General features: G+C 51.0%; 5 protein-coding genes and 1 pseudogene across 11 annotated transcripts in view; 3 read left to right on the plus strand and 3 right to left on the minus strand.

Annotated features, from left to right (window-relative positions):
* CCDC65 (coiled-coil domain containing 65) overlaps window positions 1–5,626 on the plus strand; it is an 11,742-nt gene extending 6,116 nt beyond the window's left edge. Inside the window, exons 3-8 of the mRNA XM_037135040.2 lie at window positions 2,419–2,588; window positions 3,067–3,205; window positions 4,020–4,217; window positions 4,403–4,621; window positions 4,983–5,135; window positions 5,240–5,626. Coding sequence (XP_036990935.2) covers window positions 2,419–2,588; window positions 3,067–3,205; window positions 4,020–4,217; window positions 4,403–4,621; window positions 4,983–5,135; window positions 5,240–5,557 — 1,197 coding nt within the window. The 3' untranslated portion in view covers window positions 5,558–5,626. The remainder of the gene's footprint in view (window positions 1–2,418; window positions 2,589–3,066; window positions 3,206–4,019; window positions 4,218–4,402; window positions 4,622–4,982; window positions 5,136–5,239) is intronic.
* Window positions 5,627–6,226: 600 nt separating this feature from the next.
* On the minus strand, window positions 6,227–9,954 carry FKBP11 (FKBP prolyl isomerase 11). The gene is made up of 6 exons (XM_037135870.2): window positions 9,745–9,954; window positions 9,506–9,571; window positions 9,031–9,118; window positions 8,169–8,202; window positions 7,721–7,791; window positions 6,227–6,456 (listed from the first exon to the last, which is right to left on the minus strand). The coding sequence occupies exons 1-6, from the start codon at window positions 9,865–9,867 to the stop codon at window positions 6,239–6,241; spliced, it is 600 nt and encodes a 199-aa protein (XP_036991765.1). The 5' UTR covers window positions 9,868–9,954; the 3' UTR covers window positions 6,227–6,238.
* Window positions 9,955–13,617: 3,663 nt separating this feature from the next.
* On the plus strand, window positions 13,618–14,241 carry LOC119041533 (vesicle-trafficking protein SEC22b-like; annotated as a pseudogene).
* Window positions 14,242–20,416: 6,175 nt separating this feature from the next.
* On the minus strand, window positions 20,417–38,265 carry ARF3 (ADP ribosylation factor 3). Of its 2 annotated transcripts, XM_053661764.1 has the most exons (6): window positions 38,071–38,265; window positions 26,921–26,987; window positions 25,318–25,555; window positions 24,379–24,489; window positions 24,019–24,143; window positions 20,417–23,288 (listed from the first exon to the last, which is right to left on the minus strand). In XM_053661764.1, exons 3-6 carry the CDS (start codon window positions 25,463–25,465, stop codon window positions 23,127–23,129), a joined length of 546 nt encoding a protein of 181 aa, XP_053517739.1. In that variant the 5' UTR covers window positions 25,466–25,555; window positions 26,921–26,987; window positions 38,071–38,265; the 3' UTR covers window positions 20,417–23,126. The 2 variants fall into 2 exon arrangements, with proteins under 2 accessions (XP_053517739.1, XP_036991773.1); XM_037135878.2 differs by lacking the exon at window positions 26,921–26,987.
* Window positions 38,266–42,775: 4,510 nt separating this feature from the next.
* WNT10B (Wnt family member 10B) lies at window positions 42,776–48,397 on the minus strand. Of its 6 annotated transcripts, none has more exons than XM_037135917.2 (5): window positions 48,153–48,397; window positions 47,125–47,244; window positions 46,729–46,991; window positions 44,592–44,965; window positions 42,776–43,969 (listed from the first exon to the last, which is right to left on the minus strand). In XM_037135917.2, the coding sequence occupies exons 2-5, from the start codon at window positions 47,196–47,198 to the stop codon at window positions 43,511–43,513; spliced, it is 1,170 nt and encodes a 389-aa protein (XP_036991812.2). In that variant the 5' UTR covers window positions 47,199–47,244; window positions 48,153–48,397; the 3' UTR covers window positions 42,776–43,510. The 6 variants fall into 6 exon arrangements, with proteins under 6 accessions (XP_036991812.2, XP_036991833.2, XP_036991826.2 ...); XM_037135938.2 differs by lacking the exon at window positions 48,153–48,397 and adding an exon at window positions 47,665–47,748; XM_037135931.2 differs by lacking the exon at window positions 48,153–48,397 and adding an exon at window positions 47,555–47,580.
* A 7,176-nt stretch (window positions 48,398–55,573) lies between these two features.
* Window positions 55,574–58,565, plus strand: WNT1 (Wnt family member 1). Its single transcript, XM_037135376.2, has 4 exons — window positions 55,574–55,677; window positions 56,409–56,662; window positions 57,325–57,590; window positions 58,077–58,565. Exons 1-4 carry the CDS (start codon window positions 55,574–55,576, stop codon window positions 58,563–58,565), a joined length of 1,113 nt encoding a protein of 370 aa, XP_036991271.1.
* The last annotated feature ends 2,383 nt before the right edge of the window (window positions 58,566–60,948 follow it).

Here is a 60,948-nt window from a genome sequence, read left to right on the forward strand (position 1 = left end):
TGTGGTTGCCTCTTGCGTGCCCCCTACTGGGGACCTGGCCTGCAACCCAGGCATGTGCCCTGACTGGGAATTGAACAGCGACCCCTTGCTTCGCAGGCCCACACTCAATCTACTGAGCACACCAGCCAGGGCAAATTTCAGGCAGTTCTTAATGATGGTTGTTCTGTAGTTTAGTTGTAGTTTTGATATGGTTGTGGGAGGATTCAGGTACCACTTTCACCTATGCTGCCATCTTGCCCTGAACCTCCAGATTATCTTTCTGCAACAAAAATCTGATCTTCTTATTCCACTGCTTAAATCTCCTTAGTGGCTCCCCTCTTCTACAGGAAAAAAAAAAAAAAACTCCACAGAAAGAATATCAAAGCCCTTCATGATCTTTCCTCCACTCGCACCTTGCATACAGCCAGCCTTGTTTCCTACCTATGCCTTTGCACATGATTTCCTCTGTTTAGAACTGTCTTTGTCCCACTTCCCCAGTCTCCCTGGCAAACTCTCACTCCTCCTTAAAGAGTGATACAAATGACACATTTTCTATGAAGCCTACCCTAGTGCTCTTAGTTAGATGTAGGCCCTCAGTCCTTTACATCCCCTTGTTACTGGTAAATCATTAACCTCAAAGCAATTTCCATGTTAAACTATAATGCTCTGTTTATATAACTTTTCCTACTGCAAGACTGCAAACTCCCTTGAGGGCAGTGAGCATGCCTTTTCATCTGAATCCTTAGCCTTCAGCACAGTGCTGGTACAATAGCAGGTTTGGCAAACATCTGTCGAATGAGTGAATAGTCATTCATTGTAGAACCTATTTCATAAAATCCCTTTTCATGTAAACATATAAGGTAAGGGCTGGTTTGTGTAGAGACTGTGGTAGTTCAGAGTGAGTGAGTCTGGATCCTATGGGATAGTAGTTCAGAACTACCCTGTGGTAGTTCAGAGTGAGTCTGGATCCTATGGGAACTCAGTAAATGATGTTTCATTTTATTTTACCTTTTTGAACAGGTAATAACATTCCCTTTTCCAAAATTCAAAATATAAAAAGTTATATAGTGAAGTTACACCCTGGCTGGTGTGGCTCAATGGATTGAGTGCCAGCCTACAAACCAAAAGGTCATAGATTTGACTCCCAGTCAGGGCACGTGCCTGGGTTGCAGGCCAGGACCCCAGTAGGGGGCCACATGCCAGGCAACCACACACTGATGTTTCTCTCCCTCTCTTTCTCCCTTCCTTTCCCTCTCTCTAAAAATAAATACATAAAATATTTTGCCCTGGCTGGTGTGGCTCAGTGGATTGAGAGCTGACCTGTGAACTGGAAGGCTGCTGGTTTGAGTCCCAGTCAGGGCACATGCCTGGGTTGTGGGCCAGGTCCCCAGTTGGGGGTGTACAAGAGGCAACCAATTGATATATCTCACACATTGATGTTTCTCTCTTCTTCTTTCTCCCTTCCCTCTCTCTAAAAATAAGTAAATGAAATCTTTAAAAAAATGTCCCTTCCCACCAGTGCCTTCCAGCCACCCAATGCCCCTCTCAATAATTTTAGTTTCACGAGCAAACCTTTTTTTACACAAATGGTAGAATTACATACTGTTCTGCCCCTTGCCTTTTCCATTTAACAATATGTCCCGGGGACATATCTTATCCCACAGTAGCTCATAAACAGCTTCTCATTTTGTTTTTACAACTGCACAGTATTCTCTATTGTATTTTAACATGCCACTTCGTCCCTCCTCTATCCTGGTCACTGGATCTAGAATCTTGGAGGTGCTGTGTTCTTCCATCAGGAGGCACATAAATGTCTAATTATCTCTCTTTTTCTAATGGTAATTCCTCTTTAATGCATTGGCTTGAATACATCTATAATATAGAGATATTTCCCATCATTTACCCAAAGGTATAGTTTATATAAGGAAGGCAGGACCAGTGCTGGATTCCTTCTCTTCCCTGACAAGATACCTTCTCTTCCCTGACAAAAATCAACTTGTTTATTTTTGCCTCAGATCTCAAAACAGCCATTTCTCCAAGAATCCCTAGTTCCCTTTAGTTTTAGCCCCATCATTGTAAATGTTTGTTCCCCTAGGACACTGGCTGGCTAGATAGGGTTCTCTGATGTCACTTTGACTTTACATTCAAGAGTGAGAGAACCATCTGGCTGGTGTAGCTCAGTGGATTGAGCGTGGGCCTGCGAACCAAACAATCACAGTTCGATCCCTAGTTAGGGCGCATGCCTGGCTTGCAGGCCAACAGGGGACTCACGAGAGGCAACCATACGTTGAAAAAAAAAAAAAGAACCAGCAGTGTTAGCGCCGAAGAACCTGCATTAGGAACTAGGGGGAAATGCCATTGGTCACCCAGCTGAATACACTTTATTTTCTCCCACAGAAGCCATCTAGCCAAAACGGTGACTCTCTGTTTCCTCCCCAGTCCCTAGCTAAGGACCTGTGGGAGGCCGAGGAGCAGTACGCCCACGCCCTGCGCGGCCACCTGCACAACATCGACCAGCTGCTGGCCCTGCAGAGATACCGACTCAGCGTCTTAGAGGAAAATTACAACGTGGAACTGGAGACCCTGACCAAGGAGTTTGAAACCGAAAGGTGTGGGGTCTTCGGTCCAGGGGAGCATACAGAGCCCATGTCAAGGAGCTGCCTGTAGGCAGGTGGCCTGTGCCCTGGGGCACCCCACCTTGACGATGACGTCACCCGCAGCAGAAAAGATCCCGACTTCCTTCTGCACTAACTTGGGTTTTAGCGTGTGGCCCCAGCCTTTCTTTGCCAGCGCCAGGTCCCTATTCGTAACGTCCTTACCCTCCTCTTTCAACAACCCAAACCTACACAACTGGCAGTGTAACCTTTTGTACTTTCTGATTTTTATATCACATGAATATATTAACCTATTCGAAAATCAAACTAAAATAATCTTATTCATTCTTTTTGGCCCTAGAAAGAATAAAGTCCTCCCTCCCTCCCCCCTTCTGTCCGTTCTCCTTCAGTACCTAAGAGCTGGTACCACTCACACAGTTCTGTTACGTACTGCTTTGAGTTCCGAGCAGGGACGGTGTCTTGTCTCCCACAGGAAGACAATTATTGACCAACATGAAAAAGAGATTCACTACCTACAAGATGTCTTTATGGCCATGGAACAGAACTACATAGATTCCGAGTATGAAAGCAAGCTGGAGTTCCAGAGCATGTGGGATGATCTCAAAAACAAGGTACAGAGGGAAAGTAATGGGCAAGAGCTGGGAGAGAAGTGAGAGAAAAATGCTCAAGGCTAGTAGAGCTGGAAGAGATCCCTTTAACCAACACAATCAGTAAAACGCCCATCGCCACTGTAGGCACCCCTTCTGCCTTCTGTACTTCTGTGGAAATTGGTCAGGAGGGAGGATCATTTCTGAAATATCAAGGCAATGCATTTTAGAGCTAAAAAGCAACAAGGAGATCATCTGACCTCACTCCTGTGATTTGTAGATGAAGAAACTAAGGCCCCCAAAAGTAAAATGACCTGCCAAAGTCCTACTGCTGGTTTGTGGCACAGCCAGAAAGAGAACCTCGTCTCTGGTCCCTTGGCCCAAAATGCTTCCCACCGTCTAGAGGTTGCAAACTTTAGCTAGCCTGTAGACCTGGGTTTGGGTATGGGGCTCTTTGTTTAAGTCTGCCCTGTAGTGTTTTGCAACAAATTATAATAGAGTCCCTACATTTAAAATCCAAATTTTCAGCTTTCCTTGAAAAACATAAAGATCTGGTAACACTGGGCCAATATTTCCAAACGGAAACATTCCTGCAGAGCTGAGCAGCCGTGCCCCCGCCCCGCCCATCAAAGAGCACTTCCTCTCCGGTTGGCCACAGGCCCCATCTAGCCCACAGCACTTATGTGTATCACCTGCCCGGGCTCTGTAGGCATTTTCACTGGCGACCCCTGCACTATACCATGCTATACGCAGTGTGAAAGTGTGAGGTTGCTGGTGGAAGTGAAATAGCACCAACAGGGTAAATCCACGCATTGGCTATTTTGGGGCCACTTCCTAGAATTTAGAAGAGAAGCACTTTCTAAGACTGCAGCTAGAGAATGTAGTAGAAGATCTGTGGAAAAGGTTCCAGAGTGCACTCAAGAATTACACTGACGCCACAGAGGATCAAAAGATTGCCTTCGAGGCCCTGAAGGTGAAGGATGAGAAGAGCTCCAAAGAGATTGAAGCCCAGATGAAAAAAATACAGAAACTCCAGGTTAGTCACTGCCTCCCCTGCTCCATGGTCCACTGTTCATCTTCCCCCAGTCTCCCCTGGGCCTCATCACTGGGGGGGGGGGGGGGGAATGATGTGCTTCGATTTCAGTCCTCAGTCCTTTAATCTGTCTCACTGGAGACCTTCAGCTAGTCAAGTACTTCCTCTAATCTACTCTGTTCTTCTAGGATTCTGTAATTGTTTTAAAAGGCAAGATCATGGCATATAGCCGTGACAGTGATGAACAGAACCAGTGCGTTCGTGATGACAAGGAGTTGGTCCTTGTACAACTGCGAAAACTTAAGGCCCAAAGGACCCGGGGCCGGGCAATAGCACAGGAGAACTTAGTCAACCTCACTTTGGAGAGTAATGCCACCCTCAAAGCCCTGCGGAAGATTGTCAGCAAGGTAACGAAGGGGAGAAGGCTGTCCAAACAAAACCGCGGAACCCGCTCCCTGCGAAGCGAAAGGGTTTGAGAGTGGTGGGGGAGACTCCCTCCTGCTTCCCGCCTGAGTGGACACCTGGAATATCTTTTTTATTTTCATATTCCCTCCTCTCTCACGTTAATGAATAAATAATGAATTTCATAGGAATATAAAATACTTGGGGAAAAAAGGAACATAAAATACTTGGGATAGTGCTTGGCACATGGTCGACAGACATTTTCCTCTCCCACTTGGGGGAGCAGCTTGTTCAAGCAGGGAACCGACTCCACTACTCCCCCTCCCATCACTTTCCTAATAAAATGTGTCTTCCTGCTTTTAATAGGGTGAAAAGATCCTTAAACTTGCTGAAATATGTAGGAAATTTGAAACAGAAGAAGAAAAAGTGCTGCCTTTTTATTCATCAACACTGACTCCTGAGGAGCAGAAGGAGGTAGAGGAGACTGGCCCAGAGGAGCTCACCGAGGAGCTGGCGAAGGTGACGTGCCCCGGGCTCGGGGGCCTTGGCTCCGGGTTGGGGATGATTAACGGGCCCGCCGTCACCTTCTCCCTTCACCCTTTCACCCTTAAATCAATTCCCAGGTGATAGCAGACTATAGCGGGCTGGAGAACTTCTGGAAAAGGTACAACAAGGTGAAACTGGAGCAACTGAGCCTCCAGCACAGACACGCCCAACTGTCAGACATCAATGGGAAGCTGCGGGAAATGCTCAAGCAGTACTTGGATGGCATCTCAGTGAGTGACGAGGTGCTGAGCCAACTCAACCCACTCTTCATCGTCAACCACCGAAGCAACTTGCCACAGCCCTTGTCCACACCAACAAGCCAGCCGGGTGAGAAAAAACACGCAACCATTTACAACATCATTGAAGCAGCCCACGTGGTCTCCCACATCTTGTGATACAAGGAGAAAAATCTCTTTTCAATCTCCAGAAAATTTTTTGAGATACCTGAGAACTTTGCTATTAAAAATTCCCACAGCCCTGGCTGATGTGGCTCAGTTGGTGTGGACTGAAGGGTCACGGGTTTGATTGCCAGTCACATACCCAGGCTGCAGGGTCAATTCTTGGGCGGGGCACATATGAGGGACAACCACAACCGGGTCCATGTCTCTGTCTCTCCCTCCTCCTCCCTCTCTCTCTAAAAGCAAGGGAAAAAGTCTCCTCAGGTGAGGATTTAAAATAATTCCCAGGAGTCCACGAGCTCCTTATATCTTTTCTGTACTGGACAGAGTAGTCTACTTCGAGGGCCCCAGGACTATGGTGGCCACAGGGAGTGGAGCGAATGCTTACGCCTCAAGGAAGCATTGCTCCTGGAGTCAGGGCACCATGGGGCCCAAAGCCCCTAACCTTGGGACCTAGAGACCCTATGGGAAGATTCTAGAACAGCCCCTGCGGTCAGTTAGGACAGGAAGAGGAAGCCGTGGGAAGAGGTGATCCAACATCTCCAACTGCCCACATGCAAAACAAAGTCCAACTCAGAATGCCTTTTCCTTAGCCCCTGCACCTCAGTCCCACTTACAAAAGTAGCCTCAGAAAGTACCAGGTGAAGAATGCAAAGATGTTTTTTAAATTAGTATTTATTATTTCTTTTTGCTCTTGTTTCGTTTCTCTTCCTTGAGCTTCTTTTTGGAGACTTTAGGTCTGTTGGCCTTTTTGTATAGGTGATACCCAATGAGGCTCAGGAGGGCAGGCACCATGGCCATGCCCACCAGAGGCAAAATGCCCTTCACCAGCTTTTGCCAGTAGTTGGCTCGGATCAGTGCAATCAGCTCCACGTCAAACTGCAGCACTGCATCCGCTGGAGGCAGAGAGGGGGTGAGGGTTAGAATCTCCGTGCAGTTTATCCAGGACTCTAAGTCTGGGTGAGAACAGAGAAGGCAGGCCCCGCCAGAGCAACAGCTGTGAAGCTGCAAGACCTGAATGTGGGGCTGAGGTCCCTGAGACAAAGGCAGAGACGGGTTCTGAGCAGAGCCTAGTGATAGTCGTGTTTACCCCAAGTACGCACATGTGGCTTGGTTTCCACGACAGGTCTTTGACAGCCCAGGAAAACTTTCTCTGGATCTGGAATGTACATCCTGTTCTCCACTTATAAGTGAGCGAGACCTCCATACTAACTATCCTCCATTTCCAAACAGCCATATGGATACAATCTTTGCAGGGCGAAATTCATTGGATTTAAACTAGACTTTTAAGAATTCCACCAACCAATGGTCATATTCAATGTGATTATTAGAAAAGATAGGTGTTTTAGCATAAAAGTTGGAGAGGAAGAAGGATGTTTCTTAAGAAATAAGAAATAAGAAATAAGAGGGAATGAGTAAGGGGCGGGGAGAGAAACGCAGACAGGAGCAGCACTGGAAAGCGGAAGGTGACAGAGCTCTGGGGAAGGGCTTGTTTCTCCTTAGTCCCCCGTCCTCTTCCCAGGCCTCCCTCCGAGCTGGAACGAGAATAAGAACTTTGACCCCAGTCCTCTGAAGCACAACACATTTTAGCTAACAGCATCAAAAGTGAGAAATACACATCTTGGGAAACCTGTCCAGTCTCAAGCCTTCAAGAGGAGATGTCAGCAGTGGCCTGTGAGGGCTTTTAAAGTCCTGGGGTGAGCCTGGCTCTCAGAAGTTGTTTTCAATTTTGTTTTGAATTTCTTGACTGTGATCATTTTTACTACCTCTTCCTGGTGAAAAGGAAGGGTGGAGATGTGAGAAGGGTGAGAAGCCGTGCCAACTGCACAAATGACAGGGTTCCGAATTAGAGGAAAAGGGCAGGAAAGAGTTCCCCGGTTCTGGGAAGGGTGGCAAAGGCAGCAGACCCCTGCGGCATAATGCGGTGTCTCTGCCCTAAAAAGCTGCTGGCTGCCAGAGCACACGCCAGGTGACCTTAACACGTTCTCTAGTCCCTCTGATGACCTAAGCAGGAAAAAAGTGGCCATGCAGAAGGAGACCCCAGCCACTCCTGCCCCTTTTAGCAAGCTGAGTTCAGACCTTCTCAAGCTCCAGACAAATGGTGTAGCTCTCAGGGACTAGGTATTTTGATGGTCCGAGAGACAGGTCTAGTCAGGTTACCTGGAATAGACGGTGGAAATCCCCGTTTTCCATAGGCCAAGTGAGAAGGAATGATTGCCCTTCGCTTCTCTCTAAGGGAAAGAATTAAGTCACAGCCAGAGGTGGGACCAGGTGGGCCAGCAGCCTCAGTCTACCTGAAGCTCCTCCAGCAAAACCCTCTGGGTACCCAAAAGGTGAATTTTCCCACCTAGCATCAAACAGGTTGACCAGCTAAGGTGTCCACCCTCCCCCGTCCACCCCCCAACACACACATGCCTCATCTCCTCCAACAAAACCCACGGCCAGAGAGGCACAGAGGCTTTGGACGTCCTCAGGGGTCCCCATGACCAATGCAAGATCAGAGCCCTTTATCCCATGGTCCCCTGTCTCCTCTGGGAGCAAGGATAGAAGAGAAAGACTCTGTCCATGCAAAGGGAGTGACCAAGCCCATCTCTGCCCGGATACTCACCCCACACACATGTCTAGAAGGCTCTGCTCCAGACCTTGAGGAAGAAGACATAGCTGAACAGGGAGCGACCTACATTCCCCAAATCCCAGGAGAGGAGAGCAAAGGCTCCCCTTTGACCCTTAGTTGACTCCCCACTTCTCAAATCTCTGGCTTCCAGTAGGGTATGTAGCAAGATGAGTGTTAGAAATGAGCTTTGACAGAATAAAAACAAAGACGCTGAAATAGAGAACAAGTGGGCAGCGACCAGAGGGGAGAGGGAAGGGAACTTAAGGGGAAAAAGGGGGAGGGATTTTGAGGAACAAGTATGAAAGACACAGAGATGAGGACTGGGGGGGGGGGGGGGGGGAATGGGGGGGAGGGGGGGAGACCGGGCGGGGGGGGGGGGGAAGAGAAAAAAAATGTACTTGAAAAGTAACTAAATAAAAATAATAATAATAAAAAATAAAAATAAAAAAAATTAAAAAAAATTTAAAAAAAAAAGAAATGAGCTTTGAGCCCTGACTGGTGTCGCTCAGTTGGTTGGGTGTCATTCACAAAGTGAAAGATTGCTGGTTCAGTTCCTGGCCAGGGCACAGGCCTCGGTTGCGGATTCCATCCAGATCAGGGCTTGTATGAGATCTGGGCAACTGATCTGTGTTACTCTCTTACATCGGTGTTGCTTTCCTTCTCCCTCCCTCCCCCTCTTTCTAAAAATAAATAAAATCTTAAAAATAAGAAGTGGGGTTTGAACCTCAGGAGGTGGCTGGTAGAAATGGGCGTCGTACTCATCCAAGAGGGCATTTCTAAGGTGGCTTAGGAATTAAAGGGGTTAAGAGAACACTTCTGTTGGGAAAAGGAGGAGTGGGAGGCACAGGTCACATACCTGGAATCACCTGCTTTTGGCCAAGTTCTATTACCAGAGGGTCTCTGGTCAGGGAAGTGTCAATAACTCGTCCATCTACCAAGCTGCCCTGGGAGGAGAGAGCATCCGGGCTGCACACCGAGTACCTCTCCCTCCCAGCAGACACACTACACAGCGTGGGCAGCTGGGCCGGGCAACCCCTCAGCAGCTGCCGAGCACTCCCCTCGGGGCAGAAGGGAACAGGAAGCCCCTAAGGTCTGGCACTTCTCAGAGATCTCACCGCCCTCCACTTCTCAGTGCCCAGGAGGAGCTGGCAGAAAAGCAGGGAGGGAAAATGGGCAGGCAAGAGCAATGTCCCTCCCCACGCCACGTGCTCGAAGACCCCAGAGCCCAGTAACTCCCCGAACTGCTTGCCACGTGTCCAAGCCAAAGCTGACGTGTTTTATCAGGGCGCCGCCCCCTCCCAGGCTCCGCCTTTGCGCCCCAAACCCCTCACCGTGTAGTGTATATGAAGCGTGTCTCCAAAGGCAGCGGGCTCCGCACACGGCTCGGGGGGCTCCACCTGTGATCGGACTACAGGAATGACGGAGGATCCGCCAACGCTTCCATTCTTGCCCCTAGACCCAGCACCCTCCAGCTCAGTCCCCGTACTTCTCCGGGCTTGCAGGTTCTTTTAGACCTGTATCTGCGTACAAGGCCCTCCCCTCCCTCCACAGCTCAGGACAATCTCCTCACCAGGGTCTCCACTTGGAGGGTTCGGACAGGACTTTCGGTTTCGAACCCCGTCTCAGTCTGGCATGCCGCCCCACTGAGCAGCAGCAGCAGACAGAGCGGGAGTGGTGACGCGCACAGGGTCATTACTGGACACGGGGTAGTGCACGGGGCACCAGGACCGGCTGCTACGGTGGCGGTGGCGGTGGCTAGGACAGCGCCCAGGCCAGACTGGACTGGACGGGGCGGTTCGCAACGCACCAGCTCCTCCTCCTCCTACAGCCCTCGCTCCACCTTGTCCCCACCTCCTGGAGGGAGGAGGCCCCAGGGAGCCCTCCCTACCCTCTAAGATCGGCAGGTCTCGGATTCTGACCTGTCTGTTTTTTAGCCGTTCAGTCCCACAGAGAAGGGCTGGGTCACATAATAGCACTGTTTTAGAATTACTACTATGTGGCAGGCACTTGTCTGTAATCCTCAAAAACCACGCTGAAAGGTGGGCATCATTGTTTCCATTCTGCAGGTGAGAAACTAGGTGCTCAGGTTAAGTAACCTGCCCAAGCTCATCTAGCTGGGACCTAGCTGCTAGGTGGTGACAGACAGAATGCAAACCCAGGACTGCTTGAGTCCAGCTTGTCCGCTCTCAGATCTCGCTCACAGGTTTGCCTGTCCTCACAAACACCTAACCTGGCAGTGTTTGGCTGGCCCCTCCCACCCCAGCAGTTGCAAAGGCAAAATCCCTCTCCCACCTCCACCTATTCAGCTTGAATTTTTGCAGGTCATATGTCCAAAAGGAGGCGGGCAGCTATCCCATCCTCCTGTCCTCCAGAAAGCAAGATGAAAAGAGCAAGGGGCTATTACCCTGTAAGGACGAGGTGATCTCTGACCTTTTCCTGACACTCCCATTCCCTTTCTCATCAAAATACTTCTCAAAAGGGCTTCTACCTATAAACCCTTTCATGTTTGTGCAAGAACTTCAGTTTTTAAAAAGGTTTTAAAATTATTTCAGGTGACCCTACCACTCCCCCTTCTGCATGACTTGAACCCTCACTTCCCACTCAGGCACTGGCATCTGGATTCTGCTCCCACAAAAGTCACCAGCAAGCCCTGACTGGCATGGCTCAGTTCGCTGAGCGTTGTCTGGCAGAGTGAAAGGTTGCTGGTTTGATTCCTGGTCAGGGCACGTGCCTAAGTTGCAGGCCTGGTCCCAGGCTAAGATGCCTGTGAGAGGTAACTAATCAATGTTTCTCTCTCACGTCGATGTTTTTCTCCCTCTTTTCTCCCTTTCTACCCCTCTCTCTAAAAATAAATAAATAAAATCTTAAAAAAAAATAACCTTACTGTCAAAAATCACCAGCGAACTCATGGTCAGCAAATTCCTGCGTCATTTCTTAGTCCCCTGTCCTCTTCAGCATCTGTGTGGTACTGGACGGCACTGAGCCCTGCCCGCCTCCTCAGCTGTAGGTACACCTCATGGGAACACCCGGGAGGTACCCATTCCTCTTCCTCCTTCCAGCTCCCGGACCACGGTCTGAACCCCTCCCAGCTACAGAGGCTCTGCTGTCAGCATTCTCTCTGGTTGTTCTCTCATCTTCCACATCCAGTTTCCTTTGTATTCTCCACAGCCTTCTATTCCTATGCTGCTACCCTAATTAAGCCCTCATTATCTCTTTTAGGTTGTTAAAAAAAAAAAAAAAAAAGCCCCTCCTCCCGCCCCAGGAGGGACTTTCTGGGAATAACGGGATGCTCGATGTCTTGAAAGGGGTGTGAGGGGCCTGGGTATATGCACCTGTCGGGACCTAGGGAGCTGTGTGCTTAAGATCTGAGCGTGTCACTGGGTGCAGATTATACCTCAACTTTTCACAGAGGGAAAAATTTCAAAACATATACGCAAACAGTACTACTCTTCCAAGTCTCCCTTAAAGCTGGATAAGGCCCCCGGCCAGGCAGCCCAGTTGGTTACAGCTGTGCCCCAATACGCCAGGGTTGCAGGTTTGAACCCCGGTCAGGGCACATACAAGAATCAAACAATGAATGCATAAAAATAAGTGGAACTACAAACTGATGTTTCCCTCTCACTCTCTCTGTCTCTGAAATCAATTTTTTAAAAAAGCTGGGTAAGGACATGTAACTCATTTCCAGCCAGTTAGACATAAACAGAAGTGCTGGAAATATCGTGCTGGGCTTGTAGGAAGGCTCCTTAAAGGAAGTTAATTTAGCTAGAAAAGCGTGTGTTATGTGCTCCTCCCCTTCCCCCAACCCCCTTCCCTTCCTCTTTTCTGCTACCACCTGGAATGTAGATGGGACTGATTATGATCCAGCAGCCATATTAGGCCATGGGGTGACCGGGGTTTAATAAGGATAGAAGCTATGTACCAGAATGGTGAAGCAAAAAGATAAAAGCCTGAGTCCCCAATAACTGTAGACCTACCGTAAGAGTCCTGGATTGCCTACCACCTTTTAACTGAGGTCAGAATTAACTTCTATCTTGTTATAGAAAGAAAGGTCACAAACTCCTCACGCCCAGCTTCTCCCCACTTTAGCTCATTCTGGATGCCGTTCCATCTGCTCAACGGGTCACATCATCTGCCCACTAAAAGCATGCCCCAGCTCCACATTGCCCAATAAAAGCAAACCAGACTCTCTGACATGCCAATTGAAAGCTTTCATCACCTGGTCCTAATCTGCCTTTCCAAACTTGGCTTTTATTCCACCAGCTGAAAGCTTTTTAAAGATAAGACTCATCTTTCTCATTTCTATATTCTCTGTGCCTACTATAGCGTCCGACACAAAGATGCTTGACAAATGTTTACAAATTGAACCAAAGCCCCTTCCTGCTCATGGACTGTGGCCTGACATCGAATGAACCTGCATCATGTGTGTTCATCTCCATGACCTTGCTCATGCTCTTCCTTCACCTGTCAAGCTCACTCTAGGCAAATGCCAGTATCACTGATTCTCGGAGCTAGAAGTGACTGCACTTGTTTCTGAGCCCCAGGCATACACTCAGGGATGTTATTTTCCCGTGTTGTGTTTATGTATGTCCCGCCCTTCCCCCCCCCCACCCCCCAGCTCCTCTAAAAAGCCAGCTCACTGATGACAAGAACAAGGGTATGGTCATTTCTGGAGTCCCCCACATACTAGCTGAACAACACCCTCCATGTAATAGATTCTAGACAAATGTTTTATTTTAGATAAATACGTGTATACCATGCAATACTAAAAAACTGTTAAACACAAAGACTTAACTACACTAATATGGAAACTCTCCAAGACAAATGTATACATTCTTATGTTTAAAAAAGCAAGAATATCCCTGGCTCAGTTGGTTAGAGCGTCATCCAACAAGCCAGAGTGGCGGGTTTGATCCCTGGTCATGGCGATGCATGTGCAAATAAGTGAAACAACAAATCAATGTTTCTTTGTCTCAAATAAATATATTTATTTTAAAAGCAAGAATAGCCCTGACTGGTCTAGCTCAGTGGGTTGGGTGTTGTCCTGCAAACCAAAAGGTCACTGGTTTAATTCCCATTCTGGGCACATGTCTAGGTTGTTGGCCAAGTCCCCACTTGGGGGTGCGCAAGAGGCAACTGATCCACATTTCTCTCCCTCTTTCTTTCCTCTATCTCTAAAAATAACCTTTTTAAAAAGCAAGAATAATGAATGTGATGAGCCCCTTTACATTTTAACCTCTCTCCAAACGTGTAGTATATTTAGAGAAGGAACTAGAAGGATGCACACCAAATAGCTGAGGGTGGTTGCCTTTCTTTGGGGCTGGAAGAGTAGAAAAGAACAGGCTTCACGTTTTGCAGTATATTTATATTTATATATGGCTTAGGTGTTTTATAAGAAAAATGACTTTGGTTACAAAATTTTTAAATTATCCTGTAACCTGTGAAGATGTTGCCACTCACAATGTTCGCCCAAGTGGTGGACAGGCTCCCATTGGCCACCTCAATACAGGACAGTCTGATCAGGACCCTTGCAAATACCGGAGCCGGGCTAAACAGCTCTACAGAAAGTTGAATGGGCAGCCCCCTACCAGACGGAGGTGCCTTGGGAGCTGCCGCCATGTCTTTTCAGTGCATTATGCTGCAAGGGGTGTGTCATTTGGTTTTGTGTGAAACTACCTGGCCTAAGAAGTTGGCTTTTGCCCATCTAGAAGATTTACACTCAGTTTGATGAACAGCGTGGGAAAAAGTTGCCCAGTGTCTACACCCTATTGCTTTATTGTGTTTGAGACCTACATTCACAAAACCAAGAAGCTCCACATCAACAGTCACACTCCGAGAAAATTAGGCTCTATCAACACTGAATTCCAAGATATGCAGAGGCTCATGGTGGCCAATACTGAAAATCTGTTAGGATGAGTACTTTCAGCATTGGATTCAAAGGCCAACAATTTGTCCAAGCTGTCCAAGAAATGCCACCAGGATGCAAAGTATTTAACATGCGGTCCACTTGTGCCAAACTTACAGCAGTAGCTGTATTTTCATCCCGTTACTAGTGTACGAGCAATTATGATGGCTGTGAAGTAGTGGGGCAGGTCGCTGGCAAAAGAGAACCCAGAACCCGGCAGGTGTGTGTTTGCAGGAAGCGGAGCTCACAGAGATGTATGTGTATTAGAATACAAGTGTAACTTCTGCCTCTGAGGACCTTGCAAGAAAAGACATATCCTGAAAACGAAAGGTTACACACCTCATCTAATAAAACCTGACCCTAGGTAGAAAGTCTCTTTGAGGGGCAGAGGCTTTCTCTGGGTGCTATGCCATGTATGTTGGGGAACAGTGTATTTTTCTCCCTCCCGGTTGTTTTTCATTTGTAAAACAGCACCGACTGGGGCATTCTCACTCACTAACGGAGCCATCGATGAGATTTAATCTAACCAACCTGTGCTAGCAATGCTGCATTCCTTCAGAGAAGGCAGACCTCTGGGAATTTTGTTGACTCTGTCAGTCAACATTCCTTTGGTTGGTAACATTTGTGATTTTCAGTAATCTGAGTTTTTGATGGCCTTTTAAATAAGACTCCGGTATGTTAAAGTTAATTGCTGTGCTGCAAAGATCTTGCCTCTTGACCCCTGCAGGAAGTTAACCTTTCTTATTTTCCTTTTATAGTTTATTACACAACTGCTTTGCAGGGTTAAATGAATTCTATTAAGATCCCTTGAAATGACATTATAGCACTCCTTGATTAAGAAGGTAAAATACTTGCTGTCATTTATTCCTTCCAAGACTTAGTTTAGGACATTCTTAATTTTATTTTTCAGCACCTGGTTTATATTAATGAGTAAATAGAGCATATACTTCTTTCTAACTGCAGCTCCTAACTACAGCCTAATCCTGCCCCTCCTTCACTCTCTCCACAATGGATTTCCCACTCTCTTTTCCTCCCGCCACAATCTGCTAACATTTTCAATGTGTTAGCAAACTGCAGCCCAGTAGTTTCATGTCCCACGAATATCCTCTCAGGACAGTCTCAGATTTCAAAATGGAGAATTCAGCTGAGTAAATTTTTTTTGCAGAGTGACTACTCAACTACATACATTTATCTGAAGTCTCTGAGAGCACCTCCCACCTGCCTCAGTTTACAGAAATTCTCTGAGAATGACAGAGCTGCAGAACTCACAGTGGCTTTTATTAACAAATAAAACTACCTATGATTTTCCCCTTTTTTGTTCAGGGATAGTGGAGATTTCCTTTTACCTTCTGAGATAGACTTCTTAAAAAGGTTTTATTTATTTATTTTTGAGAGAGGGAAAAGGAGGAAGAAAGGGAGAGAAACAGTGAGCTGCCTCTCGCACGCCCCCAACTGGGGACCTGGCCAGAAACTTAGCACGTGCCCTGCCCTGGAATGGAACCGGAGACCCTCTGGTTTGCAGGATGACACTCAACCCACTGAGCCACACCAGTCAGGGCTGAGATAGAATTTCTAAATGGAAGAAAATATTAAATATAAATAATATTTATATATTAATGTTGTCTTTAAAATATTGTCACAAGGGTCTGCAGTATCACCTCTAACTCCTACAAATACTGCAAATATTTCTTTAAATTGTACAGGTAAACAAGTCAACTTCTTAACATCTTTGGAAAGAACTTTTAACTAATTAATTTCATAACTATGGGGTCATCAAAGCTTCTCTTGATTCCTGATAGAGAAAAAATTCTATTCCTTATAACAAGACAAAGAGAAATGCTGATTATATTCCTATTAACTTACAGAACTAGAATGAAAACTTTTTTTCTTTCCATTTTGGACCTAAACCTGCCAATTGGCATTTTGTGCACTAAATATGAAATTACCTCTTTTAATAAGTTCTTTTAACCCCCTACAAGGCTTGTCCCTAAGGAATGATGTCGGTAATGAAAGCCTTTGGGAGGCCGAAGCACTGGGGCGGCAGCACAGAAGTGGGACTTCCGTAGAAGGGGGCGTGGCAGCTGGGCGCTGGGAGTTGCACACTATAACCACGCGGTCAGCGGTGAAATAAGTACTCCTACAATGTTTTTCAAAATTTAAAACTAAATATTATATGAAACCACCTGAGCTACCCAGCCAGGGCTTTCTCATCTCATTTTAGTGTGCTCTTTCTACTTATAAAAAACATTTGCTGTAAAAGTGTGCTGTTATGCCCAACAGCAGCCTCTCCTGTTTATCACGTCTCTTGGTTGCATCATCCCTTCTTGTGCTTGAATCAATCTTGTGTCACTCTGTACAGTAACATGCTGTACAGGCTGGTAGCCTAGGAGCGACAGCTTACACCATAGAGCAATACAAGGGAATGTGTGGGAGGCGCTGCATGAGCTGTGCTACTGGAGCTAAAGGAGCCACACCAGGGGGAACAAAAGTCCTTGTAATTAGAGAAGTCATGGGCTTTGTATTTTTTAAAAGAAAGTGGTATTTTTAAACAATGAGAAATGAGATAAAGGCAGTGAGCCAGATATCTGGGGAAATGAATGGACCAGTATGGTTAGAGTACAGGATTTAGCCAGGAAGCAGACAGGGAGGTAGCTGGAGAGGGACCAGCTACCCCAATGGCTGCAGTAATTGTGGGGAGCCTTCAGTGTCAGACTGAGGCAGTGTGAACCCACTGAGAGTTTCTGAGCAAAGGGGTAGCAGTGCATATTGTACTGATGTACATATCAGCTGACTGGGATGGTGTCATGAAGGAGGAAGACTAGTATCCAGGTCTGAGGCTTTGTTTGGTAATCTGATGGGGGCGGGGAAGTGGGGGTCAAGCGAGGAGGGTGGGAGCGGGAATGGAAGGACAAAACTAAGACAATATCACCCACAGAGGGCAGTGCAGGAAGCCCTTTCTCCTTGGATCAAATTAGGAGGCACCTGAAAGACAGGAGAAAGATGAGCCGGTTCTGGCCCAACCCTGACTAAACGGACAACTTAATCAGAGAACCACTACTGGAAAGGCCTCCACCCTCAAAGGTGTCTCTGTCAGTGAGTAGAGAAAACTCTACCACCGCTCCCTGCTTTCCAAAACTCATGGGGTACCCACCATGCCCACCTTGGTTAAGGATAGTGATGCTTATTCATTCATCAAAGATGAGTGCCTATGTGCCAAATAGTAAGGCACTGCTTTTTAAATGTTTTTAATATGTTTATTTTAAGCACATTGTTAATAAATAAAAAGCCTGTGAGTCAGCATATGCAAATCTGGGCTCAAAGTAGGATGCCACATTTTCAAGGGCATGCATACCCTGGCTGACTAGATGTTTTCTTTTCAGGTATGGCTATGCACTCATCCACCCAAGAATGAAGTGTTTTCTCCCTCCCTGCTCTCCCCAGTGGCTGTTCGAGCCAGGGAGGAATCATCCTTTCAATGCAAGATCTGGCACAGGTGAAAAACAAGCTGTCCCATTGCTTATGCATTAGCCAAAGCCAAGGGAGCACTCCTCTTTCCTATATTCAGAACTCAGAAGTTAGTACTCAAATGCCTGTGGCTCAGGGATCCAAGCTACGCCCCCAACAACTTAAAAGGCCTCATACTCAATTCTGTCCTAGGATAGCTCTTAACAGTGTGTGCAATGGAACAGTGGAAGTGGGAGGTGGGTGGGAAGAGGGTGCCAGGTAGACAAGTTCATCCTGAAACTGCCCGCCAGGCCTGGACTAACTGGGCACACCTCCTCAGAAACAGCTCTCAACACCCAGTTTGGAGGGGGGGTAATGGGAAGGGTGCATGGGTAGAACTGCCCGGTTCTGGGCACAGATGACCAGAGTCCTACCTTGGGTGCCCTCTCTACTCCACCACACCCAGTTCAGAAGCCAGATTTGCTCCTAGGGCCCAGACTCCACCTCCTGCAGCCCGTGGCCAAAGTGACACACAAGCGAACACTCACTGCCTTGAGCCCTGCTGGGGAACAGTCCTGCTCCAAGTCCCTGCCCTTCAGACCTCCAACCACTGCCTTCAGTGGCCCTGTTGCCCCCTCACTGTTCTCAAGGCTCGGATTTCCTCAGCCCTAACCCATTACTCAGGAACTCAGGGTCATCCTTACCCCCATTCTAGCAAACAGGGCCAGGAAACCCAGTAAGAATGAAAAACCTGAAGAGGAAGGAAGGCATCTGGATCCTATCACTCCCCAAGGACCAGCACAATACACCATCCATCCAATTACCAGGTTAGAAAGCAGACAACTGGACTCTGGCCCTCCTACCTCCACATCCTTCAGAACTGGGAAAGAGGCTGCTCTCAGCATTACGACCAACCACCTGCCCAGAAACCCCTCCCTGCACTGAACAGCAGAAGAAAGGACACCCCCTACAGAGTCATGGCCCCACGTGGTCCACTAAGGATTCCAGAACATCCCGGAAAGGGATTCCCCGACTGCTCCCTCAGTGCAGTGGACTGACTCCACTCTTAGCACAGGCCCGGAAAAATTAGGTTCTAGATAAACACCTGTCAATTTTCTGCTCTGACCGATCTATGTCCTTGGACTGGAAGTGATATAGTGAATCCCCAGAGCCTTCAGGCCTTACACCTCTAATCTGAGAAACTCAAACACACCCACACTCATTCTCCCCATCACTGTGCAGTTTTGTCCTCCATCCCACCTAGACCCACCCAAGGCCTTCCACTGGCTTTCTCCAGGCTCATTTCGGAAGGCCCCTTGCCCGGATGATCCTAAAATGGACCCTAGGTCCAGGTGCCCTGACAAGTCATGACTGAAGTGTTATTCATATTCTGAGAAGATGGGGTTGCTATTTGTCCTAAGAGCTGGGTGCTAAGCATTTACCTTCCAAATTAAGTCCCCACCTCATCCCCCTACGACTCCCTAAAAGAAGCTAGAAGGTTTAACTGCCACAGGAAGACTCCCACCACCTCCTTCCTGGCACCCTAAACCGAGTGCTCAGGGTCAGAAGGGACTAGGTTATCCTCTTTCCCAGTTTGTTCAGGGGAAATGGACATCCAGCTGTCGTCCTCTCCATTATCATTATCTCATGAGGGGTTGTAGCTGTAGAAGGTATCTATTCATTATATAAATGAAGCACTTGGAAAAGGAACTCTTAGCTTACCAATAACCTCAGTCACCAAGTAGGACTTTTGAGGAGCCTGGAAGAAGTATCATCAGATTTTGAGCGTAAGCAGGTGACGTTTCAAGTTTATGGGATTGATAAAGGGATGTCTGGTTGTAGTAGTTTAAGCGTTCTAGAAGGGCAGATGCACTGGCCCTTGAGGTGATAGCTTATTTAGTAACAGGAGAGGGTCTGAACAGGAGAACTGGAACAGGGAGGGAACTGAATATAAATAATGTGCTTCACACTGGGTCATCACTTCATACTGAGTCAGGGCTCCCAAACTCATCATATGCCTAAATCCTTTCCCTTTCCCACAGCACCAGGACAGGAAGGCCTCTGTCCTCAAAACTTAAGAAAGTGGTATCAGTGGGGAACGCCTGCCTGGCTCACCCAGACCTTACCCATCCTGAGGACGGCACCACTCCATTCTTCGCCTGGAGCCAGACAATAGCAGCAGGAAAGGAAGTAAGAAGGTACAAGTGGGGTGGAACGACAAAGGCTGTATGAAAAAAGGTTTCTCCCCAAAAAAGTCTGTGGAGTCTCTGGATGAGACTGCAATCCTGAGAACAGGGAACCACATGCCTGACACAGAGGGGATGCAGGGCTGTAAGTTGTGAGGAGGATCAAGTTCATTACACAACCCAGAACTTAACTCTTCATGCTTACTCACTGCCAAAATCCAGAACTAAATGGATGTAGGGACTGCAATCTGTGGACAACGGGACCCTGTTCCAACCAGAAACACCGGATGCACAGGGCTGGGGAGGTCTGAGAATGGAGGTGCTGTGGGGCACTCAGTTCAGGGCCCTCTAGCCACTGAGGTCCCCAAAGTCTACCAACAGGTGGTGAATGTGGCTAAGCAGCTGATATACATAGCTAAGTTCAGGGTTAAACCCTTTAGAAATAGAGCAACAGAGTCACAAGGCCCTTCCACTCTGGTGCCCAACTCACTTAAGCCTCCCCCTGGAATGTGATGGGAAGAAGTAAGCAGTGTGGAAATGAGCTTATGTTCCTCCGTGAGCTCACTCCCCACACCACACCTCCTCAAGTGCCCTGTACCTGTCCGCTGAAAGAGCAGTCTGGACAGAGGCACCAGAGACAGAACTACCCTCGTCATCACACCACTGTCCCATAGCCTCTGCACATCAAGGACGAAGGTCTGCGCCGAAGCTGCATAAAACATGTTTAATTTCCAACCGTGGTCACAGTCGTTGCGTACCCCGCATTTGGAGCAAGGAGAGAGAAGGTGAGTTATTAAATGTATACAGTCTACATTCCAGAGGAGGAAAAAAAAGAAGAGAAAAACCAGTTCAGAACTAAGTTACCACTATAACACCACAAACAAACTTTGGGGGAGAAGTGGGAGAGCCCCCAGGGAGAAGAAAGGCTGGAACAAAGGAAAGCATAAAATTAAACCCACCAGAGGAGACACAGGGAGGGAGTAGGCAGAGATGGAATGAAAATACCTGATCCCCAAAGAACTTTCAGGTGAATGGGAATGTAGAACGGTCCACCCCTGCCAAGGGCCTAGCGGTGGGATACTAGCAAGATCACTTACTGCCCCCTGCTGGACATATCTTAAGCAGCACCAAGGCAACCTCCAAGGCTGCTTCCTAATATTCTTAGACCCACTGGTCCCTGGAGCCCCCAAAAGGAGGTAGAGGTGGGCCTGAAATGAGGAAATAAATCTATTTGGGACTGATATCTAACTAGGGAAGGCCAGAGAGGGAGTGAGGTGGGAGAAGAGGCAAAGTCCTCACCAAACACAAAGACAGAGAGTGGGGAATTCTAAGTGGGAAAGAAACGAGGAAGGGGAGACGAATGGGCAACAGCACTGAGTGAGTCAGGAGACAAAGGAAGTTCAGGGAGAGCAGCAGCAGGAGCAAAAAAAGTCTGAGGGGGAGAGACACAGGCAAAAAAAAGGGAGAAGGAAGCATATGTGGGGTCACGGGAGTGAATACATGTTGAAACAGAAGCCCCAGCACCCACTTCTCCCCACCACCACACACACACATACATACACACAGAAGCTTAGAGAGCAAGAGAACTGCACACCCCCACTGCATCCTGGGTAAGTAAAACATCACTAAGGAACTGGCACTGAGGGAGACACCCCTGGAACCTCTCTTTCACAGTTCAGTCAGGATGGAGCAAGGGGTACTAATCTGCCTGTTGTAGACAAAGGCGACAGGAAGCCTGGCCCCATGGGATGGGGCAGGGCTGGGGACAGCCCTTCTGGGAAGAGGTCCCTCAGCCATGCTGTGGGGGGTCCTGGGCCCTGACCTTAGCAGAAAGGTATGGGCGACCATCTTGAAGCTCAGGGTGCAGTCAGCATACACAGGAGCCCAGAGAAAAGCCAAGGCTTCAGACACCGTAGAAGTCAGGACCTTAGGGACAAGCGCCCCCTGTACACAGAGAGACTCTGTAGCAGCAGCTTCTGAACAACTACATAGTACTGATAATAGGGGAAGGACCCCGAAGATCACTGCATTACACCACCAACAACAACCACTTCAGAGTCCTAGTACCGCCATCCAGCCCACAGACCTGCTTATGCAAGTGGGTGAAGAGCGCAGGGGAAAGCTGTTGGGATGAAACTGGGAGGGACAAAAGGATGGTCTGAGGGCCTGGAAACAATAGGAAACTCCCATCCTTCAACACATCCTGAACTAGAAAAGGAAAACTGGAAAACAGAGGGGTTGATACTGAGGTCTGCTATGCTACCCCCACTCTCCCACTCTCCAATCAACCACCTGGCCAGCCTGGGACTACTAGGATGAGGAAACTTCTGACAAAGGACAGATGAACCACCTAGCCCCCAGGATCAGAAGACTGGGGGTCGAGAAGATGGGGGAGGCAGGAATAGGACCAACCTGTGCCTCACTTTCTCCTAAAAAACAATAGGATGGAAATGGAAAACCTGAGGCCCTCCCCTGGTACCTTGGGACCAAAACACACAACATGGTCTTGTAGCTCTACCTCCCCTCCAAGCTCCTGAGGGACAGATCTAAGGGTGAGGGTGAGGGAGAGGATCGGCTGAACACTCTGAGCTGATAAGAGTGAGTGGGTTCCTCTCTCCTTCCCACTAACAAGGCAGGGCAGAATGGCATCTCCTTGGGAACAGTCATCTAGAGATAAATGCCACCCTCTGCCCTAAGCAGGGTGAAGAGAGGTAACAAAGAAGATGGTGGTGGAAAATCCATCATCTGTCCTATCATCCAGGAAAACCTACCTGCAGAAAAGAGAGGAACCAGTGTAAGACTGGGGCAGCCTTCCCGCCACCTTATTCCCTTTACCTCACCAACATGGGACGGGCTGGTGAGAGGCTAGAATGGGCAGTGTCCTGGCTCCCAGCCCTGAGCTGCACTCCACCCCCTCCACCCTTCTCCCGGCCCCTGCATACATATCTCTCTATACATGTATATACACGCGCACACATGCACGCACACAAAGAGAGGCCCGTGCAATTTCCACGTAGAATAGGGAGAGGGTGGAGAAGGAAAAAAAAGATGGTAGGAGAGGGGCCTGTAGGGAGAGGGAAGGGACTCAGATGCCAAGAACACAGCAATCAGAGCCAAACGAAGCAAAAAGACAGACTGCCCCCCCCCACTTTCTAGACCTCAAAGGAGGGGGGAGGTACCCCATGAAACCATAACAACCTTGTTTTAAATCTGTTAAATTGGAATGATTCATCATCAGGACAGCACTGGGGACTAGTCATGGACAAGGGGAAGGGGGAGGCAGAAGAGACAGGCTCTTGTTGGGCATGCGGATGTGATCCCCAGGGCCCTGGCCACGCTGGCAAGGAGGGGGAGGGCTGGGCAGGGAGACAGTAGGTATGTTAGGGGTGGATGGGGTGGTTGGATAGGGCTGCCTGGCTCTCACTTCTTGTTTTTGAGCTGGTTGGCCAGCCAGTCCAGGCCTTCATATAGCCCGTCCCCGCTGGTGGCACAGGTGGCCTGAATGTACCAGTTGCGATGACGCAGAGAATGCAGGCCCAACTTGTCTGTGATTTCAGCGGCATTCATAGCATTAGGCAAATCCTGGAGCACAAGGGAGACACACAAAAAGGATCCTCAGGATCTTTCAAAGGCTTCTAGAACAGCCACTGCCAACAAGATGTGTATCAGTACCCTCACTTCCTCCTCCACCGTAGGGACTCACAAGATCCTAAGGAGTTGCTTTGGATTTAGACTTCCAAGAACCCCAGAGCTAAGACATTATTAGAAGTCATTCCAGCCCTGGATGGTATAGCTCAGTAGACTGAGCACTGCGAACCAAGGGGCCACCAGTTCGATTCCCAGTCAGGGCACATGCCTGGGTTGTGGGACTGGTCCCCAGTAAGGGGTGTGTAAGAGACAACCACACACTGATGTTTTTCTCCCTCTCTTTCTCCCTCCCTTCCCCTCTCTCTAAAAAGAAATAAATAAAATCTTTAAAAAATAAAAAAAAAGAAGTCATGCCACTGGGTTGGCAAGAACCAAATATAGGAATAGTAGGAGGGAGATCAGTCCCACAGACGTAAACAATAGGGCAGGTGAAAAAGGGATTTGAGGTGATGTCTACCACACCAATCCCTGCGGATGGAATGTTGCTAATTAAAGCTGTGGTGGGGAACAAGAAGAGGAGCATAAAAAGCCAACTAATCCCATTTCCCACACGTTCAAAATTGAGAGCATAGTCACAGGGCTTCCTGTACAATGAGCTCTAAGGACCTTAATTTCTGAGGCCAGGTTGCCTTCTCTCAAATCCAGGGGTGGAGAGAAACCTCACCTGTTTGTTTGCAAAGACAAGGAGCACAGCATCCCGGAGCTCATCCTCCGCCAGCATCCTCATCAGCTCCTCCCGGGCCTCATTCACTCGCTCTCGGTCATTGCTGTCGACCACAAATATCAACCCTAGGGAGGCACAGTGTGGGCTGCACAGAGACGACAGATGAACTTCCCTCCCCACCACCAAAACACAACACCCTCCTTATATCTTCTAAATGTTTGCAACATGTCCTCCTCTTCTCCCACCCATAGTAGCTGCACCAGGCCCAGGGTTGGCTGCCCATAACCAAGAATGACAGACAGCCACACTCTGCTCACACCCAACCAGCTCCTGCGTCCCTGGGCAATTCACATGCCATACCTTGGGTGTTCTGGAAGTAGTGTCTCCAGAGAGGTCGGATCTTGTCCTGGCCACCCACATCCCAAACTGTGAAGCTGATGTTCTTGTACTCCACTGTCTCCACATTGAACCCTTTGGGAAAAAATAAACAGGCAATGGCCAGTTGAATTCAAACATCAGGTTGACACATGATACCGCAATGGGTTGATTTGTTTCCTCCAAACTTGGCCATGATTCTAGCAAGGGAAAGAAAGCTAAGGCTTCCTCAGACCTGGTATTCATTGATCTTGTATCCTGAAGGCCAAAAAGAAAAACTAAGGTATGAAGTGAAAGAGGATGAGAGGAGCCAATCAGGTTCGTGATTGCATGAGTAATGCAAGCCAGCCTTCCCTACTCATTCTCAGTCTCTGGCTCTCCCTCCTACAAAGAAATGACTCAGCCCCACTCCGGTACATTGGCCACCAGAGTCTTTCTCAGCTAAGAACTGGGGCCTGCGAGGCAGAGTGAAGGAAAAGAAGTGAGCTATATTCCTGGAGCCCCAAAAGAAGAACCACCTACACATGATGATCTGGAGCCCCATCCACAAGCCAAATGTTCTCTCTCCCACAGGCACGTCTTAACCAGATTCAGGGCCACTGAGGATCTAACTGAAGCGAATACAGGCCTCTGGCAAGAACATCAAAGCCCTTTACCTGCTTTCCAAATAACACAGAGAACAAACCAGCTCAGTACCTGAGGGCAACTGTTGAGTGCCAGGCTGCAGAAGTTCCCCCATCATACAAGGTCGCGGTAGGTGGGCAAACAGCAGCCCCAGTACCTGCTAGTAAGCTAAATAACCATCCTTCCCTGAGCCCCAAATTGCATGGACTTGCCTGGTGGCCAAGGGGAAGAATCTAGGAACAGGTCCCCTGCCTGGCTCAGCTGTTGGCATGAAAACCTACATCCAAGCCATGCCCTTACCAATAGTGGGGATGGTGGTGACGATCTCTCCCAATTTCAGCTTATACAGGATCGTGGTCTTCCCTGCGGCATCCAGGCCCACCATCAGGATGCGCATCTCCTTCTTCCCAATCAGGCTCTTGAGGAGGTTTCCAAAGATATTACCCATGATCACAGCAGCTTTCTGAGGACAGCAGGGCCCAGGTGGGGGCAGTGGCAATCTGGTTTTGGCCTGGCTCCTGGTATGGAGGACGTGATCCTAGGCAAAGAAATGTAAAGTCATTGCTACCATCTGCTTGTCAGGATTTCATGTCTATGGGATTTGTCAAAGCCAAGGCTGGAGTCCATTCGCGACAAACTTGGAGTCTGAGGGGGCTATGAAGACTAAGACCCACTCAGACACACCCTGAGCCTTTGGGAGCAGAGACCAAGCAGTGAACCCTAAGGACCCCTGCTCGGCTGGCAATCTACGTCCATGTCGGACAATTTCCTTTCATCTGTCCATATCTGTACCTGTAAAACGAGGGGTGTTAAAATAGGCCATTTTTAAAGTCCCTTCCCTTCTGACAAATCTACATTATACCCTAAGGTATTGCAACATCATTAATGCACCTCCCTCCAACATTATCCTGAAACTTCTGGAAACCATGGGAGGGGGGAGTGGAATGAGGAGTGGCTCTCTGAGACTCCCAACAAAGTTCAGGCTTGCCAGGTTCCTAAGGTTTGCTCTCTCTATTCGAATCAAGAGACTGCTCAGTCTTCCTGTCTCTGCAATCCCACCTTCCTTCTACATGTCAAAATGGATGAGGAAGAAGAAAATAGCACGCCCAGGTCTCATCCTTCCCACTCTGTGAAATGCTGGCCTCAACAGTGGTGCCGGGAGCTGAGGAGTGGGTGGGAAGAGACCACCCCTCACCCCTCAGCCACACGGACTTTAGTCTTGCCAGGGCCAGCTGCTCCCATGGCCACCTGCACCAAGGCTTTCCTCCCTAACCCCTCTCAGTCTATTTTAAAATCAGAATCAGGTCATGCTGCTCCTCTGTTCAAAACCCTCTCTCGGCTTCGTTATCTTCCTTTCAGTAAAACTGAAAGCTGCCCTGCAAGGCCCTGTGCGATCTGCATCCCCGTTCCTCTCATCAGATCTTTCACTCCTCTTCTCTTTGCTTACTCCACTTCAATTCCCCAACACTTTTCGGTCTCAAAGCTTTTGTAATTGCTATTCACTCTGCCTTAAATACCTCCCCTCCCAGACAGCCTTCTTGGAGTACTCCCTCACATCCTCAGGTGTCTGTTCAAATGTCACCTCATCAAAGAGGTTTTCCATAACCACCTATAAAACACACACACGGGGGCACAGGGGGGTATAAGGGGACTAAACAGTAATGAAAAAAATAAAAGATTTTAAAATAAAAACACACTCTCTCTATCCCATTTATCCCATTTTTCTTCACAGCATTTATCACCATCTGACACATCACGTACTTGTTTCTTGGTGCACTGCTTTTCTCCTCCTACTATGTCAGCTCCGTATCTATTTTGTTCACTGCTGTGTTCCCGGTACCTTGAACAGTGCCTGGCACATAGTAGTTGAACAACTGAACTAACTCCCAGGACCTCTACTGACCTCACCAGCAGCGCACTCAGATCAGATGCTTATGCCTGGGACACAGTAGGCCCTTAACAAACACCTCCTGAAAAAATGAAGGGAACAGTAAGAACCACTCCAAAGTACAAAATGCCCATCCCAACACTGCTCCCAACAGACAGGATCACAGTCATTTATTCGCTCTCTTCTTCCCTCACTTCTCTATGACACAGGACAGCCACAGAAATGCATCTTTAAAACAATGAAACGGGGCTCGAAATCACACCTGCCAGCCAGTTCTCTGTGCCTGCAGGAGACATGTGTCAACGGGCACCTTATTCAGCAATCACCATATGCCAGGGCTGGCACTCTCTAGAGTCTGGGAAACACACACACCACCACCACCACCACCACCACCACCACCCCACCAGGCACAGGAATAGGTCAAGACAGACTGAACCCAAACCCAAGACTATGAAAAGTGGATGGGGAGGAATCCTATTTACAAACTAAAGCATGGGGGTTTGGTGGGAGTTTAGTTGTTTTTTTCAAAAACTATTTCAAGTTTATTCATTTGGTTTTTTTTTTCCCTATTCTCCTCAGTTTGCAGCAAATTCCAGAATAGTACAAAGGGGCCAGATCAACAGCCCCTGGAGACCAAAGTACTAGTTTGCCCAAAAAACAGAAACAGTGAGTGCTTATGGAATGTTTCATCTTCAAAGGCTTCCCCAGACATTCATTAATGAGCCAGGAGTGGTGCTCCCAGCGGGTTCCCCAGATGAGCCCTGCCCTTGACCCAGAGGGCTCGCACCCCAGGGACAGGACCTGGCTCAACCTTAGGGTTCAGCTTCAGCCAAGTCGCCCACTAGCCCTCCTCCCTCCACACACCCAGGCAGACCAGATTCCCAAGGATTTCTGAGGCAGGTGGGGACACCTGCCCAGCTTAATAGAAGAATCAGATCCCACCAACCTTGGCAATTGGTGGTAGTCACGCTGCTGGTTCTGCCACTATCACCTCCAGAAACTTAAACCTTCCTCAAGTCTTCCTAGTTTCCATCCTGTCTCCTGCTCAGGTAGCCTTTCCTTCCGCTCCAAATGCTACGTTGCTTTAAAGGTTGGGTAATGGAATTTGGCCCGATTTCTGAACTGAATTTATACAGTGCATTTATTTTCCTGTCCTTCATGACTGAAACTATTGATGATTAAATATTTACCAACCATGCATGCAGCAGTGGCTGAAAAATATCAGTTGCCTTAGCCCTGGCTGGTGTGGCTCAGTGGACTGAGTGCTGACCTACAAACCGAAGGGGTCAGTGACTCAATTCCCAGTCAGGGCACATGCCTGGGTTGCAATCCAGATCCCCAGTTAGGGGTGCGTGAGAGGCAACCACACATTAATGTTTCTCTCCCTCTCTTCCCCATTCTCTCAAAATAAATAAAATCTTTAAAAAATGTATCCATTGCCTCAGAACATGCATACACTGTCCTTCAGCTTGCTACTTGATTAAACTATCTGGCTAAAGTCTTGGCTCAAAAGCTAATCCCAGTGTTACTCTTAATTGTTTCCTGGCACATCACACAGGCCCTGGATTTCTAAACCATTCACGTGGCACTTACTACCTTGTGGAGTTTTCTTCCTTTCTAAATCTGCACACAGCCTGTCTTCCCAATTTAACTGTGTATTCCCCATGGACAAGGAGTATGCCTTATATTTCCTCTCTATCTGTCCTTCCTTTCAGTGCCAACCCACTGCAGGAGTTCAATCAAGCACACTGGCTGATTTCAGCTGCATCTGAGGATGTCCTTACACTACTTCTTCTGCCCTGTAGTACTTGGTATCTGTGGGTGAAGCACAGATAGCTGCTTAGATACCCTGCCAATGCTTGGCCATTTCCCACACATACCTGCCCCAAGGGCTGGTTTGAGAACACCATGAAAGGACCAGAAGACTACAACTGATGGACTTTTCTCTTGCCATTTGATATACAATGAGGCTGATGGATAACTGATGAAAAAATCCAAGCAGTTACCTAGCACGTGTCCCCTGAGGCAGCCCAGGGCCTTGAAATTAATGGACAGTATGACTCCTCTTTAATATAATCAGGAACTTGATTCAGATGAATGTTCCAAAGTGGACGGTGGCTTTCCTGTCTCAGCTTTCTCTGTCCCTGCCCGCTACTGCAGAGCATGCTGCCACCATCGCCAGCATGGGAGCAACTTTCAGCTGTATGCCATGCACACGAATCTTTGGCCATGTAGCCAATTCTCACTTTTACCATGAAGCATTTCTAGAAAAAGCTCTGGGAAGCAGAAGAGCAACCCCCTCCCCAAAGCCCTGGAACGATTCCCTGTGCACTGCGTGGCCTGTAGTTACTCTCCTCTACCACAGATGGTGCCCCTGCGTGGACAGGGCAAAATGCCAGGGTTCCATGGGCTGGTGAAAACCAGGAATCAGCAGTTTAAACTGAAGGTGAGTGACTCAAGATGAAAAATGAAATACAGTAGTATCTCTATTAACAAAGAGGCAATCTCAACATTCTATGCTATAGTCACAAACTTCATTAACAGTGGTATAAAAGAAAAAAAAACCAGGAGCTCTAAAAATGTGTTTCCAGTACAATCTGTGTAGGACATTGCAGTTCAATCAAGTGCTTTGGCCAATTTAAGCTTCACCTGAGGATGTCCTCACTGAGGACCATGCACTGTCCCCAGTCTTCCCCAGCCCCCACCACCAGGAGAGGCGGGTTGTTGCTGTAACTGGCTGCTCAGCCACCCTGGCTTATGCGTTGCAGGAACATGTCTGCCTCACTCTCCAAGTGACTTTGAGAGTCACGGCTCAGCCTGCCATGCACATTCCCTCCGCCTGACTCCAGGAACTGGCTCAGGCATGTGTTCTGAGACAGCTCTGAGGAGATTCCTGATCTAGCACCACCGCCCCCTCTCCAGGCTACATGAGTCGAGGGAAAGGAAGACCTGTCTCCCTAAAACCGACCGCTGCCAGGAAGGGTACACTGAAACGCAGCTTTGTTCCCAGATAATTTTCAAACTGAGATATCGCTAATGGAAATGCTATTTTTAGCACAGCCAATGGAGCAGACCGATAAAATTTAAGTAAACAAAAGCAGGGTCTCCCTGTATATAGTTTCCTCAGTGCAGGTGGTTTGTGACTGACCTCTGTAAACTTTTCCAAGTATTTGTCTCAAGAGCACTGTAATCAGAACATAGGAACTCTTACATTAGTATCTCAATGACTTCTACTGAACTCAAAGATTTCCCAAAGCCAAGACATTGGTTCTGATGTCAGCTTCCATCCATCCATTAAACATTTATTGAGTATATGGAACTAGGGATACAAAGAGGAAGACGGTTTCTACCTTCATAGAACTCAGTCGATGGGAAGAAAAAACTAGAACAGAGGATTACAAAACAAACAGTGTGAGGATAAGAGCAGGGTAAGTAGAGTATTATAGGGACAGAAAGCTGGAGCACTTAATCACGACTGGGGGGTAAAGGATGATTTCCAGACATGATGTTCAGATCACACCTGAGCTTACTCCTGAAGGAAAAATAGGAATGAGACAATACAGAGGGAGTGAGGCAGAAGAAAAGGCATAAAGACTTGAGTTAGAGATGGCACTTTTTATTAGGAAAAGCCAGATGCAACTGGGAGGTAGCGCACTTGGGTGCAGCACGGTGAATAAAACAATGTGATGAGGCTGGAGAGGTAAGTAAGGGCCGGATCATGAAGGGCTTCAAAAGGCCACACCAAGTTAACAGGATCAGATAGGTGCTTTGCAAACACCATTCTGGCAGTTTAGGGAATAAATTAAAAGGGGGGGGAAACTGGAGGCAGAGAGAACACTGGGGAAATACGGTAATACAGGTGAGAAATCACAAGTTCTTAAATAGGGAAGGCATACTGGAAACACCAAAACAGCAGAATCCACAGGATTTAATGACTGATTAAACGTAGGAAGAGTAGAAAAGTCAAAGACGACTCTCAGGTTTCTGTCCTGGGTGATTCAGTGGCATGTCTCTAGACAGGAAATAACAAGAGGAACAGGTCCGAGAGAAACAGTGTTTGTTTTGGGATTAAACGTTCATTCTGAGGCGCAAAGGTATGAAGCACAACAGAAAAGTCTGGTCTGGGTACCTGGGAATCATCTGTGCTGATGACAGAAGCAGCCACAGAAGAACCAAGATGACTGATGATCCAGGATGGCTGCCTACCCAACGGCCATTCTTCCCCTTCTTTCTTTGGACAGAATCTCCCATTTGTTCAGAAGGGGGGGGGGGGTATAAGAAACCTTTCCCCAGCCCTAGGGTAGGAAAACCAATCAGCCTAAGGGCTGTGGGCATTCCATTTTTCCATTTCCTTGCCAGTGAGTGAGTCACAAATGGTCATGTCCTAGTTATAGTCAATAGAATGTGAGAAAAGTCTTCTGGAAGCATCTGGGAAAGTTTTCCACAAGCTTAAAAAAGGACATATGGCAATGTTCTTTTGTTCAGCCTTTGGATGTTGATACAGAAGGATGTGATGCTGGAGTAATCTTGAAACCTTGAAGGGACAGACAAAAGAACTCTACGACATGAGAGGAGAAAACTTGGGTCTTTAAAAACACCATCAATGCCCTGAATGATGTGGCTGATTTGGCTGGGCGCTGTCCTGCAAAGCCAAAGAATGCAGGTTCGATTCCAGGTCAGGGCACATACCAAGGTTTCAGGTTCAGTCCCTGATTGGGGGTGCATATGAGAGGCAACTGATCAATGTTTCTCTCTTACACTGACATTTCTCTTCTTCTCTTTCTCCCTCCCCTCTCACTAGAAATAAAATCTTAAAAGGCAAAAAACACTGTCAAGCTGGTGGATGGAAAACAAGAAAGTGCTCTATCCCTAGATGACATTTTTGTGCGTGGCAAAAAAAATACACAAAAAATCTACCATTTAAACTGTTTTTAAGTGTACAATTCAGTGGCACTAAGTACATTCTCATTGTTGTGCATCTGGAAACTTTATATACCTATTACAGAATAACTCCCTCTCCCTCCTCCCCTCCGCCTCTGGCAACCACCACTCTGCTTCTGCCTCTATAAACTTGACTCTTCTAAGTACATCTTGGAAGTGGGACCACACAGCGTGTGCCCTTTTGTGTCTGGCTTATTTCACCTAGAATTCTTGCTATACACTGTAATAAATCTTCTTCTCGTTTGAGTCACAGGTGTGTTCCCTGCCTTTTGACAGCTGATGCATTCTAACTGGTACACCTGGAGAGACTGTGTGTGCAGTGAGAGAGGAGAAAAGGCCAAAGGCAGAAACCTGGGAAATATCAACATGTAAAGCAGTGGGCAGAAAAGGAGGCCAGGAAAGAGAAGCAACTTGAGGGATAGAAAGAAAATCTAGAGAGTAAAGCATCATAGATACCAAGGAAGAAAGAACATTTAAATAGGAAGGGAGAGAGAAGGCTACAGAAAGGTCAAATTAAGCCCTGGCTGGTATAGCTCAGTAGATTGAGTGCCAACATGTGAGCCAAGGGGTCCCTAGTGGAGAATGCATGAGAGGCAGCCACACAGAAAGATGTTTGCCTCCCTCTTTCTCCCTCCCTTCCTCTCTGTCAATAAATAAATAAATAAATACATACATACATACATACATACATAAATAAATAAATAAAGGAAGGAAGGTCAAATTAAGATAAGGCCTGAAAGATACCTACTGAATTTAGCTACCAAGCAATCAAGGATAACACCTTGTTATAAATGAAAATATAATCTAGCTAAAATTAGACTCCACCTGCCCCGGCTGGTGTGACTCAGTTGGTTGGAGCATTGTCCCATAAACTGAAAGGTTGCAGGTTCCATTCCCATTCAGGACACATGTCTAGGTTTCGGGTTCCATCCCCTGTCCCAGTGTCATGGGGAAGCAACCCACTGACATTTCTCTCTCTCTCTCTCTCAATCTCCCTTCCTCTAGCTAGATATACATTGATATATGTTGCCTCAGGTGAGAATTAAAAAAAAAAAAGTAGGCTCTACTTAACTCAATTAGTGGTATTTAGGCTCAGGTCAGTTTACCTTGTATTCCAAGAAGATGGCTCCAGGATAGGATGAGCTGAAGGCCACGCAACGAGCAGAAAGGACCTAAATCACCATGACCGACAGCCCTTGGGAAGGCTCCCGTGTTTCCCACGGGCAACACTCAGCAAGGGAGACGAAACAGAGCATCCGGTCTGTTTCAGAATACATGGACTATCCAAATCAAAGTGACCAGATATTTAAAAAACAACAACAAAAAAAACTAGACTCATTTGTTTCTTTGGAACATTCCATGGTACTGCTGGTCTCTAACCGAAGCTTTTAGTTTGCCTTATTCTTAAAATCTGACCAGCTTACAGCTAGCTCCATCTCCCGATATCCTATGGCTGCTCCAATACCCGTATCTACAGCGTGAATACTGAGAACACTACACTTTCCTAATTACAAAATCACTGAAATTCCACCAGTAGTCAGCCTAAAGCCCTAGTAAACCTTTGTCTGCAATCTGCTCCCACAGCACAAGTCAAGATGGAGCTGCCAGCGAACAGAAGAAATAGGAAACCAGGATTTGGACAAGACCAACCATTACAGAGCACCCTAAGGGTACAAGACGACAGGGAACTCACTACCTTGGGGAATAGGAGCTCTTTGAGATCCCTTATCACCTCAAATACGCTTCTACTCTAGTACTCACCACAGCATGTTTTATTCACGTTTGTTTCCTTCTCCAGAGCTTCAACTTCCCAAATAATGTGCCTTGAACGCCTTACAGGCAGCTGGAGATACTGATCCCATCAGTACTATGGGGCTAGGGAGGACTTAAAGTGGCTTGAGCCCTTGGGCTGACCACGTCAGGGTGCAAGCAGCTATGTCTGTCTCGCTGCTACCATTTTCCGTGTATGCCATGGTAGGAGAAGGTTTGGGAAGTACTTCACTACACTATGAGCCCTTGCCAGCAGGGACCGTGCCTTACTCACCTTTCATGTTCCCAGCACCCAGCAGTACAATCTGTAGCTAGTGATTTGATGTTTATTGTTGAAAAGCACAGTATTACTGATAGTGCCAACACATTTGTAAGGTGGAGGAAGGCATTATTTCTAGGTAATCTCCAATCCTTCTCCTGTATCTGACAAACTAAAGAAGTGGTTCCTTTCTTCTCAGGGCCCTAGGGTTCCTCGGATGGGACTCAGAGGCTGCCGGGGGGAAAGGAGAAACTATATGAGGCTCTAGTTATGCTCCCCAATTCTCCTCCACCACCAGAGCAGCCCCATTTTTACCCATCGTATGTATCAGACTGCAGGTATGATTTTACATCAGGTGGCACTGGACTGCTTTAAAAAAAATGTGGCAGGGGGGTGGGATACAAAACAACAACAGAGAACAAATGTTCTCCTGGATCATATCTAAATCATGTTAAAGTTTAAACATTCACACTGGACACTCTTCTGTATAAGCTCATAAAGGAAAAGCTATACCTCACCAGTAATGGGACAGCTAAAATGTACCATGAGGTCTGTTGACACCCAGTCATCTCACCTTTCTTCAGGAATATGGTGATAATGGTGGATCCCTGAAATCTCAGCCATTTCCTTTCTGGCCCGTCCGGTACAGCGGATCCTTGACAGAAGTCCATGACAAAGCTCTAACACGTTCACGGAATCCCGCCTCAGTTCTTTCCCAGACTATAATACAAAGCCTTCAAACACTTAGGGAACTCTTTCCAAATGTTCCCCGTGTCTTTTCATTATCAAAAAGCTTTATGGGCACTCTACCTACATTAGTGACAGACGATGGAAAAGGTATAGAATTACATAGATATCATAACTCTGGACCTTAACATAGTACATTCTGAAACATACTTAAGAGGTAGATGTTTAAAAGAGATAGGATTAAATGAAAAGTGACCCAGAAAATGGAGGATGCTGAAATGCTCACGGAGACCTAAGTTAATGGAACCCAAGGCTCTAAATCCTGGCCTAAGTTGATCAGAGTGTGTGTGCCTTTATGGAAGAGTCAACCATTACCGCAGAGTCACGCTGACTTTCTCATGAACACTACTCTCCAGCCCCCACATCCTCACCCAAGCTGATGGCTCCGGGCCTCTGCCTTGCTCCAGCTCCACCTCCCACTCAGGCAGCAGGAGCTGCCTCTGTGAAGCTGATGCTGAAAAAAGATTTCACTGTTCATAAGCCCACAACAAGCCCAGAGAGTCATGGTAATAATCATCCCTCTACACAGGTACCTCAGGCGGTAAGCTGTTCTTTTGCAAATCTTTAAGGCAGCCCTGAGTGCTCACATTATTATGACCATTGTGATGATGAGTATTAAGAGTAGTTAACACTTACTCGGGGCTTACTATGTGCTTTGTACAATACTCAGTGCTTTGTGTGTATTATCTCATTTAATTATCATGCCAACTCTAGGAAGCAGGTACTATCATTATCATACTCTTTACAGATGAGGAAAATGGAACTCAGAAAGGACAAGTAATTTTATCAAAATCATACAATTAGTAATAGCAGAGGCAGGATCTGAACCCAATTTTGTCCAATTCCAAGGTCCACACTCTTAATTACTGTACCATTTTGCCTGTAAATTCACCTGCAAAAAAATGTTAAGGCATGCCACACCCAGCAACATACTTGAGTCTCAGGCCTCTTGGCATCCATTTGTAAAGGTATATAGGGAAGCAGATTCCAGTTTCCCTCAGTTATTTACTCAGCTTTAACAAACCTGGTTTTAAAGAAGTTCCTTCTTCTTAAGAACAAATCCCGCCCACTGTCCTCTGAGTCCATTTCCTCTTATGACTCCAGTGGAAGAGAGCAGCAGAGATGAACACACACAACATGACCCTTTGTGCACTTAACACTTCACTTCCACTCTTTCTAGCCTGCTCTCTGCCTGCCTTTATACTTGCATTCAGTTTATAATAGCAGCTACGACTCGCTGGCACCAATTCTGTGCCAGGCACCACATACATACACTGGCTCCCTCCTCCGTGATCTCCAGGATTCCAATTTGCAGATGATTCTTTGAAGGACTTACAGCTAATGAAGAGACCCCTTTGCCTAAAATGGGGGGGAGGGGGCAGGGGTGTGGAGCAGGAGATGTGGGACTTCAGATAAATAATGACTGTGTTTTATTAACAGTTTTCTTGGGTCTTAGTTTCCATTTTCCACGACTGTGTTGTGCCTCTTAGGAAGCTGGAGAGACCAAGACTTCTTAATTCAAAAGGCTAAAGGCCTTTGGATCTTTGCTCAGCTATCTCCAGGTACTCTCCCTAACAGCCAAGCCATCTCCTTCTCCTTAAACTGCAGTCAAAAAGCTTTGTTGAGTTCTATGCATTCACATCCTGTATTTATCACAGGAGCCTACTACGTACAAAGGTTTGTGGGAGACACAAGATGAGCTCCAATTAATTCCTGAACTCAAAAAAAAAAAAAAAAAACCACTTTGGTCTCTATAGAAAAACAAGACATGCACATAAAAATTTTGACTATACAAAGTAATAATTCTACATTGGGAGGGAGGAGATATGTTACTGTGTGATACATGAGGCCCTTTCCCAGATGAATCCAAGGTCAATGATTCATTCTGTGAAAGGTGAATCCCACGGATCAGATTCTTTCTTAAGAGCTTTAAGAGACATGTTATTCAAACTCAAGTCTAGCCCTGACCAATGTGGCTCAGTTATTGGGGACCACCCCATAAAACAAAAGGTCGACCTTTGATTCCCGGTCAGAGCCCATGCCTGGGTAGCAGGTTTGGGCTCCTGTCTGGGACACGTGCAAGAAACAATCAATGTTTCTCTCCCTCTCTTTCTCCCTCCTTTCCCCACTCTCTAAAAATAAGTTTAAAAAATCTTAAAGAAAACCCCTCAAGTCTATTGTGCAACGACCAACTTACTGCCCCACTCTGGTCATAGCAAGTGGACACACCGCAACAACAAGCTCAAGAAAAAAATGGCAACAAATTAGGGACAAGGGAGGAAAGTACGCAGAGACCAGACTCTGTCCTGTTGCACTGACCCAAGCAATCAGACTCCTGCAGCAGCTCTACCAATAAAACTTTCATGCCATGGACCAGGGGTGACCCAATCCAACAGCAGCAGAAACAGGTTTTAAGTTTCACTTCTCCCTCACCCGGATGACCTCACTATTTCTTCTCACTCCTGACCACATACCACACTGCTCCTGACCTGGCCAGAGGAAGACTGGCAGTAATACAACCCAGAAACAAGGGAACTCCCCCAAAAGAGGAGCTACCACTCTGCTAATCAAGAGGCCTGTTTTAACAGGGAACTCCACCTCCCGTCCCCGCACCCCCGCCCAGCCCCCCTTTCCCCAAACATTGGTGTAAGCAATGGCTCCATTTTCTGTTCCCGGAATCCTGGTACTTCCTAAAGAAAGAAAGCGGATTGGAAGACACAAACTCAGAGCCAACGACAAGACGCTCCCTCCTCCAGTGAGACCGCCCCGCCCCCGCTTTGCCTTAGGGAGGAAGGCACCACCCCTCTCCTCCAAGCCAGATCAGACCCCCCGCCCTCCCCCCTCTGCCTCCTCTCCTCCCTCTCCCCACCTGCTGCCCTCTTCCAATACGCTGTTCCCAAGACCCGAAAGCGCAACCTCCACCAGATAGTGCCCATGGGGTGCTCCACTAGCTTGTCCTGCCGGCTACTCCCTAAACCGCCTATGCACCCTTGTCCCATAAAGGGTGAGGGTGTCACCACAGCAAGGCTTCTCTCGGCTCCTGTTACTAAGGTGGATGGGAAGAGGGGGTAGAAAAAACCAGCATTCCCTAGCCCTTTTTCAGGAAAAGGACACAAAACATCTATCACCGCCCCCGCATCAACTCTCCCTGGACTGTTTTCTACCTCCTCAACCCCCTTCAGAGCCCACCTTCTGCAGGCGAGGGAACCAACTGCAGCCCAGGTCGCCCCCTTGTGCGAGACGGAGGACAAATCCATAAGCGCCCCCCGCCCCCGCCCCCGCTCCACGTCCTTCAAATGCGGGGGCCGGCGCCCCCTCTCCAACCTCTCGGGTGGGAAGGACCACAACGCCCCAAGCGGGGCAGTGCCCAGCAGGGGGCTCTAAATCCTCAGCCCCCACCCTGAGCCTCTCCTCTACCAGGAACCGCCTTCCCTGCCCAGCCCCTCACCTGTTCCTGCTCCCAACCTTCGCTGCTGTGGCCGCCGCCTCCGCCCCCGCAGGTTCCGCTCGGCTCCTTCCGGACCCCACAGCCAATTTCAAGGCTGCTGCTCCCCTTGCCCGGTTCCCCGACTCCCTCCTTCCTTCCCTCTACCTAGCACCGGAAGCCGAGACAGTGACAAGAGCTGCGCTGCGCACCCCCACCCCCAGGCCGGGATACTTCCCACCTCCCTGGTCACGCGAGAGCTGCGCAGCAGCGAGCGGCAGTTCTCGCGAGACCTATCACCATGGTAGCGGCTGCAGCAGAGGCATCCGGGTGCTAAAGCTGAGGCCGGTTGCCTTGGTGGGGGCTGAAGGCTGTGAGCGGTGGAGGCTGGAGCTGTGAGCCAGGGAATGAGGATGAAGTAGTGGGTACTGAGATGACTATACGAAGCTCCGGGGTCATACCTGGAATTTAAGGACTGGGGCCGCCTGCTGGCCACAGTGGAGAGCCGTTGAGCTGAGAGCCCTCGGGGCTCCTTGGGCAAAGCCAGGAGGAAGGATGAGCGAAGAGGCCTTGCTCTATCCCACCTAACTCCTCCAGGCCTCACCTTTCTTTCTTATCCATGGCCAACGCTGAGAGCTCTGCTACATGTGTTGCTGCACAACCCCTGACCTAGGATAGGTTACTCAGAGGTCGGAATCAACACATCGTTAACCATAGGGAAGAGAAATGAGAGTGATGAATTTAAGAAACTGAAGGCAACAACAACTCTGGGCCAATTAGGAAGTTAGAACGTTAAAGGTTAAAACCTAACATCCAGCCCTGGTTGGTGTAGCTCAGTGGATTGAGCACCGGCCTCCCATCCAAACAACCGCGGTTCCATTCCCAGTCAGGGCACATGCCTGGGTTGCAGGACAATTCCCAACAGGGGACGCACAAGAGGCAACCATACATTGGTATTTCTCTCCCTCTCTCCTTCCCTTCCCCTCTAAAGATAAATAAATAAAATCTTTTAAAAAATCCTAATATCCAGAGGTGTGGTTTGAGGAAGTGTTCCTAGATGATTATGAATTTTAGTATCCCAAGGAAAGTGAGAGACTTTGCATCCAAGTTTCTCTATTCCTGCCCACCCCCACTTTCCTCACACTCATTTCTGCACCTAGTCTAGAACTGCAAAGCTGCACTGGAACACTCTAGGCTGTCACAGACGAAGGGCACTAGAAACTCTAAGAACAGAAGAAGGTTCTCTAAGTGCCCTCCCTCTGCCTTCAGAGCAGCATAAGGGAACACATGGCTGTTCCCTAAACCCTGAGCCAAAATTACTGCTTTTCTGGATTTTTTTTTGCCTTGTTTCTTGTCTCCTTCCAAGAAGTAGGCTGATAGATAGCCACACTATGTCTACCTCTTATCCCCATCAATCCCTGGTGCATGCATTTACCAGTCTCTTCCTCTTAATCCAGTCTGTTTCTTTTTATTGTCACCTAGAGAATAACATGCCCCTAGAATCTGAAGCCAAAGACACCTTAATTTAAGATGGCGAGAGAAAAGATGAATACAAGGAATGTGTTTATAACAAAGAGAGTTGTATCTGTCCTGGGCTGTTGCCATTAAGGGCCTTCATCTGCTAAGTTTTTTTCTTTTTTTCTTTTTTTATCCTCAACTAAGCACATGCTTACTGATTTTAAAGAGAGGGGAAGGGAGGGAGAGAGAGGGAGAAAAACATCTGTGTGAGACAGAGACATCGATCAATCAGTTGCCTCTTGCAGGCTCCCTGACCAGTGACTGACCCTCCTTGCAAACTAGGCCCTGACCAGGAATTGAACCCGTGAACTTTCAGTTTACAGGATGATGCTCCAACCACCTGAACCATACCTGCCAGGGCTAAGCTTCATGTTTTAAATGGCAGAAGACTCCCTCGGCGTTATTACAGACTCCTAGAGTGGGCCCTGTGATACCACCACATGATTACTTCGGTCTTTACATTTCTTTTCCTAGAATTTTCTAGGAACACCCCACTGGGTTATGTCCCACACTGGTCACGAAAATTAGGCTTTAGGCCCTGGCTGGTGTAGCTCAGTGGATTGAGCGCGGGCCTGGGAATCAAGCAACTACGGTTCGATTCCCAGTCAGGGCACATGCCTAGGTTGCAGGCCAGTTCCCAGCAGGGGACACACAAGAGGCAACCATACATTGATATTTCTCTCCCTCTCTCCTTCCTTTCCCCTCTAAAGATAAAGAAATAAAATCTTTAAAAAAATAAAAAGAAAATTAAGCTTTACCCACCCCTTCCCTAGTACCTAACCATACCAACATGACCCGTGGTATTCTTACAGAAAGTGGAACCCATTGGTGTTACTGCCCAAGACTTCAGATACTCTCAAGGTTGAGTCCCAGGCATGACAGAAGGATGGAGAGGGTGTCAGCCTAATATGGTAAGCAGCAAGTACCGTGGTATTTGAGTGAGAGCTGATGAGTGGGATTGGAGAATCTCCCAGCCCTTCCGTCCTTCACCCCTTTGGAGTCTTGAGAGGAAAGTGTCTGTTGCAGCATCACTGGGTGCTTCCCATGGAGCAAAGAAAAACTAAGATAGGAGGGGTGCTGCCCAGCTGGCAATTAGCCAACCACTGCCACTCCCCAACTTCCCAACCACTTGAAAAGCTAAGGGAGAAGAGCTCATCCAGAGCTGAGGGAGGCAAAGAGGCCTGACTTACAGTTCATTGGTTGCTCTCCCTCCCTCTGGCTTCCACTGGAGCTAAGTAAAAGCTGACATTGTAGCCACCCGTCTGTGGCTTGCACACTCCCACCCCTGCCACTGACCCCAGACCTGGGCCTGAGCCCAGCGTGCGTGTGCCTAGAGGAGCAGGGGTGGGGAGGCGGGGGGGTGTTGGTCTTGCTGACAAAATCCATTTGGAATTTCTCAAGGTTGTGGTTTGGGGCTTAAGTTTGCCACAGAGTGTGTCTGACGAAACAGGAGAGCTAGAAAGACAGAGGAGCCAAAGGGAGTACAGAGGAAGGAAATCAGAAAAAGCTGAAATATTCCTACCGTGACTCCATTGGAGATTCTCCTCACTCTTCCTGACTGTGCAAAATTCCCATTCTGGATATTCCTTGTCACGATTCTCTCTCATATCCTATGTCCCCTCTCTCTGCACTCCCCTCATATACTCACTGGACTCAAGTCAGTGCCTGAATAAGGATGAGATAGCTTCCTGCCTCCATCAGACTTCCAAACCCAGACTTCTCAATGCTCAAGTGGAAATTTGGGACATAACATTTTGCCATAGAGTACTACCCTAACCCAACATTCCTCAAACATTCTTACTGCCCTGGTGCTACCATATTTCACCTAACTCTGAGGGTCCCTTGGGTAGCAGGTCTGTCTGTTGCCTAGAGCAGCGATCTCCAGCCTCTTCAACTCATGGCACACAGGAACGAATTACTAAAATTCTGCAGCATGCCAAAGAATATACTTTTTGCCAATCTGACAAAAAGTAGGTATAATTTTAATCTGGTTCACACTGGATGGTTATTGTGTTGGCTGTTGTCATTTTTTTTTATTCCACAGTCTATGGGAAAAGAGGTCAGTGCCTCTGACTAAATAGGCATGGTTTAAAAGTTCTTGTGGCACACCAGTGCACCTCTTGCTGCACACCAGTTGAAAATCACTGGCCTAGAGAAGTAGAAAGAACTACCCCTCTGTATTCTACATTCTCATCATACACTCCTTGGCCAAGGAGATGACCTATTAAGAGTCAGGATCTTGTCACTTGTAAAGTTCTAAATGTGTGGTGCATGTCCTTTTTTCCAAATTAAAAATGATGGTTTGTTTTCCAAGATAATGAACTAGGAATAGAAAGATTGGAATAGAAGGCATTCTGTTCTCTCTAGTTATGCTTATCTCCTAAAAGATAAAGGAATCATTTCACTAAGATTAAAGGCAGAAGAATTCTGAATAAGGAATGATAAAATACATATGCAAATAATCCAGTGGAAGAACATACTGGTTTTGCTGGTTTCCAGAGTAAAAAACTTCCCTTTTGAGCACAGGAATCCCTTGTATATGTTTTCCATTAGTTTTGTATCTACCTCCTGAGTTCTCGGATCTGGAGCCAGAGAGGAACTCACCCGCTCTTTTGGTCCCAGGTCCAATGTTGAGATACCTTCAGGATTTGAAAACCCCAGAACAGAGGTGACCTCGTGGTATAGGGCAAGGATCGACAACCTACAGCCAGAGGACCAATCTGGTCATGCCGTCGTTTTTGTGAATTAAATTGTACTGGACGTCCTTTTTTTTTTTTTTTAATGTATAGTCTGTGGTTGCTTTTGATCTACACCAGCAGAGCTGAGTAATTATTGCAGGGTGAACAGTTGTGACAAAACCCACAAACCTAATATATTTACTACCAAGATCTTTACTTGGGGGGCGGGGAGCTGCCCCTTGTTCATGGGCAGTGACTGAGGCAAAACCTAGAGCTGAGGTGCATAGAGAGTAAGTAGAGACTATATTTAGGTCTCTAGCCCCTCATATCTAGAAGTCCCCACTGGTTTTTCACACTAAGAGTTGCCAGCTAAGTCACTGCGGACATTTCAAATCCCTTGCGGAACCAAGCAGGATACACATAAATAAAGTCACTGAGTGTAGGAGGGTAGGAGAACTCACTTGGAAAAGAAGCCATGGACTGGGATCCCAAGTGGGCAAAAATATCACCATCTGTATCCACCAGTCCAGTAATTTAATTTATTTTAGTTACAAACAGGAACCAAGAACAAGTCTCAGTACAATAAATTATCCACTCCCACCCCTCCTGCTGAAGAAAGAAAGAGAGGCTCAGAAAGTTGTAGGTAAAACTCTTCTTTTGGAGGGTCCCCTTTAACATCTGAACAGAGGGCAGACAGCTTCCTTAAGGGCCTGGACAGATGGCTCTAAGGGCTCAGCCGAGAGCACCCTTAGCATCCATCCAGGCCCTAGAAAAACCCCTGTGCTACACTGTCTTCCGTTACCCCACAGGAGAGGGCTCAGGCTGCAGCAGAGTTCCGGAACAGCGATGGAGCGAGTGGTTTCTTTCGGGGTACAAGTCTCCTGGCCCCACACAATGCCTAGGGCTAACTAACCCTCAAAGGAGAAGAGTGGTCAAACTATAGGGACTCCCCAGCCAAAAAGAGTATGACAAAGGAGAGTTAAAGGGACCCCAGGGTTGGGGGTAGGAGAGCAATACAGTGCATTTCATCCTAGTCCATCCAGGTGACAAGGAAAAGAAGAGGGGTGACATCTTCCTCCCAAGGCCTTTCAACCGTGGGGGAGAGGGCCATACATCGTAGACCCCTCCTGACCCCCGCCACCCCCAAAGCTGTTTCCAGGTGGATACTCCGAGTTTTTCCAGGGGCCAAAATTGACCTCGGACAGAAATTAGCTCGAAAGGCTGAAAAGGCACCCCTCCCGTTCCCCAGCCTGCTGGGAGGCTGACCCTCACTTGCACACGTTGACCCACTCTGTGACCTTGCACTCCTCACACAGCACGTAGCAGCACCAGTGGAAGCGACAATGACAGCGCTCAACTCGCGTCTGCTGGAGCACGTTGTGCCCACGGCCGCAACACAGGCTGCCACAGCCATCCAGCAGGCGACTGGTCTTGTTGCAGGCCCGGCCCCGTGTGCCCGGGGAGCCCACGGTGGGGTCTCGCTCGCAGAAATCCGGAGACTTCTCGAAGTAAACCAGCTCTCCTGAGAGGCGCCGGGGACGCAGGCGGGGCTGGAAGGCTCCGGAGTTGCGGTTGTGGGTATCGATGAAGATGGCCCTGCCCAGTCGCTCCCTCAGTGCTGCCCCCACTGCCCGGAACTCTGGGGCCGCCCTCCAGCAGGTCTTGAACTGGCAGCTGCCTGACGTGCCATGGCACTTGCATTTCCGCTTTAGGTTTTCAGTTACCACCTGGAGCATTAGAGGGGGAAGAGGTGAAGGAAAGGGCAGCAAGGGAATGGAGCACAGAGGCACAGAAGAGGGGAGGGAACCGGGAGGCACAAGGAGGGACAAACAGAGGCACGAATGACAGAATGACTGGAATATCAGAAGAAAAACAGGCTGACTGGTAGCTCAACTCCCTCATTTTATCTTTGGAGAACTGAATCCAGAGCAGAGGGATTTGCTTGTCTTCAGTCACCAGCTGGTAACAGGACTCCACTCCAGTTGTCCTGACTCTCCCAGCCCAGTGCTCTTCCCAGAGCGAGCACGGCTAAAATGGGGGGTTCCAGCCCAGAGCACGCCTAAACTCCACAGGGAAGCAGCTGTAATAATAGCTGCCATGTGATGAGCACCTGTCAAGGACGAGGGGCTCTGCTGGGGGCTCTGTGTGTTAGCTCATTCTTAATGACATTGGAAGGTAAGTATCCTTAGACTCTTTACAGATACAAACCTGAGGTTAAATCCGTTGCTCAAGGCCACCCAGATGTTGCCCATCACCCCCCATATCTCATCCCCTCACTCTGCTGTACCTCTCAGACTCTAAGCAGGCCTGGAAAGCTAGGGGCACCCAGGACAAGTGGCACATACATACCTGTCGCCCCACCCTGTTGTTGTGGATTCGCATCCGTGCCTGGATGTCCCGGGGAGCTTCCCTGGAATCCAAGAAATCCCGAGAGAACTTCTCTCCAAAGTCCATGTCATGGTTACAGCCACTCCATTCCCATGTGTCCTGCGGGCTAGGGCTGGGGCTTACGCTGGGGCCCGGGCTGGGCAAGGAGTGGGGGAAACTCTTGCCCCGGGACAGTGCCTGCAGCTGCAGCAGTTTGGCCCTCAGCCGATCCTGCTCACCACTGCCCTTTAGGCCGCAGCCACAGCTCACCAGCTTGCCCAGGCTGCAGGCTGTGGCCACCGCGTGCATGACCCCAGCAGCCAGCATGGAGAAGGAAAAAGCACTCTCCCGGAAACCTGAAGACGAAAGGGTGTGATGGCAGGGGTCAGCCTGACAGGCAGGCAGCTGAGAGCAGGGAAGCAGAGGGAAATAAACAGCCACCCTCCGATTCCAGAAATTCCAACCTGAACCCTGACCCTGCCATTACTAACTGAGCAGTCTGGGGGAAGGTAGGGTAAGAAGAAGGGGAACTGAAAGCGCAGAGCCTCAGTTTCCTCATCTATAAAGCGAGAGGTTGGGTGGAGATGATCCCTGCGGCCCGCTCTTGCTCTGCAAGTCTGGGATTTTCAGGTGTGGATGAAAGAGCCCGCTTGGAGGGAAAGACCCCTGGGGTTGGGCGATGACTGAAAGGGAGTCCCTACGGTCTTTGAAGATGTGTTCACTGAGCTCTGAATCTGAAAGCCTCAGAAATTCCCCAGCCCTTCAGGGAGCTTGGGTGGGTTGAAGCAGAGCAATTGGGGTTTGGGGTTTTTTTCCCCTTCTTCCTCAGGGTTATTTTAATCAGCCTTTTCACAACCTCCCAACACCCCCAAACTCCCAAAGCACCGGAGCCGTGGAGCTGTCCTTTGCCTTTCCAGTTTCTAGTTTTATATTTGTCCTAAAGAGCGCCCTTTATGTTTATCCTAACCTACTGTGACTCTATAAAATGCTGGGAAGGGGAGAGAGGTGGGGGTGATTTTCCTTAAGGCCCTCTTAAAATGTTGGCTCCTTTGTTTGGATTTTGGGGTTACAGAGGCTCAGGGTGACAAGCCTTTCCCAGCCTCAGACAGATGTGCTTCTCATTAGGGCATTAAAGCCTTCTCCCATAGCAGTTCTGTGGAGAAAAGGGGGATCCCTCACTTCCTTTTAGGCAGGGGCTCCCTGCAGCACGGAGAGGACGAGAAACAGCAGCTCCGTAGGGGCCAGGCCTTTCCCACCCCAGGATGCAGGGCTCCTGGCCCAGCCTCCTGATACCACCCCCCCAACCCCAACCCTCCAGGGGTGAAGCTGTTTGCACACGTCTCGGGAATTCCCCGCAGATGGCAGCTGCTCATTAACCCTGTAGTCCCTGAAGTGCTGCCCCCACCCTTGAGCTGAACCCAGGATGGATCATTACTCCTCCAAGGAGTATACTAAAGAATGGCCTGGCAAGAGGCAGTGATGCTTCCCAGACCATGCTTCCCAGATCAGGCCAGCAGTGACCTGCTCTCCAGTCTTCCAGCCATTCCTCACCTGCTCAGGTGAGAGCCACCTGGGGCCCCCACAGCACAGAGGAGGGGGCTGCTCCCTGCTTCAAAGCCACCAGGGTCTTTGTTCCCAGCCTCAGCTCCTGGGAACCCCAGCAATTAGAAGAGTAGCTTTAACCCTTAAACGGTTAGGGGCGGCACCCCACCTCCAGTGAGGTTCTGGGGACACCAGCCTGGGCTTGTCCCTCTGAAAGAGAGGGGGGTGAAAGTTGGGGGAGTGACTGGGGGGTGTTTGAAGCTCCCAGGGCATCTCTCCCTCACAGGTGCAACCCAGATCCAGCTGGGTGGAAACAGGAAGGGGGTGGGGGCTTAGGGTAGTGGAGCAGAGACCCAGCTGCCTCGCCGGCAGCGAGCAGGTGGAAGTCAGAGCGCAGGGGCCCGACGGGTGACCACCCCGGCTCCCAGAGGCTGGAGGTGTGGGGTTGCGGGGAATTCCCGGAGAGGCCTCTCCGGGAGTCGTGAACCCGTCCGCTTTCCGCCTCCGCTCGCCTCGGCCTGCCCCCCACCCCCACCCCCACCCCCGCAGCGGCCCAAATCCACCCCGCCAGGCTCACCGCGCTTGAGGATGGCGCTGTGGTGCGGCAGGCGGCCGCCGCCCTCGAGCGCCGAGCAGTTCCAGCGCTGGTCTCGCAACTGGTGCTGACACTCGTGGACCGCGATGTGCAGGCCCTGGAGCGCCGACGCCGTCACGTCGGGGCTGCGCAGGCACAGGCCCAGCTGCCGCTTGCTCAGGCCCGAGAGCGTCAAGCACACGGTGTTGGCGGTCAGCGGCGGCTCGCCCGGCAGCTTCAGGCCCAGAATCTCATTGCTTAGGGCCCTGGGAACCGAGAACGCGTTTCTGGGTCTGTGGTCCAGGCCTCGCGCGCCCTCCGACTCCTCCCGCCCTGGGGCGGTGCTTCTAGCCCGGGCTTGGTGGCCGGGGAGGCCGGGCGACAGGGGGAACTGCTCACCGACTGCACACCGCCAGGAACAGAAGACCCGCGAGGCCCCAGGGCGGAGGCCGCGGCCGGGGCTCCTCAGGCATGTCGAAGCCCGGGCCCGAAGGCCCCGGTGGGCAGACCGATCGGGGCCTGCGGGACAGGGAGGCTTCAGGAGGGTTCGGGAGTAGGGCGGCTCGCCTGGCCAACCCAAGGATGCCCAACCTCGGGCTCCTGGCTCACCAGTGTCACCCCACTGACCCGTCTCATCTCTCCCTAAGCGACAGTAACAATCACCCCTGGATTCCTAGAGTCCCTGGGCCCTGGAAGAAGAGTCGGGCCTTGCAGCTGGAACTTAACGGATCGCCCCTGGAGCCGACCCAGCCAGACATAATGCCAGGCACACAGACACACTCACGTTCAAAGTCAGACACACGTACTCACAAACACCGCTCCACCTCACCCACTGCTCCCTCTTCAAGGGCCCCAAGACTCACTTCCCCCGCCCAACACAGGCTTCACGCCCTCACGGGGCTAAGGGGTGGGGTTGGGAGGGGGTTCCCCACCACCTACAGCTGGTGGAGTGGGGGTGGGGAGAGTGTCGCCTCCAGGTGCCGTCGAGGGCAGGCAGCCTCCTCCAGGAGGGTGGAAGAATGGGTTCCCCACCGGTTCCGCCCGCCCTTCCTCTGCAGCAGGGAGAGAGGGGAGGCTCCAGGTGCGGCAAAGACGGGGAGGGGACCCGGTTCCCGCCTAGAAGGGGACGCGCCGCGCAGGCTGAGCCTTCTTCCTCGTCCGCCACCGCGCCTAACCACACGTTCCCCGCCTCCGCGCGTCGCCCACCTGGCCCTCATGGGTCCTAACCTCAGTCCCCACCCCTTTGCTCTCCTGTTCCAATCCGGGGACACTCCTTTATTGCCGGGTTTTTATCGCCGGCAATATCTCTGGCTCTCTCCGCATCTCTGCGCCCCCGTAGGCGGATGCGTGTCTGTCTGACTACCCATGCGCCTGTCTGGTCCCCGTGCGCGCGTCCCTGCCCTCCCTGCTTTCCCGGTTCCGATTACCTCCAGCTGCTCTGGTGCGGGGTTTGCCGCGGGCGGGGTCCGGTCGCCTCGGCTCCGGCTGCTCAAACCTTGGGGAGAATGCGTTGGGTTCTGCCCCCTCGGCAGAGCCGCATTCTTCCAGGGCAGGGCCACTCCTCTTCGCCGCTTTCCCAGCGCCGCCGCGGCCGCCGGGAAGAAGGGAGGGAGGAAGGGAGGGAGCGATCGAGAAAGCTAGAGAGCGGGCCAGCGAAGAACTGGGAGCTCGAGCTGTGCTCGCGCGGAGCGCACGGGCGGCTCCGCCGCGACCGGCAGAGCTGCAGCCCCTCCCAGAGCCCGGGGCATCCCCACCCCGCTCCTCGTTGCAACCCCCCCCGCTTGACCCGGGGAACGCAGTCGCTCCCCCTCCTCCCAGCGTGCGCACACACATACACACCCTCTCCCCCGACGCCCGCGTTCATTCTTGGCCCCACTGAAGGTGGAGATGGCCAGAGTTCCTCTCACCTGCTCTGGAGTCGCCAAGGCTTCAAGGAGAGTGCACTGACCCAGACTAGGGAGCCAGGACCCTGGTCCCGAGTGATCATGTCTCTTTGCCTCGGTTTCTCCACAGAGCTCTGGATGGGCCTGGAGGATGCCTTTGACAAGACAAAGAGAGCTGAGAACTGACTTCCCTGGCAGGGCAGTTTTGTGGAGAGCCCTCACCAAGAACGCACCACAGGGCACTGGGAGCCAGCGGGAGTTCCCTTCTGGGCAGCTTGGCTTCCGCCCACCTCCCGGCCCTGTGCCTGCCCCTTGGGAGGGGTCAGCTTTGGCCTCAGAATTTGGTCCTCGCAGAGGCTCCAGGGTCCCCAAAGATCTTCGGCTGCCCCACATTTCCCTTGGCTTGCAGGCTCCTTGCCCACAGAGGTCTCCTTCCCCTTCCCGATTCCAGGTCTGCACTTTGGGTGGCCCCTATTCCTGCTCCACTCACGGACTTGCTTCAAGTGAGATGAGGAGGACTTTGGGATCCCCAACGGGGCTCAGCCCTAGGACAGCTGGGGAAAGAGCCTGATCTGGGGGGGGGGGGCACAACTGAGGCAAACCCCCTTAGGGAGCTCCAGTGGCAGTGAAGGGGTTAGGTGCCACTGCACTATTGCCTGACTCACCCTCCCAGCTCTAACCACTGCGGGCTATTTTTGCCAGAGAGGGGCCCCAGGCTTCCCAGCCACCCCCCTGCCCCTGCCAGACCGCAGCCCAAGGCACGGCTGGCCCTGAGAGACCAAAGCTGGCACGTTGACTCAGAGACAGGCCCCCCAAGCAAGCAGAGCCACGGGGCTGAAACCCGCAGCCACAGTCATCTCTTCCTCGGTGGTGTCCATGCAGCTCTGCTGGGCAGCCAACCTCTGGGCGGTGCTGCTGGAGCCCTGCACCGTGTGGCAGCGGACACTGCTCTCGAGGGCAGAGCGGTCTGCAGAGATGAGTGATGTTCATCTGTGGGGATATTGATTGATGGCCGTGATGTGCTGGGCCCTGTGCAGGCTGGGGAGGCTGGGAAGGAGCGGCCACAGAGGGCTGCTTTTTCCTGCTTCCCCACCTTAGGGGAGGAGGGGGAGAAAGCGCCCTGGAGCTCTGGCTGCTTCTTCCTAGTTAGAGGCCAAGAACCAAACCACGTGCGGCTTTTGAGGCCACCAGAATCCGCAAGACCTATCTCATTAGCTCTCATCCTTACACCTGGACTCGGTGCCCCTTGCCAGGGTCCTTGTCCTTCTTCCTGCACGTCAGCTTGGGACTGCACCCGGGCCCCTAGAGGAGGGGGGTGAGGCTTCCTATCCCCCTCTTCTCCCACGGGGACCACTTGGACATTTGTATGTGTCCATGTGTCTCCGAATCTCTCTCAGGTTTTGGGTTGTTTCTTCTGATTCTGCCCTTGTCAGGCTGCAGCACAGTCAGGTGCCAAGGAAGAGCCGCAGAACCCACTTCTCACTGACCCCAGCGCTCCCTAAGTTAGCCTGTCCCAAACCCAAAGACCCATATTACTGGTCCCTCTTCCTGCAGAAGCCCAGCTCTGGGACAGGAGGCCACAGGCAGGCAGACTGGGTGGCCTGAGCTGGCCCCCGTGCCCTTGGCCCCACCGGCTAGCCCGAGCGCTGACCGGCAGGCGGACGGCTGGAGGATGGTGGGGCAGGCGGGGCCTGGAGAGGGCTGCGGGTACACACCCATTGCCTAATACCCCAAGCACGCGGCCAGCTCCAGCAAAGGGGCGGGGCGGGTACCAGAGAGACCTTGACAAGGGTTGGGGCCATGACTGAGGGGAGAGTGGGGGGCTGTCATTACTTCAGGGAAGGAGTGTAAGCGAGCTGGTCCCCCTTCCTTTCGATGAGAGGAGTGGAGGGCTGCCTTCCCACCGTCGGGATGGCGGGTGTAGCAGGAACAATCTGGGGAGAACACTGTGGGGCCATCGAGGGCGGGGGTCAGAAAAGAGTGGGGCCCCTGGAGATTGGGGGATCGAGCAACTGAGGCGGTGGCTCCGAAGCCTCGGAAAACTCCTTCTCCTCCTCCCGCTGTGTTTGCCTTGGCCCTGGGTCCCGAGTGAGTCATCTATTGCTGAGCCGCTGATAGGGGCGGCCAGGCCCGGGGAACCCAAATTATAGGCCCGGGAGGGATGGATGCGCCCGCGGCGGTGAGCTCAGCCGCGCTGCCCACCCTCCACGGCGCATGCCTTCCGCTGCAGCGCCGGAGGCCGCCACCTGGAGGCACCCAAAGGTCCGGAACCCAGCTGAGCTAGAGCCTCAGAAAGCCCCTCACATTCAGCAGTTAGCCCCAACAAGTCGGTGGGGTTACCCTAGACAGAACTTTGCCCCTTCTTCTACCAGAGTCTGATGTCTTTTCAGACCAAGGAGGCAGTGCTGCCTGCTGCCGCTTCGGAGGAAAGTAGGCTCCTCCGCCCACAAACAGCCTTGGCTCCCTGTCTCCTCCCCAGACCCTAAGATCAAAGCAAAGCTCCTCTCCCCTGCGACATCTCCCTTCCCTGCTCCTATTCAGGAGGGGTGGTTCGCTACAGATTTTATGCTTCAGGCCTTTAAAGTTCTCCATGACCGAAAGTGATACAGAGAAAAACAAAGCAGAGTAAAGGAGATAAGTGGTGGGATTCCCTTTTATTCAGGGGAAGGGAAAGGGAGCGAGAGGACGAGCCTGCGGGGATATCTGAAGAAGGGCATTTGGAAGACAGAAAAGCGAGTGCAAAGATCCCGAGGCAGGCGCTTGTTTGGTGTGTTTAAGGAATTAGCAATTCTTTGGAGGCAGGGCGGAACCCGCCAGGGAGAGAGTGGTAGGCAATGAAATTAGAGAACAAGGAAGGAGCAGGGTTCGATCTGCTCCTTCCCAACGCAAAGATTGTGCCTTTTCCTTTGAGTGAGATGGGGAATCACGGGAAAGTTCTGAGCAGGGAATGTAAGAATCTGACTCTTGTTCTGGAAAGAACAGCTCTGGCTGCTGTGTGGAGAACAGACTGTGAGCTCGAGGTGGGGGCGGAGGAGGAGGCAGGAGAACTGCTGGGAGGCCCCTGCCGCCCGTGGAAGGGGGGTGACGGCGGCTGTGGCCAGTGCGGTAGCAGTCGGGTGGCAAGAATGGATCAGGTTCTTTGTATATTTGAATTTAGTTAATTTATTTTTAGGGGAAGGGAAGGAGAAAGAGGGAGCCAAACATCAATGTGTGGTTGCCTCTCACACGCCCTCAAGTGGGGACCTGGCCCTCAACCCAGACATGAGCCCTGACTGGGAATCGAACCGGTGATCCTTTGGTTCGCGGACTGGTGCTCAATTCAGTGAGCTACACCAACCAGGGCAGGTTCTGCATATAATTTGAAGATAGAAGGGCAGGAGTTATTGGTTGACTTAAGGTGCAGTATAAGAAAACAGATGACTCAAGGATGACTTTTAAATTCTTTTTCTGAGCAACCGAAGGATGGAGTTGCCATTTACTGAGACAGGATGACTAATAACAGAGCACATCGGGGCGAGGGAAGACCCAGGAACTCACGGTTTGGATGTGTGCATTCTGAGACGCTTATTCAAGTGTGGGGTGTGCATGTTCAGGGTTCGGTGGCCAGAGGTATAAATTAGGGAGTATGAGACTGGACAGACTAAGAAGCAGCTCCAGACTGAAGTGGGGTGCAGTCCCCATTTAGTTTAGAAACTGAGTACAAAAGGTGGACCCAGACAGGAGACTGAGAAGGGGAGCAGCCTGGGAGGTAGGAACGGTGTCCCGGAAAACAAGTGAGAACATTTCAAGGAGGAAGCATTTCACTCTGCGAGCCCTTCCTCGAAGGCGGGTTGGGAGGAGCCCAGAGAGTGGACGGCAGAGCAACACGCAGGTCAGGGGTGACTTTGAAGGGGGAGCAGTGGGCTCAAAGGTGTGGCTAGTGTGGAAAGAGAGAATAAAGAGAAGAAATTGTTATAGTGATTAAAGCAACCCTCTTGAGTTTTGTAGTAAAAGAAAAACAGACAAATGGGGCAATCTTGGGTGATAGTGTGGTGTCAAATGAAGTTGTGGGGTTTTTTTAGATGAAAAATATTACAGCATATTTATACCCCGGATGGGTATGGTCCCAGCAGAGAGAGAAGGTGATAATGTAGGAAAGAAACAGAGAACAATGGATAGAGCGATGATTTGGTCCAAACAGAAATTTGGGCCAGGTCATACATAACGTGACCCAGACCTAGAGCCCTCCTACTACTTCTTTCCTCTCTCCCCACCTCTGCTTGTCACCAGTGGTCAGAGACAGGGCTTCCCTTTCTTTTGGCCCACTTCCCACCTTCGTGGGACTTCAACCCACCAGGCCAAAAGACTTGACCCAGGCCCCAGTGTGGAGAAACTTCTAAGCGATAAAGGACAAGCTTCCCATAGTACATTATCTATTCAGAGGTCCCCAATCTTTTCACAGAAGGGACAGGAGGTGGAGCTCAGTTGGTAATGCGGGCAAAGCCCACGGCTCACCTGCTGTGTGACCAGGTTCCTACCAGGCCGAGGTGCCCATCTGCGGCCCATGCACACTGGGGGAACCCTGGTCCGTTTCCTCGAGCCATCCGTGTGGGGTGCCCTCTGCAGAGACTGCCGGCTCTCAGACCCGTGGAAGATGATGGGCCAGCACACGTTGTCCCTCTGGGATGAATCCTTAGAGGGACCAGGGACACTGGACTGGGCAAAGGGCCTGGGGAGGACGTTCCTTCAAAAGTAACCTCCGTCAGGCTTCGTTTGGGGTCATACACATCTCGTTTAAAATGCAAGTCCTCCAGGAAGATTAGTTAAACGTATCAAGCATATATTCTTTAGAGTGACTTCCCTGCTTATGAGGGGAGGCCTGGTCATTTCTGGGACTTGGAATTCTTTAGGATCAGGCCTGGATGCATGACCTGGTGAGAAAGCATCCTAAAGGCAAGGGACATGAAAAAGAGGGAATCCCAGAGGGAGGCAGGGAGCTCCTAACGATCGTTTTCAGTAACCTGCCAATTTTGAGGAGGCCCCAGCCTGCTGCTGCTGCACTGTCACAAGCAGCTGCCCGGGTGAAAAGGGCACAAGCTTTGAGTTTAGCCAATTTTAGCCTGGCTTTATCATTTATTCACTTATCAGCTGTGTGACCCCTGGGCAACTATCCACTCTAATTTTTCTTCTACAAGATGGGGAAAGAGATGTGAAGGAGGTGATCCTCCTTCCTTCCAGGGGCCGCCTGTGTGTGCGGGTGGGGAAGGAGAACCAGGCTGCCAGTGCCCCCCCACCACGCCCTGTACAGGCAACAGCAGCCACTTCAATAGGAGGCTGAGGTGGCCTTGAGGCTGAGCCAGAGTCCCCAGGAGGAAGAGAAAAGTGTACAATAGAGAAGGTGGTTGTAGGTGCTCTGGGTCTCCCAGCGTGGTGAGAGTGGGGAGACCCAGAGTTTGGGGGCAAGACAGAAACTTGGCAGAGAAATCCAAAAAGAATCAAACCCATGGAGACACTCGTTCCCTATTCCGGGTTCATGTTAGCCAGAGGCCCCTTTTCCCCCCCCCCCCCATACACACACCTCAGTCTATCCCATTGCCCTTCCGGGCTGAGCGCCCCCCTCAGACACTCAGACACTCCAGGCCTTGCTCATCCCAACACCACCTTGGTTGCTGCCTCAGCCCTCTCCCTGAGTGACGTGCACAGGTTGGCACACACCACAGAGTGACACACCAGAGGGTGACACACATGTGCATATGTAACATCCCCCCACATACACTCATCCACCCACCCGGCCACCTCCACACACAGTCCCAGACATCAGCTGCCCCTCAGCCAGCTGTGCCTCCCTGACCTCGATTGCCACCTCCTTGTCCGCACACAGAAAATGGTGCGCTGTCTCAGGTGGTGGCTGGGACTCGATGACTTGATGATCCATGCTGACCTGAGCCAAATTCCGATTCTTTAGAAAGGCTTCTAACATCCCACCTCAAAACACGGAGTTCCTGGACAGGAGGACACACACAAGTGTGTCCACTCAGTACATTTATGCGCATTCTCACATGCACTCACATTTGCATTGTCCCGCATACACACTCCACCCTTACAAGGAGAGCCCCACTAGTGTGCATGCTCTCCTTGTAAGCACGGGCTGCGGCTTCCTCGGATTTCTCTTCATGGCCGGGCTCTGTTTGGTCAGCTCACCCCAGCCCACCGCCGGGATTTCCCTGACCACAGCCCCAGCTCCACCCCCAGGCTCCCCCTTTTCCTTCCCTCTCCAGCCATCGGGGTTCCTGGGAGGAAAGGCCTCTCCCCAGAGTCGCTGCCCAGAACCACAGCTTTCCGTCATCCGTTCAGGAAGGTGGAGAGAGACGAGACGCCGGCCGGGCCTGGGGTGACGTCGAGGGGGCAGCCCCAGGGCAGGCGGCGAAGCGGCGGGCTCCGGAGTGTTCTCACAGAAGATCCAGAGAGCACGTTGTCGCTGCGCCCCCTGGCGGACGCCAGCCCCCGACGGGCTCCCGACGCCAACGGGAGCGAGGATGGCGGGCGCGCGTGGGAGGGCGCCCTTAGGGGAGGGGTCGGCGGCCAGTGCAGGCCCGGAGGCGGGAGCCACCAGGCAGGGGGCGGGGGTGAGCCCCGACGGCCAGCCCGTCAGCGTTCGGCTCAGACGGGCGGGAGCCACGGCCCCGCTCGCTGCCCATTGTCTGCGCCCCTGACCGGTGCGCCCTAGTGCCACAGTGCGGCCCGGCCGGGCAGCCTATCACCACTCCAGCCAGCGCCGCAAGTATAAGAGGCGGTGCCGCCCGCCGTGGCTGCCTCAGCCCACCAGCTGGGACCGCGAGCCATGCTGCCCATCGCCCGCCCCCAGGGCTGCTAGAGCCAGACTGCGGACTCTCACCGCTGCCGCCACCGCCGCATCCCGTCCCACCGTCGCGGGCAGCAGCCAAAGCCGCCCAACTGCAACACAAGCGGGCAAGGCCGGGCAGGCCATGGGGCACTGGGCGCTGCTGCCTCGTTGGGTTTCCGCTACGGTGTTGCTGGCGCTGGCCGCTCTGCCTGCAGCTCTAGCCGCCAACAGCAGTGGCCGATGGTGGTAAGTGAGCTGGTGTGGGGTCGCCACTTGTCCCGGGGCGCCGGGCCAGGGGCCAGCCCTACCCAGCTCCCACGCTCTGGGATCCGTCCGCAGACAGGCTCCCTCCAGCGCTCGGACTTCCTCCGAGACACCGAGGGAAGCTCTGGATCCGAGTGGCTCCTGAGAATCCAGCTTTGCTGAAGCGGGGTGAATGGTCCGGCCGCCGCAGCCCACGATACTCCAAGCAGGGAGCCTACTCCCATCTAGCACCACCCTCTTCCTAGAGCCCCAAATCCAGCCTCACGGTGGGAGCGTAGCCACACCACAGGTTTCCCTGCTTCTGGAAGCGAAGGGCCAGGCGTGCAGTTAGAAAGGAGGTGAGAAGAGAGTGGGACTCCTAAGCATTTCATGCCGTAGGTGGGCATGGACTGCAGGCCAGGAGTTCCTCCCCGCGCCGCGGGGAAGCATGCTCTGAGAGCAAAGGTGGGCATCTCTCCTCCCGGTTCCCTAGGCTTCCCTTGTCCGGTGCCGGATCCCAGAGGCCAGAGCACCCCTAGGATTCCTGGTCACACAAAAGTCCGGATGACCAGTCCTTTCAATCTAGTGAGCCCGGGAGAGCGGAGTCATTACCTTATTATTGATCTCCCACCGCTCTCTCCAGGCAAATAACCCCAGAAAGAGCAGCGTGAGCGCGACCTTTTTTGGTTAGGGTGAAGGTCTCCTTCCAGAGCCTGAGTTTTGCGTCTCTCCAGGGGCATCGTGAACGTAGCCTCCTCCACGAACCTACTGACCGACTCCAAGAGTCTGCAGCTGGTGCTGGAGCCCAGTCTGCAGCTGCTGAGCCGCAAACAGCGGCGGCTGATCCGACAGAACCCGGGGATCCTGCACAGCGTGAGCGGGGGGCTGCAGAGCGCCGTGCGAGAGTGCAAGTGGCAGTTCCGGAACCGCCGCTGGAACTGCCCCACGGCTTCGGGGCCCCACCTCTTCGGCAAGATCGTCAACCGAGGTGGGTACCCAGGAAGGCGACGCTTCCGGGACCAGGGGAACGCGGGGTCACCCCCAGGGCACGGGTGGGCGAATGCAGGGAAGATGTCCGGGATTCCTGCAGGGTCACACGATCTGGACAAAACTCGGTCTACCAGATGCTTTCAAACCGCGTACCCAGGCGCAAAGCTTAACTTTTCTGAGCCACTGCCTAAGAGAAAGGGGGCTCCGAATTGTGGGCACTGGCGAACCCCTTTCCCCCAGGCCTTCTCAAATCTTTCCCCTGGAAAGCTGCGTCTGCAGGCGCGCGCCTCGCCGCCAGCCTAGCAAGTGAGTCTTAGCCGTTACGGGCCGAGTTTGGGGTGCTCTGAGGCCTTGGTTGTGCAGAGTTCTTCTGCCCCACTCCAGTTTTTCTTTCTGGGCTTGCCCCACTTCCACAGAGGAGCCAAAATGCACGCTGAGTCTCGGTAACGCGTGATTACAAGCGTGGACGTGGTTGCGTGCCCACGCACGTGCTTTCCCTATGAGACCAGCTTCCCAGCACAGCCCGGCGCCTGGCTCTCAGGACTCCGAGGGCGGAGGCACGGTGTGGAACTCAATAGTCCCAAGCCCTCCACTGCGGGTGCTGGCCTCACACCGCGCGCCCCCTCGGTGATCCCCGATCCCCCATCCCTTCCCCCATAGGCTGTCGGGAAACAGCGTTTATCTTCGCCATCACCTCCGCCGGGGTTACTCATTCGGTGGCACGCTCCTGCTCCGAGGGCTCCATCGAGTCTTGCACCTGTGACTATCGCCGGCGCGGCCCTGGGGGCCCTGATTGGCACTGGGGGGGCTGCAGCGACAACATCGACTTTGGCCGCCTCTTTGGCCGAGAGTTTGTGGATTCCGGGGAGAAGGGGCGGGACCTGCGCTTCCTCATGAACCTTCACAACAACGAGGCGGGCCGAACGGTGAGCAGCAGGCTTGAGGAGCTCTGCACCCGAAGCGGAGTGGCAGGGATCTGCGCAGGGGTTAACCTCGGGTCTGGGGAGTAATGGTCGGTGAGAAGGCTAGAGCTTAGGTTGGGGAACCAGGAGAGGGCGTCCTAAGGGAGCGCGAGTCTTGGAAGGCAGCCAGAAAATGGAAGGGGAAAAGGGGCGCCTGGGGCTGAGGACGGGTAGAATCAAAGACCTTAGAAGTCATGCAACCCATAGAGCTTATTGCCTACAGCCCCTCCACTGTACAGACTCAAAAAGAAATAAGGCTGAGAGGTCAAGACAGACTCTCTGGCTTGATGTCCAGATCTCCAGGGGACATCTGCCTCCCTTCCCCGGCGCACGCCTGGGCCTGGCCCTGCGCTGAGGTGCCCGCGGCGCCCGGGAGGGGGCGGTATCTGGAATGCTGGCTCTGGTTCCGGCAGTACCCTGGGACCGCATTTTTTTCTCCCTGTCCCCCAGACTGTGTTCTCTGAGATGCGCCAGGAGTGCAAGTGTCACGGGATGTCGGGCTCGTGCACGGTGCGCACGTGCTGGATGCGGCTGCCCACGCTGCGCGCCGTGGGCGACGTGCTGCGCGACCGCTTCGACGGCGCCTCGCGCGTCCTCTATGGCAACCGCGGCAGCAACCGGGCCTCGCGGGCGGAGCTGCTCCGCCTGGAGCCAGAAGACCCCGCGCACAAGCCGCCTTCACCCCATGACCTTGTGTACTTCGAGAAATCGCCCAACTTCTGCACATACAGCGGACGCCTGGGCACAGCGGGCACGGCGGGGCGCGCCTGCAACAGCTCGTCGCCCGCGCTGGACGGCTGTGAGCTGCTCTGCTGCGGCCGCGGCCACCGCACACGCACGCAGCGCGTCACCGAGCGCTGCAACTGCACCTTCCATTGGTGCTGCCACGTCAGCTGCCGCAACTGCACGCACACGCGCGTCCTGCACGAGTGTCTGTGAGGCACTGCGCGGACTCGTCCCCGGGAGAGTTCTCCTCAAGCCCACCCCCCAGGCAGATTTGCTGGCACCTAAGGCCCAGATATGCGCCCACCCAGTCCATTCAGCCGCATGCCCGCGATTCATACGTATTCGATCGTTTCTCCCACCTCCTCCTACCTGGGGACTCCTGAAACCACTTGCCTGGGGCGGCAGGAACCCTCTTGCCATCCTGAAGGACCTGCCCAGACCTACCTCCCTCCCTCTCCGCGGGAGACTCCATTGCACTGCCCCCTGCTTGGCCAGGAGGTGAGAGAAAGATTCGTCCCCTCCCCCATGGCGAGTCAGCTCCAGGCGCTATTGCTCTGACTATGCCACTGCGCCAGCGACCTCCCTGCCTCTCTCCCCCCCTCCCTCTTCAACTCCGTTTCCTCCAGGTCCCCACATGCCCCTGCCAAGGGCGTGGACCCTGAACACACACCAGGGCATCGGAGCCTTTCTCCTCCCCACCTGCAGCTGAAGCAGGAGGTGCCAGGGTCAGATGGTAGCTGCAGCTGTGGTGATGTGGAAAATGAGGTGGGGGACCCAGCGGAAATAACCCCGGTCCCCCAGCCTCTGTCGTGGAGCCACTGAACAGCTGCGAGCCCTGCCTCCCTAGGCCACCTCCTACCCTTTCCTGTCCTGCCTCCTCATCAGTGTGTAAATAATTTGCACTGAAACGTGGATGTAAAGCCACAAGTTTGGTTGTTGTAAATAAAACTATTTATTGTGCTGGGCTCCAGCCAGGTTTGCAGAGACCACTTCCCCACCTACCCAGTCCCTCTCCATTCTTCTCTTCTTTTGCCCTCCAGCCTTCTCTGATCCCTCTTTTCCTCTCCTCAATTTTTCGAAGATGCCTTTGCCAGTATTTCCTTCCACTGTAGCTAATAGTGGCCCCTTGCCCCCGCCAATGTAGTATCTTCCTCTGCAGAATAAAAATATCTATTTTTATCAATGACTTGGTGGATTTTCCTTGAATCCAGAGCACACCGTTGTTTTCCTCTCTTCGACAAATGGGATACATTGTTGGGGTGTGGTTTACTGACCCTGCAAGAGGGCCCCGAGATTCTGACGCTGGGTTGACTTTATTTAACAAGGCCACTGGAGATCCAGGTCACCAGAAGAACTGGGTCAGAAACCCAAAGACCCTGCAAGTTTCTTTTTCCTATTCAAATTCCCACTGGCTGTGTGATATTGGGCAAGTGCATGGCTGCCTCAGTTTCTTCCCTTGAGTGGGGATTAAACAAATGCTGAGTCTGCCTTTCCTAGGTGGAAGAGTCAGGGCGAAAGTAGTTACAACCGAGTGATAGCTATGCTGCATGTTGAAAAGAAACCAAAGAGATAGAAATCCAAGAAAGGGTGCCGCTGCCCCTGGTGGGAAGCTGCTGGTCCCTGAAGCCTACCTGCTTCAGCTGTGGGAGGGCCGGTGGGTAGGGGGGACTTGAACCAGCATAACCAAAAGGAAACCCAAGTGTGGCCCATAACCAAACCATGAAGCCAGACATTTCCATAAAGGGCCCCTTAAGGAATCTTGCTAACAGCACCACGGACACTTCTGTGTGTGAATTCACCAGAGTTGGGGTACTAATCCTGCCCACAGCAGGATTAATCCTGCCCTAACCTACCTCTAACTCCAATCCGCTCCCTCACCCCAGGTCTAAGTGTAACCTTAGCCTTAACCCTAACTTCAAACGCCAACCCCTTCCTAAACTCTAATGCCTATCCCTAATCCTAACACTTCCCCCCAAGGAAGGATCTGAAAGGCAGGGGGAGCTATGAAGCCCTCTACCCCCCAAGGGCAACCAGTGATCCCAGCCGACTGGAGAATCGCCCCCTCTCCCCAGGACTCCTTTGCTGTTGTTGCTGCCTCCCACCTCTCCCTGGCTGTGTGAACTCTGACCCCGCTGGCCTTTGGGATGTGTGGGGGTAGAGAAGTGGAGCCAGGAGCTGCTCAGCCCCGCAATGCCATCCCTTTGCCTTTCTCTCCATCTGCCAAGCTGGCACCAGCTCAGTTCTGGTGAGCAGCCAGGGTGGGGAATAGAAACCTTGTTGAGCCAGGGTAGGAGGTACCTGACATGCATTGGATTTCCAGAAAGGGGGAAAAAAAAAAAAAAGCCTGCAGAGAATGCCCAGTCTATAATTCAATGAGCTTTTAGACCACTGCCCCCGCCCCCACCAGCTCCTAAAGCAAGAAGTTAATGGGCCGCTGGAGGTAGGAGATGGGGCTCTGCCTTTGCTGGACGATGCCCAGATTTAGGGAGAAGAAGCAAGGTGGGGGGAAGAAGGGTTGGCAGCTGGCCTCACCGTTCTCACCTGACTCCTGACTCTGAGAGCTAGATCAGTGTATCTGCTTTAGGCCCAGAAGCGG

Source organism: Artibeus jamaicensis, unplaced genomic scaffold (genome assembly GCF_021234435.1).
Source record: "Artibeus jamaicensis isolate MK-2021 breed Jamaican fruit bat unplaced genomic scaffold, CSHL_Jam_final contig_233, whole genome shotgun sequence".
Taxonomy (NCBI): domain Eukaryota; kingdom Metazoa; phylum Chordata; class Mammalia; order Chiroptera; family Phyllostomidae; genus Artibeus; species Artibeus jamaicensis.

Bases quoted from the DNA above. Each gene is read 5' to 3' on its own strand.
- WNT1 (XM_037135376.2), top strand. From the start codon at position 55,574: ATGGGGCACTGGGCGCTGCTGCCTCGTTGGGTTTCCGCTACGGTGTTG. The intron at 56,663-57,324 runs GTGGGTACCCAG...CTTCCCCCATAG, and splicing joins CGGCAAGATCGTCAACCGAG to GCTGTCGGGAAACAGCGTTT. The intron at 57,591-58,076 runs GTGAGCAGCAGG...CCTGTCCCCCAG, and splicing joins ACAACGAGGCGGGCCGAACG to ACTGTGTTCTCTGAGATGCG.
- FKBP11 (XM_037135870.2), bottom strand. From the start codon at position 9,867: ATGACCCTGTGCGCGTCACCACTCCCGCTCTGTCTGCTGCTGCTGCTC. The intron at 8,203-9,030 runs GTATGTGACCTG...TTCTTCCTCAAG, and splicing joins CCAAAAGCAGGTGATTCCAG to GTCTGGAGCAGAGCCTTCTA. The intron at 6,457-7,720 runs GTAACCTGACTA...CTCTGCCTCCAG, and splicing joins ATTTCCACCGTCTATTCCAG to CGGATGCAGTGCTGCAGTTT.
- ARF3 (XM_037135878.2), bottom strand. From the start codon at position 25,465: ATGGGTAATATCTTTGGAAACCTCCTCAAGAGCCTGATTGGGAAGAAG. The intron at 24,490-25,317 runs GTAAGGGCATGG...TTTTTCCCAAAG, and splicing joins CACCACCATCCCCACTATTG to GGTTCAATGTGGAGACAGTG. The intron at 24,144-24,378 runs GTATGGCATGTG...GTGCCTCCCTAG, and splicing joins CTACTTCCAGAACACCCAAG to GGTTGATATTTGTGGTCGAC.
- WNT10B (XM_037135917.2), bottom strand. From the start codon at position 47,198: ATGCCTGAGGAGCCCCGGCCGCGGCCTCCGCCCTGGGGCCTCGCGGGT. The intron at 46,992-47,124 runs GTGAGCAGTTCC...CTCGGTTCCCAG, and splicing joins TTCCTGGCGGTGTGCAGTCG to GGCCCTAAGCAATGAGATTC. The intron at 44,966-46,728 runs GTGAGCCTGGCG...TTTCGTCTTCAG, and splicing joins CAGCGCCATCCTCAAGCGCG to GTTTCCGGGAGAGTGCTTTT.